Source organism: Orcinus orca, chromosome 21, assembly GCF_937001465.1.
Source record: "Orcinus orca chromosome 21, mOrcOrc1.1, whole genome shotgun sequence".
NCBI classification, from domain to species: domain Eukaryota; kingdom Metazoa; phylum Chordata; class Mammalia; order Artiodactyla; family Delphinidae; genus Orcinus; species Orcinus orca.
Window position 1 is genome coordinate 11597288 of NC_064579.1, and position 72089 is coordinate 11669376.

The 72089-nt window shown below is 39.0% G+C and overlaps 2 protein-coding genes across 3 annotated transcripts in view; both read left to right on the forward strand.

Moving 5' to 3' along the window:
• The first annotated feature begins 398 nt into the window (after nucleotides 1-398).
• On the forward strand, nucleotides 399-41175 carry TEX15 (testis expressed 15, meiosis and synapsis associated). The gene is given in 12 exon segments (XM_049704291.1): nucleotides 399-541; nucleotides 8831-8996; nucleotides 19342-19579; nucleotides 22975-23121; nucleotides 23990-24152; nucleotides 28300-35627; nucleotides 37472-37530; nucleotides 39983-40158; nucleotides 40161-40223; nucleotides 40226-40567; nucleotides 40570-40951; nucleotides 40953-41175. Coding segments are annotated over 12 exon segments (9426 nt in total). The 5' UTR covers nucleotides 399-402.
• Nucleotides 41176-59048: 17873 nt separating this feature from the next.
• PPP2CB (protein phosphatase 2 catalytic subunit beta) overlaps nucleotides 59049-72089 on the forward strand; it is a 30679-nt gene continuing 17638 nt past the window's right edge. Inside the window, exons 1-2 of one of the 2 annotated variants that reach the window (XM_049704237.1) lie at nucleotides 59065-59183; nucleotides 66464-66568. In XM_049704237.1, the coding sequence (XP_049560194.1) occupies nucleotides 59082-59183; nucleotides 66464-66568 (207 nt within the window). In that variant the 5' untranslated portion in view covers nucleotides 59065-59081. Of the gene's footprint in view, nucleotides 59184-66463; nucleotides 66569-72089 lie in introns of both variants that reach the window. The other variant, XM_049704238.1, reaches the window with a different exon arrangement.

The following is a 72089-nucleotide window of genomic DNA, read 5'->3' on the forward strand; positions in this document are numbered from 1 at the left end:
AGATTCTAATTTAGAGAATATCATTCAATTCACAGAAGTGTATAGGAAAAACACTTTAAAAAATAGATACTTGGCAAGAGCTTAACCAAATGTTAACAGAAATTGTTGTTTGGATGTTATTAAGCTTTTCGGAAACACACAGGCTTTAAATTGCAAGGAAAATGTATATTAGAAACTACAAAATAAATATTTTTATATTGTATAAAACCCAAAATTGTTAATTCATTTTCTCTTTTGGGTAACCTGCCAAATTGAGATTGAAATCTGTTGTGAGTGTGACCAAAAATATATCTTTATTCAATTTCATGTAATAACTTTTAAATAGTTTTACTGCCATTGCCTCTTATGTATTTATTGACCTTTTGTTTAATAACTTTGGGTTGATTTTAGGCCACCAGCAAAATGGAAATGAAAAAGACTGCTAAATACAAGATGCCATGGAAAATGAACTCAACTACTGAACCTTTATTTGTTACTGGTATAGATGTCAATCCCTTGAAAAAATTCACCATTCCCAAGATCAGGAGGACAGCTGAGAAAGGTAATATTTCTATGGAAGATGGGATTATTTCATAACTGTTACTACATTTCTCTGATTCTTAGTTTATGCTCGTCGTCTTTTTTTTGTGTGTGTGTGTGTTACGCGGGCCTCTCACTGTTGTGGCCTCCCCCGTTGCGGAGCACAGGCTCCGGACGCACAGGCTCAGCGGCCATGGCTCACGGGCCCAGCCGCTCCGCGGCATGTGGGAGCTTCCCAGACTGGGGCACGAACCCGTGTCCCCTGCATTGGCAGGCGGACTCTCAACCACTGCGCCACCAGGGAAGCCCTCGTCTTCTATTTTGACTCTACATAAAATTAGGTTGACTCTACATAAAATTAGTTAAGTCAGGCTTTTAATTCCTTAAATACACATGTACTTTTGGTTCCACACAAAATAAAATAGACACATGTCTCCTATCCCTCCCACTAAGTATACCTAAAAACACTGGACGTCATACATAAAACAAACATAAGAAGACTTTGAATGGTGGAGAGAAGAAGTTGGATCAGTATGGGACCCTGGGAGTTACGGAGTGATGTAGCATTAAGTTCTCTGGATTTTCTGTTTGTTTCCTCCACATCTCAGATTGGGTGACCACAACCCAGGAATGCCAACTTTTACAGACACAAAAAGCCCTAAGAAAAGTCTGTTCTGTCTTGCCAGGGACTGGGAATGGGGTATCCCAGAATGACAGAAACCTGTTTGACAGTGAACATGCTATTCCTGCAAAACACTAGGGGGAATAAGAAGAAATAGGCCCTACACCTTTGTCAGCAGAGGCTAAGTGGAGGGCCTAGACTTCCACCTCTGCTTCTCCCCTTCCACCTGTGCCTCTCCCCTTCTTGGAACTTCATACGTTCCTTTCTCTGCTATCCCGTGCCCCTTCAGTGTCAGTGGGTGATGAGTTGCCCCTTTTCAGTGGGAGTAGAGTCAGTGAAGGCCAAGTGGGGAGCCTAGACTCTGTCACACACACCAGTAACAAAGCATCTGTCCCCCTCCCACAGTGTCAGTGGAGGCTGAGTCAGGAGCATGGACTTGCACCCCTTTCTCATGGTAACAAGACAGCCGCCCCCCCCCCCCAACAAGGGTGTCCGTGGAGACCTTGTAGAGAGCCAGGATGTCCTGGTGGTAAAGAGTCAGAGTCTTCCCCACCCCCAGCCTTTCCCTACTGGCACAGTCCCTTGCTGGCTTAGTTTTAGTAGAGGCTTGTTAAACCACAAGATTGAATATGATCTAGACTCTCTTAACAATACCCCAAATGACCAAGATATTTAAAAAAATCACTCATCATACCAACAACCAGTAAAATCCCAACTCAAATGAGAAAAGGTGAATCAACAGATGCCAACATCACGATAAAACAGATGTTGGAATTATCTGACAAGGCTTTTAAAACAGCCATCGTAATGATGTTTCAACAGGCAATTACAAACACTCTTGAAACAAATGAAAAAATGGAAAATCTCAACAAAGAAATGGAAAATGTAATAAAGAATTAAGTAGAAGTTTTGGAACTGAAAAAATACAATAATTAAAATAAAAAACTGATTGGATGGGTTCCAGAGAAGAATCAAGAAGACGTTGGAAAGAAGCAGTGGATTTGAAGATATAATAACAGAAATTACCCAGCCTAAACAACAGAGAACACATCAAATTAACCGAGCCTCAGGAACCTGTGGAATAATAATAGAAGACCTAATGTCTTTGTCCTCAGAGCCCCAGAAGTAGAAGAGAGCATAGAGCTGAAAGAGTATTTGAATAAATACTGGCTGAAAATTCCCCAAACTTGGCAAAAGACATAGACCTGTACAATCAAAAGGTTGAATAAACCCTAAACATGATAAACCCAGAGAAGTCTATGACAAGGCACATCATAATCAAACTTCTGAAAACTAAGAACAGAAAAAATCGTGAAAGCAACTAAATGTTACTTATAGGGGAAAAAATTGAATGACAGGAGATTGCTGATTAGAAACCATGGAGCCCAGAGGAAGTGGCACAACATTTTTTAAGTGCAGAAAGAAAAGAACTGTCCCCAGAAAAAATATTCTTCAGGAATAGAACTGAAGTAGACATTCTCAGATGAAGTAAAACTAAGAATTTTTTATTGGTAGATCTTAGTTTAGAATGGCTAAACAAAGTTCTCAAAATAGAAAATGACAAAAGAAAGAAGCTGGGAACATTTGTAATGACGGAAGAACGAAGGAGAGTAAAAATATAGGGAAATACAATAGACAGTCCTCCTCTTGAGTTTTTTAATTATGTTTGACAGTTGGAACAAAAAGTATGACATTCTTCAATGTGATTCTTGGTATATGTAGAGGAGGTATTTAAGGCAATTATAAAGTGAGATGTTACCATTGAAGGGAACTGGGTGAATAGGATATAGGATCTCTCTCTGTTATACATCACAACTTCATATGAATCTGCAGTTATCTCAGAATTAAAAGTTTTTTATAAAAACACGATAAATAAATCAAAATGCTGTTTTAAAAATGTTCAAGTAACCCACAGGAACTGTTGGAAAAGAAATTTCCAGGCCCAGATGGTTTCTCTGGAGAATTCTACTCAACATTAAAGAAAAGAGCTAATACAAATTCTTTACAATTTCTTCCACAAAATAGCAGAGGAGAGAATAATTTTATCAGGACAATATTACCCTGGTACCAAAGCTAAATAAATGTAATACAAAAAAAAAAGAAAACTACGGACCAATATCCATCATGAGCCTTGACACAGAAATCCTATACAAAATATAAGGAAATTGTATTTAGCAAGGTATAAAGTCAATTATATACTATAACTAAGAGAGTTTTATTCAAGGGATGCAATGCTGGTTTGGTATTTGAAAGTCAGTCTGTATTCACAGGATAAATAATAGTAATCACATGATCATATCAATTTTTGCAGAAAAAGCATTTGACAAAAAAATCACTCATGATAAAGACTCAGCCAACTAGGAATAGAGAACTTCCTCAGCTTGATAAAAAGTATGTAAAAAATACCCATAGCTAACATCATGCTTAATGATGAACAACTGAATGTTTTCTCTGTAGGGAAAGAAGGCAAGAATGTTCTCTTTTACCACTCTTACTATCAACATAGTACTGGAAATTCTAACCAGCACAAAAAGTCAGGGAAATGAAATAAAAAGCATAGAGCATAGAAATTAGAAAGGAAGAAATAAGACTGTTCCTATTTGAAGATTACACAATGGTCTACATAGAAAATCCCAAGGGACCTACAAAAAAGAAAAAGAAGAAAACCCTGGAACTAACAAGTTAAGCAGGGTCACTGAATAGAAAATCAAAATACAAAAATAAATTGAATTTCTATATACTAGCAAAGAACCCATGAAAATCAAAATGATAATACCATTTCTAATAGCTCAAAACATGAAATACTTATGTATAAAACTAATAAAATATATACAGGATTTTTATGCTTTAAACCACAAAGTGCTGATGAAAGAGATCAAAGAAATTCTAAGTTATTGGAGAGGTATACTGTGCTTATTTTATTTATTTATTTTTTTTGCGGTACGCAGGCCTCTCACTGTTGTGGCCTCTCCCGTTGCAGAGCACAGGCTCCGGACGCACAGGCTCAGCGGCCATGGCTCACGGGCCCAACCGCTCCGCGGCATGTGGGATCTTCCCGGACTGGGACACGAACCCGTGTCCCGTGCATCGGCAGGCGGACTCTCAACCACTGCACCACCAGGGAAGCCCTACTGTGCTTATTGATTAGAAGACTCAACATAATGAAGATGTCAGTCCTCCACAAATTTATCTGTAGATTTATTGCAGTTTCTATCAAAATCCCAGCAAGACCTTTTGTAAATAAATAAGCTTGTTCTCAAATTTACATGAGAAGGGACTTCCCTGGTGGCCCAGTGGTTAGGAATCCTCCTGCCAATGCAGGGACACAGGTTCGAGCCCTGGTCTGGGAAGATTCCCACATGCTGTGGAGCAACTAAGCCCCTGTGCCACAACTACTGAGCCTGCGCTCTAGAACCCGTGAGCCACAACTACTGAACCCACGAGCCACAGTTACAGAAGCCTGCGCGCCTAGAGCCCATGCTCTGCAACAAGAGAAGCCACTGCAATGAGAAGCCCGTGCACCACAAGGAAGAGTAGCCCCCTCTCACTGCAACTAGAGAAAGCCCACACGCAGCAACGAAAACCCAACGCAACCAAAAATAAATAAATAAATTTTAAAAATTTACATGAGAAGACAAAGAAACTAGAATAGCGAAAACAGTTTTGAAATAGAAGCGTTTAGAATTACTGTAGCCAATACTGAGGCTTACTGTGTAACTACAATAATCAAGACACTGTGGCATTGACAAAGATAGACACAAAGATAGACACTTAAATCAGTGGGACAGAATGGAGATTCCAGAAATAGACCTATACAAATATGCTCAATTGGTTTCCTTTCAGTTGATTTTTAACAAGGGTATATTGAGTGGAGGAAAGGTAGTCTTTTCATCAGATGTCATGGAGCAATTGAAAGCTATCCATAGGCAAAAAAAAAAAAAAAAGAATTTCACCCTAACTTCACACAAAAATTAATTCAAAATGAATCCCGGGAAACTGTAAGACTTTTAGAAGAAAACATCTCCAGGATCTAGGGTTAGATGAAGAGTCCTTAGCATGATGCCAGAAGCACAATCCAAAAAAAAAATGTGGTAAACTGGACTCCATCAAAATTTAAAACTTTTATTCTGTGAAAGACTCTGTTAGGAAGGTGAAAAGACAAGCTACGAGTGGGGGGAAGCATTTACATATCATCAGTCTAACCAAGGACTCTCATCTAGAACATATAAAGCACCTTCAAAACTCAATAGTAAGGGAAAAGAGAGCGTTACATCCAAGCAGAAAACAGGCAAAGACACGAACAGCCATTTCACTAAAGAGGTGTGGATGGCAGATAAGCACACAAAGAGATGCTCATCATAGCCATTGAGGAAGTGCTAATCAGAACCACAGCGAGGTGTCACTTCATGCTTGTTAAAACGGCTAAAATAAGAATAGTAATGCCAAAAGCTAGGGAGAATATGGGGAAGCCAAATCAGTCATGCAACCGATGGTCAGGTAAGATAGCTCAGCCCCGTTTTGAAAAACAGTTTGATGGTTTCTTAAAAGACTAAACATGCAACTACCATATGACCCAGCAATTGCACTTTGGGACATTTATCCCAGAGAAATGAAAACTTAAGTCCAAACAAAAATGTTTATAGCACCTTTATTTGTAATAGCCAGAAATTGGTAATCACCCTGATTTCCAGTGAGTGAGTGGTTAAAGTATGATGCATCCATACCATGGGATACTTATCAGCAGTTTTAAAAAATGAGTTACTGGAACAACAACAGCTTGGTTGGATCTCAGAGGGAATATGCTGAATGAAAAAAGCCAGTCTCCACAGGTTGAAGTACAAAATTCCATTTACAAAACATTCTTGAAATGATAAAGAGTACAGAGATGGAGAACAGATTGGTAGTTTCCAGGATTGAGAGGAAGAGAAGAGGTATGGGGTACCAGTATGACTGTATGTAAAGGAGTAGCATGAGAGGTGGAAAAGTTGTGTATCTTGATTATAGTGGTTGTTACATGAATCTACACATGTGATAAAATTGCATGGAACTACCCACACACACATAACTGCACATAAAACGGTACAGTGTTAATGAGGACTGTGGATTATACCAGTGTCATTTTTCTGGTTTTGATATTTTATTATAATTACATGAAATGTTTCCACCGGGGAGTTTGGGTTAGGGGTATACAGGGCCTCTATAAGAATGTTGTGTGATCTATATTCACTTCAAAATAAGAAGTTAAATACAGGCATACATGCACAAAATCATATCTCATATCTTATGAAATGATCAAACTTTGTAACAAATTGTTACAAATATTAAAGCGAAAATTAGTTTTACTTGGATTAATTTTATTTTAATTTAATAATAGAATTTAAGATGGGAAGGGGATGAAGAATGAGGTTTTTTTGATAAACAGAGGATTGTAATATTTTGTATTAGTTTTGCCATTGTAACTTATTCTGTTGATTGTTAAATACAAAGGACTATTGTTTATGTTAATTAGGTTCATATACATGGAAATTGGTTTAAATTATATATATCGTTGTTCCTCATTATTCACAGATTCCATATTTGCAAATTCTCCTACTTGCGAAAATTTGCTTGTAACCCCCAGCATCAGTACTCGGCAGCAGTGCTTTCACAGTCATTTGCAGACACGTGCGAGTGGTGAAAAATTTGAGTCACTTGATGCACACGTTCCTAGATGAGGCCAGATGAGACGGAGCTCTGCATCTTGTTCCAGCTCTCCTTATAAATAAGTGTCTGTTTAGTCACCTACTTAGTGCTGTGTTGTTTGCATTTTTGTCGGTGATGTCTACGTTTAAAATGGTCTCCACCATATCATGCTGAAATGCTGTCTAGTGTTCCTAAGCTCAAGGAGTCTATGATGTGCCTTACAGAGAAAATATGTGTCACAAAAGCTACACTGTAAGGTAAGTTACAGTGCTGTTGACCAACAGTATGGAACCTTCAGGAAAAGGAAGAGGAAATTTGCCAGTTTGTACATCAAGTCTCTCCAGAAAGTGTTAAAGGAACATTTGTGGTTCCTTTCCTGTGGAAAGGATGGAATCTACATTTATAGATTCATGAGATGACCACCAATAAAAAGCTTGTGACGGGCTTCCCTGGTGGCGCAGTGGTTGAGAATCTGCCTGCCAATGCAGGGGACACGGGTTCGAGCCCTGGTCGGGGAAGATCCCACAGTCCGCGGAGCACCTAGGCCCGTGAGCCACAACTACTGAGCCTGCACGTCTGGAGCCTGTGCTCCGCAACAAGAGAGGCCGCGACAGTGAGAGGCCCGCACACCGCGATGAAGATTGGCCCCCGCTCGCCGCAACTAGAGAAAGCCCTCGCACAGAAACGAAGACCCAACACACAAATAAATAAATAAATAAATAGCTTGTGGGCAGCATTGTTGTGAGGCAAAAAGCCAAAGAGACTTACAGTCATGGTCCCCAGGGGCAGGAAAATGTTAGGTCCCTCTTGGCTAGTGCTGGCTGACTCACACATTTCAAAAGGTGATAAGGGATGCAGGTAGGCAGGTTCTGCAGAACAGGAGGCTGGGGGAGAATTTTAAAGACACCTGCTAAGTGTTATACAGGAAAAGGTTATGTGGCAAGTTTCCATCCCTGATGAGACTGGCTTGTTTTACCGGGATGTTGGCAAACAAACTTACTGCAGATGGCATTCCAGTTGTCAAAAATGTGACCAGAGGCTGACAGGAACCTAACCCTGTATTTCTCCTAAGATTAATAGTTCAGTATTCACTAATTCACTCTTGGCAGCAACTTTAATAGGCTATACCTTCGCCAAATAACAAGAATCAACTGTATTCCCCAGTTTCCTCCGAGTCCTCTTCCTTGAGGGTTTTATTCTTTTATGCATCTACTTAATATAGCAATGCTTAAAACACTGCTTATTGTCTTCTCAAAGAGTGCCTCTTAGTCATGCCACCACGTCAGCCAAGGGTTTACAGCGATGTTCTGGTATTTTTGCAAGTCAAAATAACCAGTTTACTAGTATATAGGTTGCCTTATTCGGGGGAAATTCAAGAAATATTCATGCACTAACAGTAGCTACCAGGTTTGTGTAGCACTGTATGTTATAGAGTCTGTACATCTTAAGTTGAAAACAAGTCACCTGAATTCTAGTACTATCTAGTATATCTGCGTCAACTTTTAAGAACTCCCTATAGGTAGTGGAGAAAAACAAGTTTCATATTTTCATTTATACGAGGTATAGGAAGTCTGTATTACTGTTATAGAATCTTAAATATAAATGCCTCCAGATGGTTAAAGAAAATTCCAAATATTTTTTTATTTTGTGTCTTATATTGATACACGGTTGTGATTGTGCAGATGTACAATTATGTCATTTTATTATTTATTTATTTGGCTGTGTTGGGTCTTCGTTGCTGTGCGCGGGCTTTCTCTAGTTGCGGCGAGTGGGCTTCTCATTGCGGTGGCTTCTCTTTGTTGCGAAGCACAGGCTCTAGGCACGCAGGCTGCAGTAGTTGTGGTGCACCGGCTCAATAGCTCCGTGGCATGTGGGATCTTCCAGGACCAGGGCTCGAACCGGTGTTGCCTGCATTGGCAGGCAGATTCTTAACCACTGCACCACCAGGAAGTCCCAACGATGTCATTTTAAACACAAATAACCACTTGCCCTTTTCTTTATTTTTAGTTTACTTGTCACCTTGTTGCACCAATACTAGAGAGTATAATTTCATACACGATACTCTTAATCAGTGCCGGCTTGACGTAAGCTGTGATCTACAGTCTTCATGGCAGTTTGGAGATACAAAACTGATTCACAATGAAGAGCTGGAAAAAAATTTTACTTCTAAGAGGTAAGTTACTGTGACCTAAGGAAGTTTAAGATTTTGTTTGTTTTTACTGTGAGGTTTTATACGAATCTGTTATTTCTGCCATTTGAGATTTGATAAGTATTACTAAGAAAATAAGTACAGAGGTGTTTTATTCCTTATTTTGTTGCCATCTCATAGCCTTCTGTAATAGTAAAAAGCTAAGTGTGAGATTTGGTTAGTAAGTCCTGCACATTAATGTAGCCAGACTTCAGACACTCCCTTCTTTTTTAATCTTTGTAAGTTTTTCAGAAGCATACATCAGCACATTTATTAAGGAGCCATTTTGTAGATCCTTGTGCCTCCTGCGTAATATAAAATAGCACTTAAAATATTTAGAATGGAATTTTTTTTCTTGACTCAGTCCTTCAGAGACTGAGTTGATGTTTTAATTTGGCAGAGTTGTATCTGGCTATTTCCAACTACTCCACTAGAGCCACAATTTCTGACACTTTTAAAAAGTACCCCTTCTGGTTTTTGGGAAGGCACATTCCATTATGTTAATTAATTAATTAATTAATTTATGAATTATTTTTGGCTGCATTGGGTCTTCGTTGCTGCGCGCAGGCTTTCTCTAGTTGCGGCGAGCAGGGGCTACTCTTCGTTATGGTGCATGGGCTCCTCATTGTGGTGGCTTCTCTTGTTGTGGAGCACAGGCTCTAGGCACGTGAGCTTCAGTAGTTGTGGCACGCAGGCTCAGTAGTTATGGCTCACGGGCTCTAGAGTGCAGGCTCAGTAGTTGTGGCTCGCGGGCTCTAGAGCGCAGGCTCAGTAGTTGTGGCACACGGGCTTAGTTGCTCCGTGGCATGTGGGATCTTCCTGGAGCAGGGCTCGAACCCATGTCCCCTGCATTGGGAGGCAGATACTTAACCACTGCGCCACCAGGGAAGCCCCATTATGTTATCTTAGTAAGAAAAAATAAGAGCACATGCAGAGTTCTCATTGTAAACATTTTGTATTTAATACGTTTAGATCTTGTGTGAACACAGTTTTAGCATTTTCATTTTCTGAACTTGCCTCCTTCACCATTTTGCATTTTTAACTTAGAACATAACTATAGTTTGATGGACCCACACTTAGAACTCATTTTGGAATGTTTTTGGTCTCTTTTTTTTGTTTTAGAATCAATTCCTCTTGACTAAGACATGCTACCCCACTTGTTGTCTGTTGGGGAGAATTGGTGAGAATGACAGAAATAGTTGATGGCATATTTTTTCATCTAAAAATCACAGTTTTGAGCAAAAGTAGAATGGACTGGCTATACACTGCCCCTTCCAGATCGAAATAGTAGTTTGATCAAAAATGAATTCCTGCATTGTTCCTTGATTTTGGTTATATTAGGCATTTTTAAGTTGTGTCCTTTTTCATAATGCCCCCTGACACTTCATTTTCAACCATTTATTTCTCCCTGTTAACATTACAGAAAAATTAGAACAACTACCCAACAATACAAGACTTGATAGAACATTCTGAATGACTAATGTGTATAGGATTTATTGGTTTCTTAGGTATTTGCCCAATTAGACAAACTCATTTATCTCCCATAGTACTTTATACTCATTTTACACGACTTACCACACTATGTTGGTTTTATCTGATTCCCTTACTACATTATGAGTTTTATCTTATTTGTTTTTTGTGTCCATAGTATGGAACCGAGTCTGGCAACACAGTGAGCACTTAACTGTTAAATTAAGTTACATTTTTATTTCATTGTTTTAAATCAATGAAGGTGGAAAGTACCCTTAAGTAGCCTTAGGCACAGGTAAAAAAAAAATAAAAGGAAAGATCAGAATTGGTTAGCAGAAGAGAAAAATAGGATGGAGAGATGAAAAGAGAAAGTATTAATAACATTGACTGCCTCTAGCTTTTCTTTTTATTGTTCCCCTTAGAGGAATTTATAAATCTGTGATCTCAGCAAAAGCAAGTAGCTCCAAAAAGATACCAATCTCCACTTCTTTGTCGTTGTTGTTGTGTTGGCCGTGCTGCACAGCTTGCGGGATCTCATTTCCCCAACCAGGGACTGAACCCAGGCCACACAGTGAGAGCCCAGAATCCTAACCACTAGGCCACCAGGGAACTCCCCAGTCTCCACTTTTTATCCACATTGCATCTACCACTTCTTAAGTGTGAAATCAGCAAAAACACGTTAATCATCTAAACATCTGTGTATTAAGTCATTCATTGAGCATTTGAGTGCCTACTGTGTCAGATGTTGTATTTGATACCCTCAGAGAAAAATGAATGTTTTCTCCTCAGCCTTAAAGAGTTTACATTCCAGTGGAGAAGACATACAGCTAAATATAAAATAACGTTATAGTAAGAGGTAGGTGCATAGATGAGGGATTGAGTATTCTTCGTAAGAGTCTTGAGAGATGTTCTGAAGAGTTAAGAACTTGAGCTGGTCTTAATGGGTAAAAGAGAACTGAATTCACTTCTTCTTAAGTATATTGTGCTATTTGTATCAGTTTGACCCTTTTTTGTTTTAAGATAACCTACCTTTAAACATTTCAAATTTATGTGAAAGGGTATCATTTTAAAAATTGTCAGTACCTATCTTGACACTGTGGTTAAATTTGTACTTGGCATCTCAGTTTACATTCTACCCCAGATGAGTGGACTGAGCCGTCCATGCTTAATTTCATCTACTTTTATCAATTAGTCGTTTGGGGAGAGGGTGCAGAACTAAATCATTTTGGGCCAGTGACACACTGAGGACAGATTGGCTTGTGGGCGGGGTGGGGGGGGCGTCTCTGGAAAAGAGAAGCCAATCTGCTGTGAACAAGGAAGCATGTTGCTCAACCTGTTGATGGCAGCACTCTTGGAATAATGACGACACCAGTTGGATGACCCTCGAGGTGATGACAGCAAAACAGAGAGATGGAAAAAACCTGAATCCTTGAAAACATCTGGAGCTGTGGAATAGGTCAACTGATAAAGGCTGCCTGATTTCTGAATTTCTTGTTGTAAGAAGTTAACTCGGGACTTCCCTGGTGGCGCAGTGGTCAAGAATCTGCCTGCCAATGCAGGGGACATGGGTTCAAGCCCTGGTCTGGGAAGATCCCACATGCCGCGGAGCAACTAAGCCCGTGCGCCGCAGCTACTGAGCCTGCGTGCCACAGCTGCTGAAGCCCATGAGCCTAGAGCCCGTGCTCCACAAGAGGAGGCACCGCAATGAGAAGCCCGCACACTGCAATGAAGAGTTGCCCCCGCTCTCCGCAACTAGAGAAAGCCCGCACGCAGCGACGAAGACCCAACGCAGCCAAAAATAAGTAAATAAATAAATGTATAAAAAAAAGAAGTTAACTCAATTTTAAGCCAGTTTGAATGGTTTTCCATACTTGAAGTCCATAGCATTTAAACTGGTATTGAACTTGGTACTGGTGTTGAACTTGGTACTTCCACTTGCTAGTGGAAGATTCTAAGATATGGATTTAACTTGTAAAGAGGGCAATAAGGATGTCTCACTGTTCCTAAATGGGAAGTTGATGATATGTGGGGGCACAGACCATATATTTTATGAGGCTGTGGTTTGGGGGGAACTTGTACAAAAAAAATTCAGGATATTGAAGTGCCCTGCCCATTTCCTGCTTAGATCCAAGAGGCCTCTAAAATTCAGATTTGGTTAAAAAAAAAAAATCCTTTGTACTTATGGCCTAGTTTTACAGATCAGCTTTGCAAGATTAGCTTGAAGTAAAGCATTCATCTTTTCCAAAGTTAGTGTGAATATGGGTTTGAAAGAAAGGAGATTTAACAAGAGATAAGTATGAGGCAAATCTGAAGTAAGTATGAGGCACAAATCTGTTGCCTTCAACCTTTCCAAGATACGTCCTTTTAAGCATTTTCTACCTGGTAAATGGAACTACTCAACTTAATGCAATAAAGATATATTTTAAATGCAGTCTGGAGAAAGAAATGGATAGTTTCAAATTGTAATGCAGTGGGTAATGACCATTCTAAATTCAGGGCCTTGGGAAATGGGAGGGTCTCAGAGGCTTGTTGCCAGGAGACTGAAATTCCTAATGACAACCATTGTCTAAACGAGATCATGCTATGGTTCCTAGCCTTTGGAATTTTGAGGGCCAAGAATCCTAGCTATTTCTTTCTAGAAGGATATACTTTGTGCCAAAGGCCAGTTAACACTGACCATTGTGTCATTCTTCACTTCTCTAAATTTAATTGTGGTTACCCTACGTTTTCTTCACCAGTTTATTTTTCATGTAGGTAACTTAACCTTGTAACCATATGCTGCCTAAATGGATGTTGACTATATGAGTCTACCTCCAGAGCCACTTTAAGGGAAGGCGTATTACTCACATCATTGATCTGAAGTTAGATGCAGTAACTCGATGAGACTGGATTGTTCCCGTTTTGTGAGGTGGATTGACCTGCTCAGTGTGAGCATGAGCATTTTTGAAAGTGTAAGTGTTGGAAGAAGGGTGTGACTAAAGGAGAACCAAATGAGTAGACTGCAGCCTCCCTAATAGTTCTAGATTGTCTCATGTAATTAGTCTAAACTATTCTTTGTCCCATTCCCCTTGCCTTTGTTGGTTTACTGATGTACAAGCATAGTCAATATGGTTCAGTATAACACGGTATGAGGCTTTCTTAGAAATCCTGGGAAGGTGAAGTCAGTGTCTCTATTGGTGTCTGTGGGCAAGGGAGCAGGTAGGCCTAGTTGCTGCTGGCAGCTCTCTTATGACCACAAGAGGAGCCAGGCAGAGATAAAGATAAAGCTATGGACATCAGTGTAGAGAGTCAAGGAAAAGAAACTTGAGTTCCTAATATTGTTGAGGGACTAAATAAGTTCAGATTCTTCCTGTGGTAGCCAGCATAATGCTCCCCCAAAGATGCCCACACTCTGATCCCCACAACCTTTAACCTAACAAAAAGGACTTTGCAAATGTGATTGAGGTCACAGACCTTGAGTTTGGGTGATTATTTTGGGTAATCTGGGTGTGCCCAATTTAATGATGTGAGCTCTTAATCATAAAAACTTAAGAGGAAGACAGAAGAGTGAGAGAATGAAGGAAGAAAGAAAAGTATGAGAGGGATTCAGCTTGCCTTTGCTGGCTTTAAAGATGCAGGAAAGGTGTTATGAACGCAGGTATTGTCTGGAATTTGGGGATCGCTTTTGGCTAACAGCCAGCAAGGAAGTGGGATCTCAGTCCTCCAACTGCAGGTGATTGAATTCTGCCAACAAGGAAAGAGATCCTCCCCTAGAGCCTAAGAAAGAAACGCAGTCTAGATGACACCTTGATTTTAGCCCCATGAGACCCATGTCAGACTTATGACCTACATAACTGTATGTAGCAAATCCTGTATCTCCAGTTTTGGGGGCCATTTACTGGAGTTTTACTGTATTTCTTTGGTGGAGTCACGTTTCCCTGATTCTTCATGGTCCTTTAGCCTTGCATAGGTGTCTGCACATTTAAAGAAGAGACTTTATGGACTGATTTTGCTAAGAAAAGATTTTCACCTGGGGTGGGGACATGCCGGAGAGTGCTGTGACCCTGGGTTAGTGCTGCAGGTGCCAAGTGGAGGGGCATGTGGTGGCTACATGTCTTGGGGATTGTGGTGTAACTCAGTAGATCAGGCCGTTGGGATCCACAACATCGACAATTTGTGTGGTCTTTGGCAAGCACTGCCAGGGGTCTGCAGAGGTTACAATGGCTGTTGGGGTTCTCAGCAGCACCTCCAGGTCCATAAACTAGGGAGAGGACCAGAGTAAGCAGCAGTAGTGGCCCAAGCTGGTTTGTATGCACACACTCAGCTGTGCGGGCCAGTTGCAGGTGCCTGAGTTGTGACAGGGCTGGTTATAAACACACATGTATAGTTGCTTTACAATGTTGTGTTAGTTTCTCCTGTACAGCAAAGTGAATCAGCTATATATGTACATATATCCCCTCTTTTTGGGATTTCCTTCTCATTTAGGTCACCACAGAGCATTGAGTAGAGTTCCCTGTGCTATACAGTAGGTCCTCATTAGTTATCTATTTTATGCATAGTATCAATAGTGTATATATGTCAATCCCAATCTCCCAATTCATCCCACCCCTCCTTCCCCCTTGGTATCCATATGTTTGTTTGCTACATCTGTGTCTCTATTTCTGCTTTGTAAATAAGGTCGTCTATACCAATATTTTCAGATTCCACATATATGCATTATCATATATTCCACAAATGTACGATACTTGTTTTTCTCTTTCTGACTCCCTTCACTCTGTATGACAATCTCTAGGTCCATCCACGTCTCTACAAATGACCCAGTTTCGTTCCTTTTTACAGCTGAGTGATATTCCATGTGTATCTGTACCACATCTTCTTTATGCATTCCTCTATTGATGGACATTTAGGTTGTTTCCGATAAAAAGTTTTTAAAAAAGAAAGAAAAAATTTAAAAAAAGAAGACATAAACTGTATATCAACAACCCCATAAAAATTGAAGCTAGGCCCGCTTTCTTAGTGTAGCAGAAAAAGCCTTGTACTAGAAGCCAGAGACCAAATTTGTACTCCTGGTTCTGCCACTACATAGTTATGTGATCCTGGATGAGCTATTTTGACATCTTGGCCATTGTTTTTCTCATCAGTGATACTTATTTAACCTTTGGGGTCAGGGACCCCTCTGAGAATTTGATGAAGCTATAGCCCCTCTTCCCAGGGAAGTGCACATCAACACAGAGCTTTGCACAGAATTTTAAGGTTTTTGGGCTCCCCACAATAGCCAACCTGGGACTTTTCCTGTGTAAGTGAACCCCAGGTCAGGAACTCATGGACAGGAGGATCATTACAGCCTCTTCCAGCTCTAGTGGACTCAGCTTTGTGAATCTGCGAGCAGAAGACGATGCTGAGGAATTTACTTGAGAAAAAAGAGGAATAAGGAAGAAGAGGAGCAAAAGGAAAGGAAAAGAGAAGTTCTGTTTCCTAGTAACTCAAAAAATATCTAAGAATCCACTTGTTAGATGAACACTTACATGAATTAAATGCAATATAATTAAATTTCATGTTAGAAAGGAAAATGTAACATGTTAACTCATTTTAAAGTTATACTCTCTTGGGAACAATAAGATAACTTACAGTGAATAAAATAAAGAAAGGAAAATGGAAGCAAAAAGCATTTACTGTAACTAAATGATTATCTCAAAATGTGATTAAATACTTAGAATTCTAGGATTAAAAAGAAATCAAATAAACACACATGTAGCAGTGGGGGCCAGGGCAGATATCAAGGCAAGTGCCAATGGCAGGTGCACTGACAGCTTTGGTGTGGTCCTGGCTGTTGGTGTGCATTACTATGACTGCTGGATCTTGCCATGGACATGTAGCTGTGGAGGCCTGATGGGGGCCAGGGGTATCCATCACTGTGGAAGGGCTAGCTGCAGGTGAGCCTAGTGGTGCAGGCCAGTGACAGAAGACAGGGCTGGATGTGGGCCTACATGCTGCTGTAGGGCCTTGGTTATCAGCAGGGTCTTGCCATGGTGCATACATGGGAATTTAGGTTGGTGACAGGTGTAAGTGCACAGCTCTACCACTATTCATTGTGCTTTGCTAACTTATATAACTTCTCATCAATATGAGTTTTCTCTAAGTCTTTTACATTTACAGTTGTCCCTTGGTACCCATGGGAGATTGGTTCCAGGACCTGCCCCAAATACCAAAATCTGCAGATGCTCAGGTCCCATAGTTGGTTCTCCATATCCACGAGTTCTGCATCCTCAGATTCAGCCAATCATGGATTGTAAGTTGTTTGCAGTCCATGGTTGGTTGAATCCATGGATGCAGAACCAACCGATACAGAGAGCCAACTGTATATTTATTGAAAATATTCTGTGTACAGGAATTCCCTGGCAGTCCAGTGGTTAGGACTTTGTGCTTTCACTGCCGAGAGTGCAGGTTCAGTCCCTGGTCGGGGAACTAAGATCCTGTAAGGCACGCACGGTGGCACGGCCAAAAAAAAAAAAAAAAGACAAAAGACTATTTGGATTCATTTTACCTATCGTCTCTGAAATGGAATTGTTGAAACTCAGAGCCGCTGTCATTTCACAAGTTAACATAGATCCTAGTGTCTGAATAACTTTGAAAGTCAACCCTTTACAAACCTTTTTAGACCTAGAAATAGTTCTAAAGGCTAATTTTTAATTGGTAATTTTGATTATGTAAATCACATTTAGTCCTAAATTTTTTTCAAGTGTAATTCTGAATATACATTGAAAAGTACAAAGTTTTTAACAGTATTATTACTAACGCAAACCTTCAGGGAATATTTTCTACTTGAATTTATAAAGGTTTTTGGAGCCCTGGATCGGATCTTTATTAAGGTGTATTTTTTTCATTCTACTCAGTCCATTAGCAGGATATAATGTTCAGCCAATAAGATGACTAGGTAATACAAAGAATTATTTGGTCCAGAATGTCAACGGCACCACTGCTCTAGGGTTTACTTTACAGGCATACCTTGGAGGTATCACAGCTTCAGTTCCAGACCACAATAAAGAGATTCACACAATTTTTTTGGCTTCCCAGTGCATATAAAGTTATGTTTACATTATAGTGTAAGTGTGCAATAGCATTAAAAAAACAATGTACACACCTTAATTTAAAAATGCATTATTGCTAAAAAATACTAACCATCATCTGAGCCTTCAGTGAATCATAGTAGTAACATCAAATATCACAGATCACAGATCACCATAACAAATATAATAATGAAAAAGTTTGAAATACTGCGAGTATTACCCAGATGTGACACAGGGACACAAAGTGAACAAATGCTGTTGGAAAAATGGTGCCAATAGGCTTACTTGACGCAAGGTTGCTACAAACCTTCAGTTCATAAAAAATGCAATATCTGCGAAGCCCAATGCAGTGAAGTACAATAAAACAAGGTATGCCTGTATACATCTTTATCACAATACGCCTTCACATAATGTGATTCACGTGTGCTGTAAGAACCTTACAACAATATATTTTGATTTCCTCCCTCCCTCTCATGCTTTGTGCTTTTGTTGTGGGAGTCCTTCCAGATCCCAAGAAAAACCACATGAGAAATTAGGAAAACAGAAAAAAGTATTGTAATTCTTCTGTGAGAATTAAACCTTAACAATCAACATGGAGATCTTAGTGGTTTATAGAGTCTAACGTCAAGCTAAAAACAAGAGCAGGAAATGATGACAGTGGAGTTGAAAGTTAAGGCTGACATTTCCAGAACTGAGAGAAATGGTCATGATCTCATCGGTTAGTCTTGCTTGTTATTGTTGCCATGTGTTTTGTTGCTATGGGCCTGTCTACTGTAAAGGTGAATTATTTTTGCAAATAAATATTAATACACTAATGTGCATAGTATACTTACAAATTCTTTGAGTGGTGTTCCAGGAAATAACAAATATAGGTAGCATGTGGTTTTCAAGAGCAGTTTTCCTTTTGTGGTATGCACATTACTTTCTCGGTTCTGTAGCTTCTCCATTGCTGATAATCTTTTGGAATCACACTTGTGTCACAGTGATTGAACCTCTCTGTCCTTATCACCTGCTGTGGCAGTTGCTGCCGCTGCTGCTGCTCCTGAGCAGGCCATGTAGAACTGCCTTCCCTGGTGCACCAATTGGAGGAGAAGGATAGGTGTTTTATATGTTTCAGTGATTCTCGTGGAATGTGGGTAAAAGTTCAACAGTGTCTGTACTTTAGATTATAACCTTTTCTGAGAATGATTTATAATTTTCGTAGTGCCAAGATAGGAGCCTGTAATCAAGTTCTAGCTTGCTTCTCCCAGTTGTGACCTAGATCCCTGGAGAATAGAGAATGGCCCTAATAATTGACCATGTATAAGTGTATTGTCTATGTGTCCCTCTCTGTGTATATTTAAGAAACGCATGTCCTTCCCTCTGTAACACAAATAAGAACTTTAGCTCCAGAACTTAATGGACAAGAATTGGCATATATATTTCCGACTCTGTCACTTTACTATTTTGGCAAGTTTTAACCCTCTGAACCTCATATTTCTCATTTTAAAAATGTGTGTAACAATGACAATAAGTAATAGTAATAGCAGTAATTCAATTCTTGGGGATTTGAGAACAAAATGACAAAATGCATGAAACGGTTAAGTCTTAACAGTGCTGGGGACATTAGCATTCAGGAAATGTTAGCCCTTATTTCCATTGGCCAACACAAGTAGTTATTGAACTATTTCCTGAATTCTTTCCTTAGATGATTTTTCAGCCTAACTTGTTACCATAGGATAGTTACCATAACTGTAGCAAGCTAGCTCAAGTATTCATCTTCTCCTTGAAAATTCTGTTGATGTTCTCATTTAATTACACGCTGTTTGCTTTAGGTCAGAGATGCGTGGGAATGGAAGACATGGCAGAGAACTTGAAGAACATTTCTGCTTTTTAGCACTTCCTCAGAGTGATGTGGCTGAGATATATCAGAATGGAATAAGTACCAGAACATCTACATTGAAGATACTAGGCAACCCTCTTCTTGGAATTTATATATTTAGACATGTTGATGTGGCCTTGAATTTTGCTCACAGTAGAAGCATTACTGTAGAAAGTATTATAATTTTTAAGGTTGGTAGCACAAAACAAATACTAAATATTATATTCAGTTTGCTTTAAATTGACCTAAATGTATTTTACTTTCTTTTTTTTGTATTTTACTTTCAATATGAATTATTAATGTTTTAAAGTTGCATTGTATAAAATAAATATTAATTATTTATTACTATCATCATCATCATTTGAAATTTCCCCCCTTTTTTTTTTTTTTTTTTTTGAGGTACGCGGGCCTCTCACTGTTGTGGCCTCTTCCATTGCGGAGCACAGGCTCCGGACGCGCAGGCTCAGTGGCCATGGCTCATGGGCCCAGCCGCTCCGCGGCATGTGGGATCTTCCCGGACCCGGGCACGAACCCGTGTCCCCTGCATCGGCAGGTGGACCCTCAACCACTGTGCCACTAGGGAAGCCCTCTCCTATTTTTGACTCCAGTGGGTGTGCAGCATAAAAGTCTTCAAGTAAACAAAGGCAGCCTTTACCATATTGGTTTTCCTAATGTATATTTTTTCTCTCCTAATTGACCTTCTTATCTTTCTCTCTTTTGTTCAGACTATAATTAATACCAGAGTGTTCTAAGTGTCTTTCCTCAAGACATTGGTATTAATAATTCTGACTTAAGCTAGAGTTGCTACACTCTTACTGTTTATTTTACTTAATAGTGTAGTACAATATTTTCTTTGTTTTGATAATTTTGCCATGCTTATATAAGATGTTAACATTAGGAAAAACAGGGTAGAGATATATGGGATCTCTGAACTGTTTTGCAACTTTTCTTAAAGTCTAAAATTACGCAAAATTGAAAAAAAAAATCTTACAGTCGAATTGTAAGCATCAACAGACAAACTGGTTAAGATATACTTTTTTGTTAATTGCAACTTTGCCAGGACTACTAAAATCACAGTAAGTAGGCAGGATTCTCAGTTGTGTAATTTAGGATGTATGTACATTCACATAAAACCAACGGTTCATTTGGTATAATTTAATTATTTTTAGACCTCAGGTATTATCAAATTCATAAATCATAATTTATTTTTATTGTTATATTAAAAAAATAATACATACTGATTTTAGAAAATTTAGAGCATACTAAGAAGCTCCAAAAAGCCCATTAATAATGACACAATTTTTTTGTATACCTAATACTTAGTCTTCTGCTCATATATATGGATATGCATTGTATAATGGTCATTAAAATACATTCTTTTTTTTTTTTTTTTTTTTTTTTTTTTGAGGTATGCGGGCCTCTCACTGTTGTGGCCTCTTCCATTGCGGAGCACAGGCTCCGGACGCACAGGCTCGGCAGCCATGGCTCACGGGCCCAGCCGCTCCGCGGCATGTGGGATCTTCCCAGACAGGGGCACGAACCCGTGTCCCCTGAATCGGCAGGCGGACTCTCAACCACTGTGCCACCAGGGAAGCCCCAAAATACATTCTTTATATATTATGTAACTTGCTTTTTTCATTGATTATAAAATCAACATTTTCCATGTCATTAAATAAATATTCTTCTGTAATATCCTTTTGAACGACTACATAGTATTCCACTGTACAACTCTACCATAAATTTGTGCAACACATTTTTTAATGTTGGAATATAAATTACTTGGTTTTCTTATTTTTGTACTTTTAAATACTACTTTGATTATTCATGTAGGTACATTTTACACACACCTGTGATTATTTGCTAAGAATTAATTGATTAATTCCTCTGTGTCAAATTAGGAGTCAGAGGTATGTGTACACTTTCACAGCTTTCGATGTGAAATGCCCAGTTGTCCTGAGAAAGGTGGTACTAATTGACATTCCTTTCCACAGCCTGTGGGGGATGTCTGTTATCTCACGTCATCACTAACTCTGTGTATTATATTTTTTAAAAGATATTTGCCAGTCATAACATGTGGTAGTTTCTCATTGTTGGTTCAGTTTTTTATTCTTTTTCATAGTTATTGCTGAGCTTAACATTCTGCATATATTCATTGACAGTATTTAGTGAACTGCCTATTAATATCCTTTGCTAGTTTCTTGGTTTTTCGTTTCTTTGTTTCTAGTTGATTCATAAGCATTATCAATTCATTAAAGTGAATGTTGAGAGCTAGGCTTTTCTGTGTATAATGTTTTATCACTTATTGTTTTCTTTTTTAAATAAACATTTTATTTTGTAATAAATTGAAATTTACAGAAAAATTATGAAGGTAGTACAGAAAGGTCCTGTATACAATTTAGCCAGCTTCCCCTAATGTTAACATTTCATATAACTATAACACCTCTGTTAAAACTAAGAAACTGAAACTAACAGTGTGTATGTCAATTATATCTCAATTTTAAAAAAATAATAAAATAAAATGAAAAGAAACTAACATTGGTACAGTACTATTTAATACAGACTATGCAGCTTTTGCCAGTTTTTCCACTAATGTTTTTTTCTCTTCCAGTATCCAAGTACAGGGTACCACATTACATTTAGTATTGTTTTCAATTTTGAATGAATTATTAGCATATTAAAAAATAAAAGTAATAGAATTGCTGACTTAAATAAAATTTGTGGTTTTCATATTAATTGCACTTTTTCCCCACCTTTTATCACTTCATTAGTTCATGGTTTTTAAAATTTTTATACTCATTTGTTTTCAGCGTACAGAAGTTTTGGAATATTTTACAGTGAAATTTGTTTTTAGTTCATGGTTTTTTGGCAATATGCTTAGAAAAGAATCCTCACTTGGAGGTTAGATATTTGCTTGTATTTCTTTCTACAGTGTTTATATTACTTAAATATTTACCTTGTTTAGTATTTATTTTGGTTTATAGGTTGAGAGGAATTTAATCTTTTTCAAGTCCACACCATTTATTGAATAATCTGGTTTTGCTTCATTTATTTCAAATGATGCTTTTAATATCATATTATGTTTTTATAGATGCTTGGACTTATCTGGGCTTTTTATTTTGTGCAGCTTTTTTCCCCTCTCTGCCTTTTTTGTGGTAGTACCATTCTTTTAAAAAGTATGTAATATCTGGAAGTGCATGTCACCTTTCCTGTTCCATCATTTTCTATTTCTGACCCAAATTTTTTTCAAAAAATTGTTTCCAAAATTTTATATGTTATTCTTGTTTAGTCTTCCAGGGAAGTTTTTAAACTAAAACTCATTTCTACAAATGGATTTTCTGAAATTTTTATTGGAACTACTATAGTCTTTGAGTTTAATTTAAGGGGGAATTGACATAATTACAATAAGTCATGCCATTCATCTGGGACATGGATTATCTCTCCATTCGAATTTCTTTCCTTAAAAAAGAAGCTAGCTGTACTTTCCTAGTATGAGATAAAGTGTTTTGGTATATATATATATATATTTTTTTACCATCTTTATTATGGTATATTTTTATTTAACTTCTTTTTGTCTTTTTTTTTCCAGGTTCTTTTTGGAAAAGTGAAGAAAATTCAGCCTTCAGTGGATAAAAACAAAGTTTCTTTGGATCCTTCTCCTAACTTTGACTGCCATATGTCAAGAAGTGTCCCCTCTTTGAAAGATACCATTGAACTACAAGCCTACAGTTCAGCAGTATGTTAACTTTTCGGTTCATTTGACAACTTGAAAGTCACATGCCTCACACTGTATGATACAAGCCTTAAAACAACTGCCCAAAATATTAAATGGAAATCTCTTACTTCATTCACCATAATATGACCTAAATAAATAGATAGTAAAAGCTGTTTTAATATTTGTGATATCAGAACATTAATAAAGAAGCTTCCAGATTTACATTTAACTTCGTTCTAAGTACAGTGGCTGCTTTTATTTAGATGTTTCATAGATTAATTCCTAACTTGCAAAACAAACAAGGCTACTTTGAAATGTTATTGATCTTCACAAAAGGAGAAAAGGCTTATGTATTAGTCATTACATGGTAGACTAATTACTACACAGTAATTTTCTGTCATATGTTACTGAGATACTTAGTAGACCTTTAATCTTTTATAGAAGATTAAATTATGTAATACATACTATATATAATCATATATATGATTAAATGAGGATAAATATTTTAGAAATATATATATGCTCCCACATGTAAGATGTATTAAGCTATTGTTATTTTTCTAATTGACTTTTCCTCCCAAATAAAATATAGTGGTTCCCAGCATATGCAAAACATTGAAGTTTTAATGAAAAAATACTTTTTTATTTAAAAACAGATTGTGTCTGTTTCTGCTGATATCGGAAGCCTATCAAGGAAATAATATGCTGTGGGGAAAAAAATTCCTCTTCAGGAAAACTAGGGTTGAAGAATCCAGGGAGAGTGGGGCTGTATGGAAGCTGATTAATAAATAACAACATGCAGTTATCTAGATATTTTAAAATAGGAGCTTATTCAAGTCTGCAAAAATTAATCAGCATAAAAATGTTCTCTTCCTTCTTTATCTTTTAGGTATACTTCTATGAATATGATGATCTTTCAAAGCCAGTAGATAAACCTAGGCAGTGTCTTCCATATGCAATAGTAACAGTAAAATTTATTGGTCAAAAAGTAGACAAAGGACACCTTATGACATCTTTGAGACTCCTCTCAACAGGATTTCCTAAAAGGGCTGGTAAGATACATATATTTTTCTACTTCAGTAGCATTTGTGCTGGTCTTACAACTTCTGAATATGATTTTCTAATACATTATGAATATCTAAGCAAAATAGTTGTGCTTTACCTATTTTCGATTTTATATATCTAGAATTACATTGCAGCTATTTTTTTTTTTTTTTTGTGGTACGCGGGCCTCTCACTGTTGTGGCCTCTCCCGTTGCGGAGCACAGGCTCCGGACACGCAGGCTCAGCGGCCATGGCTCACTGGCCCAGCCGCTCCGCGGCATGTGGGATCTTCCCAGACCGGGGCACGAACCCGTGTCCCCTGCATCGGCAGGCGGACTCTCAACCACTGCGCCACCAGGGAAGGCCATTGCAGCTATTTTTGTTATTTCTTTTGCTCAGTGTTATGTTTGTGTGATTCTTCCACGCTGATATGTATAACTGTAGTTTCTTCATTTTCACTCATATATTTGTATACACATATACACACACACACACACACACCATATTATTCAATTTTGTGACTATACACTATTCCTCTGGGGATGTTTTGACATTTTGTAGTTTTCTTCATATTCCAAATATTGCTGTTTTAAATGTTCATGTACGCATCTCAGTGCATATGTGCAAGAGTTTTTCTATAGCGTATACATCTACATCAAGAATGTGCAACTTAATCCAAAGACAATGTCAAACAGTTTTCAAAAGTGGTTGTGTCAGGTTACCTAATTACTCTGCATCATTGCCAGTACATATACTTCTTTTTTTAAAAAAGTAAATTTATTTATTTATTATTTTTGGTTGCATTGGGTCTTTGTTGCTGCAGGTGGGCTTTCTCTAGTTGCGGTGAGCGGGGGCTACTCTTCATTGCGGTGCATGGGCTTCTCATTTGCGGTGGCTTCTCTTGTTGCAGAGCATGGGCTCTAGGCACACAGACTTCAGTAATTGTGGCACACAGGCTCAGTAGTTGTGGCTCTCGGGCTCTAGAGCGCAGGCTCAGTAGTTGTGGCGCACAGTCTTAGCTGCTCCGCGGCATGTGGGATCTTCCCAGACCAGGGCTCAAACCCGTGTCCCCTGCATTGGCAGGCTGATTCTTAACCACTGTGCCACCGGGGAAGCCCCATATACTTTTAAAAAAATGTTTCTGCCAGACTCACAGACTTCAAAAACAACTGTATGATTACCAAAGGGGAAAGGTAAGGGGGAGGGATAAGTTAGGAGTTTGGGATTAACATATACAGACTACTATATATAAAATAGATAATAAACAAGGACCTACTGTATAGCACAGGGAGCTCTACTCAGTATTCTGTGATAACCTATGCGGGAAAAGAATCTGAAAAAGAACGGATATATTTATATGTATAACTGAATCACTTTGCTGTACACCTGAAACTAACACAATATTGTAAATCAACTATACTCTAGTATAAAATAAAAACTAAATTTAAAAAATGTTTCTGCCAGCCTAGTGAGTGTGATATGTTATCGTTATCACCTCAAAAAAAGAGACTCTTTACCCATTGAAAGCTCTCCTGTCCCTTTTCCCCTAAGCCCCCCACGACCCCTACACAGTCACTAATCTGCCTTCTGTCTCTATATATGATCCTATCCTGGCCTGGCCATTTCATTAAGTGAAGTCATAAACAGTAGCCTTTCATGACTGGTGACTTTCACTTAACAGTGTTTTCAGGCTTCTTGCATGTTGCAGCATGTATCAGTACCTCATTCCTTTTTATGGAAAAATATTCTGTTACATGGATACATTACGTTGTGTTTATCCATTCATCAGTTGACCATGTGGGTCACTTCCACCTTTTGGCAATTATGAATAATTATGCTAAGAGCATTCTTGAACAAGTTTTGGTGTAGACATGTGTTTTCTTTGGTCTTAGGTATATAGCTTGTTCCTGAACCTCGGGGGAAAGTGTTCATCTTTCCCCAGTAAATATGATGTTAGCTGTGGGGTTTTTTCATGTCCTTTACCCTGTTGAGGAAGTTCCCTTCTATTCCTAGTTTGTTGAGTGTTTTTATCTTGAAAAGGGCAATTACTTATCCTTCAGAATCTTTGCCATCTAAAAGGTTTTTTAATATGAATCTTCTTGTGTATTTAGTGGGGTTGGACGTCTTTTTGTGTTTGTTGACAGTTTTTACTTAACCTGTGTTTTTCTTGTTTAAGTACTTTGCCCAACTATCTATTGCATAGTCTTTTTATTAATCGTTTGAAGATATCTGTATATTCTTTATGTATTCCAATATATGTGTAATTGTGTACTAAGTTTGTCTCATTCAGAATATTCTTTTCACCAGTTTATTTTTCTAAGTTTTACCATGGGTTTGACCTGTTAAAATATTTAATGTGTATGTAATTGAAATCATTTCTCATTTTTGGTTTTCTGAGTTCCATCCATGCTTAAAAAGTACTTTCCTAGGGCTTCCCTGGTGGCGCAGTGGTTGAGAGTCCGCTTGCCGATGCAGGGGACGTGGGTTCGTGCCCCGGTCCGGGAAGATCCCACATGCCGCGGAGCAGCTGGGCCCGTGAGCCATGGCTGCTGAGCCTGTGTGTCTGGAGCCTGTGCTCCGCAGCGGGAGAGGCCACAACAGTGAGAGACCCGCGTACCGCAAAAAAAAAAAAAAGTACTTTCCTATCCCCAGGATTATAAAACTATCCCTCCATGTTTTCTTCCAGTATTTTTATGGCTTTATTTTTTAATGAATTTTGTTTTATTTCAGTATAAGGAGGTATAGGGATCCACCTTTCCTTTTTTTTTGTCCACTCCAGCTTAAGCACTACATCTCTATATTTTCTTTTTTAATTTTATTTTTTATTTGTTTATTTTTGGCTGCCTTGAGTCTTCGTTGCTGCACGCAGGCTTTCTCTAGTTGAGGCGAGCGGGGGCTACTCTTCATTGCGGTGCACAGGCTTCTCACTGTGGTGGCTTCACTTGTTGCGGAGCACGGGCTCTAGGCACGCAGGCTTCAGTAGTTGCGGCATGTGGGCTCAGTAGTTGTGGCTCTCGGGCTCTAGAGCGCAGGCTCAGTAGTTGTGGCTCTCGGGCTCTAGAGCACAGGCTCAGTAGTTGTGGCGCATAGGCTTAGTTGCTCCGCAGCATGTGGGATCTTCCCGGACCAGGGCTCGAACCCGTGTACCTTGCATTGGCAGGCAGATTCCCAACCACTGCACCACCAGGGAAGTCCCACATCTGTATTTTCAAACATATTTCCACTATAGCTTACTCTAATTAAAAGGATAATCACAATAGTTATATAATTTAGAAATCTTCAACAGAGCTATTTTTTAACATTCTGTGAAAAAGAACTTCATGGTACATTCCCAGTGATATGATTATAACTTCGTATATTGTTCATGAGCAACTTCTCATTAATAATCTGTTTTAACAATGGTATTTTCATGGTATTAGTTAGCTATGAATGCTTTGTGAACATTTTACCTGCTAAATATGTGTTTTTATAAGTTCCTTTGTTATTACATTGAAGTGCTTTATGAAATTTTAGGAATAAATCTCTATAAATTATAAAAAGAAAATTTGCTTCTATTTTCCAGGTTTTTATTTATATTTATTATTTGCCAGAATAGTTATTTCATAATGGAGCAGGGGTAGTGGTTTGCTTTGGCTCCTGGGAAGGATTTTGTGCAGCCTTTTTGATCTTTTCCCCCTCCTACTTCTTTACCTTATTCCTCTTTCCTTTCCAGTTTTGTTCTCCTGTGGTAGAGGGAAAAGAAGCAAGGTAACAGTAGGTGGAGGGAGACAATTTTACCTAATAATGAATAGATTCTATTATTAAATATCTGCATATAGGAAATTAATATAAGAATTACCTAGTCTGTGAGCAACATGGTTTTACTCCTATTTAATTTTTCTATTTCTTAGTATTTGTCAAAATTCAAATTTTTTATGGCAAATACTTATAATGGGTCTATAGGGCAGAATTTCATACTATGTCATTTATACTTTATCGGTCGGTTACTCTTCCTCTTCTTGCTTTTTCTGCTGAGAACATACTTTAATCATCATTAGGTTATTTGATGGACTTTCAGTTAAAACCGCTTATGACATAGTTTATTTGCATTAATAGAGTTGCCTGAAGAAACACTTTTTGTTCCTGTTTTTCCTTATTTTCTTATTATTTCCACAGAAAGAACATGGTCTCTGAATAACTGTACAGTGGCCAAAAGAATTGGAAAAGGAAAAGATGCTACTGTCATCTTTGAGCATTTCAGGAAACCTATAGATCCATTTGTTCAGGAAAACTGTTCATGCAGTGCACTAAATTCAGAGATAAATCCTTACAACTCAAATATTTCTAACTCCTATGGAAATGTGCAAAATGAAAACATTTCTGTACTTGAAGCATACAGTGGACAGATGGAGCACAATTCAGCAGAATGTAGAGACACTTCTCAAGTACATGCATATGATTCAGGTCCTTCATTTATTCCCAGTGATACCAGAGAAAGTGTTAATAATGATGACCTCTTAAATTTGACACATCTTAAAGATGTTTTAAGTGGTTTTGCTCCTGCTTTTCCCCTTCATAACAATATTGGCTCAAGCACAGTTATTACTTCAAAACTCATCAAAGACCCAAGACTGATGAAGAGAGAAGAAAGCATGGGAAAACATAATACTATTACAGGTTTAAATGAGATTTTGCCATTGGAGAAGAGTTTAGATTTTGCTAATTCAGAAATAAACCTATCATCTATGCCAACTAATCCTGCCTCATCATCTGAAGTCATGCCTGGTGATCAGACTGTTCTTACTAATTATTTGGATGCCCCTTGCTTCAAAATCTCTTTGAATGAGTCACAAACCCAGGCTCACAACATGGGCTGTAAGACCTATGATTGTACAGCTCCCAGTAAAATTACCATGGCAGAACAGTGTAAGAGCCACGATAATTTTTCCTTCCCAATGTGTGTGTCAAATGTAGTCTCAGAAGTTGAAATCCAAGAACACAGTGGAGAAAAAGCTCAGAGATCCCAGCAGAGAAGCAACATTCCAATTTTAATTGAACAAAATAGTGAGCCACGTGACTCTTACGAATCAGTGAATACTTGTACAAAAGTATATAATAGTCACATCTCTCCAGAACCACAGTCTTCTAATTTTAAAACTGTATATCAGACTGGTCACCAAATGCCTACGCTTTTTCCACTCGAAAGCAAAGAAAGCATACATGAGAACATTCAAGATACTGGAAAGATGAGAAACTTCACTGGGCCAGAAGACAATTCCAAACATGAAGAAAAGCAAAATGTATGGAAAGAAAGTGATAATTCTTTTACTAATAAAACAAAAATCAGTCCAGTAGATAGTTACATTTCTTTGCATCAAGACAACAAAGAGAATGAGAATCTTGATTATTTGGTGGAAAATTGTGATCAAATATTAATTACTCAAGGGTTAGAAAAGCCAAAATCTTTCTCATCTACCACAGAGGAGAAGTATGAGCTAGATCACCTAGCATTGGAAATAGAAAATCATCTTACTCCAAGACTGGAGAACCTTTCACAAAAGCATCCTCAGCACTCTTTAGAGTACAAAGATAACGTTCACACAAGTTTTACCATTTCTCAAAAACGAATGGAACTGAAATTGGAAAAACCAGATCAAAACTGTGTTAGCGTTATGACTGATGCTTTGCAGGAAGCAAAAGACATTCCCCAGGCCAAACAACTACCGGCCGTTACTTCATCTCATGACATTAAAACAGCTCATAATGCAAATTGCAGCATAGCTAGAGAAAATATATGTGTTAAAAGGAGAAATGGAAATGATCCAGTGTCCTTAGCGAACAGTGAAAGAGACTGCAAAGAAAATTCTCAAGTTAACAGTAAAGGTCAAGATCACACTCAGTTCTGTAATTCACAGTTGAACAGTGATGTACACCTGAATGTTGATTGCAGAGAACAGAGAGATAATGATAAAGAAAACCAGAATGAGGCTGAAGTGGAAGACATTGCTTTGTCTACAGAAAACAACATAGGGAATATACATGGAGATGAGAAGCAATGTTTTCATGCAAACAAAAATTTTACCACTGTAGATGAAAGGAGGGAGAATAAAGATTACAATAGCATAGAAATTCTGAGTTCTGAAGAATTTTCTACTACATTTAATTTGACTTGGGGAAAAAAATATGTGTCCACAGAATCTACATTATTAGAAAATGAAGGTACCGTAACTGCCATAAACGAAAAAGATACTGGAAGGACTGTAGAGCATTTGGTTTCCACAACATTTCCCCAGGTTGCAGGTTCTTCAGGGCATGTAGCCTCACATGCTGTAGTTCAGGTAGCTGATGCTCCAGTGCCAGCGTTAGGCACAAATCTCGAAGATCACCCAAGATACCAGTTTAAAGAAACTTGTTCTTCTGAGGGTCCAGATTTTGGTTTGTTAGTAAAATATAGGGTTTCTGATTGTGAAACAGATATGGATAAAAATCAATTACACAACTCATTTCATCAGTCGGTAAGTGACAACTCAGTTCTTCAAAGCATCAAATTGGATAATGAGATTGAAGTAGGATCAGGACGGAGTGACAGTGCTTTTCTATTTCAACAGGACGCTCATAGCCATGGAAATGTACTCTATGAAGATTTCGGGGCCTCATACGAGACTCTGAAGTCTCGCATCGGTTGGGAAGGTCTGTTAGGAAGCACTAATGGGAAGACAGAAGTTTTGAAAAGCACCACAAGGAGGGAGAATAGCGATCAGCATTACTCTGAGGAAAGTAGTTTTTACTTCTCTACAGCAAAAAACAAAGCAGAGCTCTTCAACCCAATTTTACTTCCTGATCTAGAAATTACGATTACTAATGTATTTATGCAAGGATTCAGTCCTGCTGTTGAATCCCTTGCATTGAAAGATAATTCCTGCAAATATAGAACTGAAGCCATAAAATCAGAAATAAAGGAGGAGGAGGAAGAAGTTCCACGATTTGAAATTCATTCCCAGTGTTCTGGTGAAAATTCACATCATCCATCGGAAGGTGAATTTGGTAATGTAAGGCAAGTATCAGGACTAGTGAGTAAATCTGAAACCTCACTTTCTGAAAAGCAAAACAAGGGACCTTTGGTTACTGAACCTTCTAATGTCACAACAGTAAATAACGAAAGCAGGTGTTCCTTTACAAAGTCAAAAACCGATTGTAATGATACTGGAAGTAAAAAGGACACAGAATCAAGAATTAGCCAAAGAAAGCCACATACACCTTTTAGGGACCAGAATGTACCACATAAAGATTTAAGACATCACGAACTTTGTGGGAATAGGAGGAGGCTAACCAGTCAGGACTTGTTGGAACGTTTTTCTTCATTATCCCAAGGACGAATTGAAACCTCTTCACGGTCAGAAAAACACATTAGGAGTGTCCCGGATATTCTAACTAGTGAAGCATCTTTATGCAAAAGCAGATGTCTTTCCAGAAAACTTGACAGAGCTGTTCGTCACTTAAAAAAAGCTCACAGAAGAGTTCACACGTCTTTGCAGCTTATAGCTAAAGTGGGAGAAAAAAGAAAGGGCCCTTTACCAAAAGCATATGCAGTAATATGCGATAATTTCTGGGAAAGTTGTGACCTTCAAGGTTATAGTTCTGTGTCTGAAAGAAGATATTACTCCACTAAGCAATTTTTGTCAAAAAGAAAATATGACAAGCCTGGAGAGAAAAGGGCTTTGGGATTTGAAGTTGATAAATCATTAACTCATGTATCAAACCACAAGTCTTATAAAACAAGTGGAGAGAGAGTCACAAAGTGCCTTTCTGAGAAAAATGTGTCCGGTGTCTCCAGAAGTCCCACCACTATTCGCGTGAGAGGATGTTGTGATGGAGAGTATCCTGAATCACAGTTAGCCCTCTGCTCCAGGTCCCAAAGTACAGGTCAGTCAGCTTATAGCACTAGCAGTCTGAGAAATCCCAGATCATCAGAACTTCAGCCCTTTTCTAGAAAAACTGGGTGTCTCTCTTCCCCAGACTGCCCAGATGAGAAACTAACTAAAAGAGAAAATCAAATCGATGCAGAGTTTTTATCTAACGTTAGTAAATATGAAAAGCTTAAGAACCATTCAGCACATGGTAATATTAAGGGTACAACAAAAGAAAACAATTCTGAAGCTAATGAAGTAATAAGCAAAAGGAATTCAGTATCTTTAACTTGCATAAAAGAAAGCAACGTAAATTTTAGTGTGGACAAAAATTATGATGCAACTTGTATAGCCCACACAAAGGTGAAAACTGATGCAGTTATTTCAGTCTTAGAATCAAGTGTGACGCATGTTTTTAATATTGATATCAACAAACCAAATAACCTTATTTTATCTGGTTATACAAGAAACCTGGAAGTAAATTTTCCTATAGAAAAATGGACAGCTCCTAATGAGAGCTCCAAACCAGGCATTATTACAGGAAACTTCCTTATGGACCCATTAAATCTAACTCTGATAAAAAGCAAAAAGTGTAACAGTATTCCTCAATTGTTATCAGCCACTCTAGTGACAGACAGTGAGGGAGAATCTTCACAATCTTACCTGAATAAACAGAGCATTTTTGCTGTAGATTCTTCAGCAGTGTCTACCATTGTACCACACTGTCAACAAGGATGTGCTGGAAAGGAGCTGCTAAAGACAGAACATTGCTCTTCAAGTAATTCCTTCCGCATAGACGGGAATGGAACAAATGTTAATGAGAATTCTGAGTTGGATTTCACATCAGTAAGTGAAGAAAGTAAGGACAATATGATGAAGAAACTATTTTCCCATGATAGTTTTCTGCTCTTAGAAGATAACATAAAGGGTTCTTCTTCCCCAAAATGTATTGCAAAGAAAGACATTCAGGACAGAAAAATGTGGAAAGATAAACAAGCAGAGAAAGCAAAAGATTCATTTCACAAAACCATGGCTGAAGGATCAAGTGTTAAGACTGAGTACAAAAATCAAAAGAATAAGACATTAGAAGAATCCTCCTACTTAAGTGAGAAAACAGTTAAAGACAACTTGGTCGATTCTCATTTAAGCATTAAAGGTGCTACTGAGGCAGTCTCTTTGAGTAACACTGCTTCTAATCAGCTTAACAAAAGAAAGAAAGAGGAGGGAAAAGTTAGTCATGACTCTCAGTCTGACTCCGCAGTGCACTCAGGAAGAGCCTGTAATTCCAAACCAGGCATTAAAGGAATGAATCATATGCCTCTTCTACATGCCCACTCTGAAACCTCCAACGTCTCTCCTCCTCCGAAGATGCCTACATCATACGTGAATGAATTAAAAGAAGAACATTGCTTAACTAATAATTTGGCTCCTATAGCTAAGATAGCTCAAATTTTGAAGAGGGCAGATGAAGCATCATCTTTGCAGATTCTACAGGAAGAAACTAAAGTTTGTCAAAATATTCTCCCTTTATTTGTTGAAGCTTTTGAAAGAAAACAAGAATGTTCATTTAAACAAATCTTGATTTCAAGAGACCTGTTGGTAGAACAAAACCTGTGGTATAACTGCAGACGCAAATTAAAACCGTGTGCTCTTGACTCCTTTGTAGAACTTCAAATGATGATGGAAACTATTCAGTTCATTGAAAACAAAACAAGGCTCTTAGGAGGTGAGCCAACATTCCGAAGCTTGCTTTGGTATGATGAGACATTGTACAGTGAGCTGCTTGGCAGACCACGTGGGTTTCAACAACAATCCAATTTCTATCCTGCTTTTCAAGGCAGGTTAAAATATCATGCATTCTGTGAGTTGCAAAACTATCATGATCAGTTGGTTGAAGTGTTTGAAGAAACCAAAAGGGAAATCAGTTCATACTACATGTTCTTAAAATACAAACGACAGATTAATGAGTGTGAGGCAGTAATGAAACATTGTTCTGATTGCTTTGACTTTTCTCTTTCTGTTCCATTTACCTGTGGAGTTAACTTTGGAGATAGTTTAGGAGACCTAGAATCCTTGAGAAAAAGTACATTAAATCTGATCAGTATATATGGGGACTCTCCCCAAAAAGATTCCTGTCCAGGAAAACAAGACCATCTATGGATTATTATAGAAATGATCTCCTCAAAAGTTAATTTTATCAAGAGCAATGAGGCAGTAAGTATTAAAATATCTCTTTATGGTCTGGAACATATCTTTTTTGATGCTGCAAAAAGTCTTGTTTGGAAAGAAAAGAGAGAGTCTTTCTGCAAAAAATACTCAGGAAAGAACAGCAAAGAAATACTACTCAAAATAAACGAACATGCTTTTTCTAAGTTGCAGAAGATATGTGATACGTTGTCTAAAGGTTTAAGCAGTGAACGCATTTCCAGTACTGGGCTTCAGAATACTATGATTGCTTCCAGAAAGTCAAATGCTCTAGTAAACAAAGCAACAATTAGCATAGAAAACTCTAGGTTTAACAGTACTTTGCTTTCATATCCAGATATCTGTTGTATTAGTGAAATATTGGATCAAGCTGAATTTGCAGACTTTAAAAAACTACAGGAACTCACTTTGAGATGTACCGATCACTTAGAAATTTTAAAAAAATACTTTCAGTTGCTGCAAGAAGATAACATAGATAATATTTTTATCACACAAGAAAATGTTTTGGACATGGTGAAAAACCACAACCATGAGGCAGTAATTTTAAAACCTGCGGCCATTGAAACCTATATTGAAATCGTCATGCTCTCAGAAACAGTTCACTTTCTTAAAAACTCAATGGCAAAGAAACTAGACAAACAGAGGTTTCGAGGTATGCTTTGGTTTGATTTGTCACTTCTTCCTGAACTGGTTCAGTGCCAAGAAGAAATGACTTCTTTCTCATTTCTTAAAGATAATTCAACAGATTGTCTTTGGAAAGTGATAGAGACTGCTATTTCTGAACTTAAGAACGATCTGGATATTATCTACAAATATAATGAAGCTGTTAATTGCTCCTATGCTCTTCATTTGCTCTCAAGAGAACTTGAAGAACTTTCAGAAATAAAAACACTTCTAAAGAAGTCTAAGTATTCTCTTTCCACATACATTGACTTTGTGCCATGTATAGCATCCATAAATTACGGAAGCACTGTGACAGAGTTAGAATACAACTACACTCAGTTTTCCACCCTGCTCAAAAATGTGATGGCTGCCCCTCGGAAGGACTTAGGGAAAATGGCCCATGTTATGAAAGTCATGAAAACTATTGAAGATATGAAGATAATATGTGCTAAAAATGCTAAATTAACCATTTCCTTTGTCCTGTGCCAAATGCGACATAACAGAAAGAAGACTTTGCACCTGGAGAGAAAGGAAGAAATGAATATTCATGTAAAACCTAGGAAGAATATCAACAAGTCCAGTACTTGTGTGAAGGTGCCCTCCGTTTCACAGTGCATAATGAAAAACGTTTCAAATTCCTCTAAAAAACGACCTTTCACCATAGACAAGTGTGAAGACCCTCAGGAACAAGACGAAAATACTACCGTTTCCAGTTGTAAAAAACAAAAGGTAACAAATGTTTTAAGCGAAACCTATGTAGGTATTCTTTTTGAGAACAAGGCTACTCTTTAAGTAAACAAGTACGTAGTTTGCAGAATTGTAAAAATTGAGGATGCTTTAAATACTGCCTTGCAAAATGAATTTACTAACTGAACTATTGGATTAAACAATCCATATTATCTATAAAATGATGTGAATGATTTGTATATGTGAGAGATAGCCTTGCAAATGTCTACTTTTAAACTTACAAATTAATTTATTTAGAAAACACTTCTTGGAAGGGTGTGAATTTTAATAACGGCTAAAGGAAAAGTACATATTATGAATGTGAGTTAAGCAAGTGACCAAGTATTTATTGAGTAGCTTCTATATAATGAGGCTATACTTAATGTTGTGGATATTAAAAATTGACAGTGGAGTCTGTGTTCTTGACCATTATCATCCACACAGAGAAATAGCACACATATTTTAAAATAGACGATTATGAAGGAGTTAGTCCTGCCTAAGTACATTTTATTTAACAAATTTTATATAGCATTTATTAAATACTTGGCAGCATTCTAATGAATGTACAAACATTAACTTTTTCTATTCTTCACAGAATGCTTATGATGTAGGCACTGTTATTATCTTATTAAAAAGTACAGAAACTGAGGCATAGAAAGGTTAAATAACTTTCCCAAGGTCACAGAGTTAGTAAACGGAAGCGCCTACATGTAAAACAAGGCAGTCTAGCTCCAGAGCCCATATTAATAATTGCCCCTACTCCACCTTCAGAGACTACTCAAAATTTTTTGAGAATTTCTCATCTCAGAAGTGAAGAAAGACCTATACGCAAAATGAAAAGTAGGGTTCTTTCTCAGCTTACTCTAATTGTATTCGTTAGTTAAACTCTAGTTCTAGAGACTAGGAAACAAATCATTTATTGCACTGTGTTTGTGGGAAAATGCTTAATTAACAACCAGTTTATAAACATACTTCCAAAACACAAGAACAACACAAGTTGTGTACTCCACATCGAGTAAAATGAGGGTATTACTAAAAAGGTGTTGTAAGTATAGAGAAGAAAAGCAAAATTTTTAAAAAATGGAGATTTATTCATTGATTTCATAGAAGGACACAGATCAAAGCTTTGCCTTAAAGGAAAAAATGTTATCAGATGAAGGTAAAAAAATGAAGAGGGTATCCAAGCTATGGAAAATAATGTGACCAAAGACACAATGCTTATTGGCATTATTTGAGAAATGAGTTTAAAATTAAGTCTGGAACAAACATTTTAACTTAGTGGACAGAAGTAAGCTAAAGATGGAGAAGCATATCGTTTCAGATAACAGAATGTTCTAAATATAGGCCTGAAGAGTTTGAACTTCGTTCTGTACGTATTGAAGTGTAGTGTCCTGTAAAGTGTTTTTTCAGTGATTTTAAAGAGTAGAGATTTTGAGCATAGTTAGAAGTAGGAAGTCATCTGGGTCTTAGAAAAAGGTGCTGTTTTACAGAATAGGAAAGGAAAATCCATACTTGACAGACATTACTTAACAGTGGCACTGAGTGACTGGTTGATTAAAAAGGGCATAAAATAGGAAGCAGTCATAAATAGACGTGTTGTAAGATGTGGGTAAAAAGAATGTTGCAGATTGCTTTTTTAAAAAGTTTCTCCAAACATTTATGAAATATGGGAAGTCCAGCAGAGTCACTGAGTTTTGAAGGAGAGGATCATTAATGAATATAGTTTCAGACAGTACATTTTAGATGATGACAGAACAAGCAATTGCAAATGTCTGATAATTAAAATAATAAATATTGTACTTTAAACCATCAACAATGTAGGTTTTCTCTGTATTTTTTAAACATAGGTTAACATGAAAGATGTCACAAAAATCAACAGAGAAAAGGCAACGTTCAAGCATCTAAGGTAGGAGCTGCCATCAGCCCTGTCTGAAGAAAAACTAAACAAAATTGAGCACATATTAAGGAACAAGACTAAAACCTTTATTTATTACCTCTGTTGGGTTATACATGTAACTTAGGGGAGAAGAGTTAGCTAAGGAGGGAGAAGAAGGTTCAGATTATGCAGTGTCTTAGGTAAGGCCTAAGGAGTTTGAATTTCATTCTGTAAGGATTGAAAGGTAATATCCTGTGAAATGCGTTTTCACAGTGATTTAAAGGGTAAGGAGATTCTAAGTACAGTTAAAAGTAGTAAGTCAGCCAGGGCTTAGAAAAGAGTGACGCTTTACAGAATAAGAAGGTAAAAGTCGTATTTGACAGACATTATTTAATGAATTGATGGGGCTTAGCGACTGGCTTATTACTAAAAAGGGCATAGAATGGGAGCAAATGATTAGATTTTTTTTAAACTTGTGGATTTTATAGACCTGTCGAATTTCAAGACTGGCTAACAAGATAAAAATTGACAAGTTTTATTCCTAAGTGGGAGCTTAGTCAAACACACTCACATATTATAAGTATACTACTGTTTCATGAAAGGATGTATTAACACCACAATATAGAAAGAACATGATTTCAGAATAAAGGCTAGTTCTTTAAATTCTTTTTGAATTAGTTATTTTTATTAAAAACCCACTACATTATTTATGTTTTTCTCATTTTGACGTGAAGTGGCACCACTGGACTTGTTGACCATCTCTTGTTTCATTCAACTCTGCAAGGTTTTCAATTTATGACAAGCTTCATTTTTTACCATCTTTTTTTCCATCCTATGAAGGAAAATGAATAATATGAACTAAAAGAAGATAAGCATTCTCATTTCTGTCTTATTTGGTTTTGCTTCTCTAAGTATAATCTTTAGGGCTTCCCTAGTGGCGGCACAGTGGTTAAGAATCCACCTGCCAATGCAGGGGACACAGGTTCCAGCCCTGGTCCGGGAAGATCCCACATGCCGCAGGGCAACGAAGCCCGCGCGCCACAACTACTGAGCCTGCGCACCACAACTACTGAATCCCGTGCACCTAGAGCCCATGCTCTGCAACAAGAGAAGCCACCACAGTGAGAAGCCCGCGTACCACAACGAAGAGTAGCCCCTATTCACCACAACTAGAGAAAGCCCGTGCACAGCAACGAAGACCCAACACAGCCAAAAATAAATTAATTATTTTAAAAATTAAATATGATCTTTAATTTACTACATTTCTAGAATCTTTTTCCTGGCACAGATGACTCTTTAAATAATTGTGTAGTGGCATAAGGATGAATAGGCTATCAGAGGTATAACATAAACCAGTTCTGTAATCATCTTAGTTTTGTAACTAAGATGATTTGTTTTACTTAGTTTACAAAACTAAGTTTTGTAAGTACAGGTAGTATTTGCTGCTCAAAGAAACAAACTGTGCCTCAATTAGCAGGAAAATGAATTCTAATATAAGGTGCCATGGTCGTGGAAGAACATCCTCTAAGAGAATGGGTAAAAGGATAGATCACACAGGCAGCTGTCAATCTGTAAGGTTGAGACATCACTGAAACATCATTGGAAATGTGATAAAGTCAAAATTGTCCTTTCTGGAAACTGTCAAAGTATTCTGTTGGGTTGGTTGATGATGTAGGTTGTCATTCAAGTGCCTTTTAAGGAGGCTGGGTTAAGTAAAATAGGGGCTTTTAGTTTCGTGAGTGGGATACACAAATTCTAGGCCAAAGGTTAATTTCTCTTGACTGTGGAGGAATGGTTACTTCTTTCTTTCAACATGTTCTTTTCCACTTGTAATTTGAAGAATTTGATGAGACACCAAAAAAATATACTTGCTGTGGAGACCTGCATTAACTGTCTGGCTCTAGACCTTCAATAATGAATGCTTCCTTCACCCTGATTGAGACTGTCTAAATTTAGATAGGAATGCCAAGGATATTCACTTGGCAAGAAATTTTTGAAGTCTGCTTTTCCTACTCTCGACCTTGAACAGACAAAATATCTCAATCCTTTGTGACAAGATAGTCTTTTGGGGGTTGGGGTCACAGCTAGTGGTTTCACCAGCTATATATGGCCATTTGCAAGTAAAGAAGATTGTCAATAGGTTGGAGGTATATGAATTAGAAACTACTGCAAAAAAATTGAAATCAGGAAGTGTCCAAAGCATAACATGATTTATTACAATATTGGCAGCACTCGGTATTTTCAGATGTATTGGAAATATATTTGAAATGTGGCATATATCACCTTCAGCAAGAAAAGTATCTAAATTCAAACCAAGGGAGGAAAACTGGAGAAATATGTTTCTTGTATAATGCCAATACAAAGAGGAAAATGTGAATCTTAAGAATTCTTTTCCTAAATAAAATTTTCAAATCTATATTTATATTGAAATTTTGTGACTCTGTATATTTAAAGTTGTTTGTATGTGTGTTACACTTAATAGGACTATGAGATCTCATCCCGAAAGTGAAAATGAAATAGGACCAAGTTCATCTGACAATCTGAAAAGAAACCATGTCTCTCCAAAAAAAGTTGAAATTCAGCTATCACTACCTGGCTCACTTTTACCTTTAAAGAACCTGAAAGACACTTGTATGTCAAAGTTAGAGGGCAAAATAGACAGGGAAGCTTAAATAACATGAAGGAAAGAAATGTAAATTTTAGTGTTGCTGAAACAAAAAGTGATAAGATTGTTCTCCTTTGGCAATTTCTGACCAAAAACGTGTAGATGGTACACTTTCAAAAGACCAGGAGATAACTTCTCAGAAATTTCTTAAGAATTCCTCAGATCCTGCAGAGAAATCTTGTCTCTCAGACATAAAACCAGAAACTGATGCTTCTCTTCTGCCTGATGCATCAGTGCTCTCAAAGCCTGTTTTCTAATTTGTGAGGGATATCAATGCCAATTTAGAAATGCATGACACTGACTTTGAATCTCAAGATAATGAAATATTAAATTCATCCATTAAAAATTCTAAATGCACCAGTTCTCCAGAACCCATACATGTCCAGAACAAAATTCCTGTTCTACAAATAAAACACAACCTGCAAAAACTGAGTCAGAAGAAAAACATAGGAAGGATACATTGAATTCCAGTACTACACCTGTTGAAGCATCTGAGAACATGACCCTTAATGTGAATCAAACAGTAGAATACTCTTTTTCTGAACAATAGAATTCAAAAGTTTTAACTCAGAATGCTGCCACATATTGGAATGAAATTCCACAGTCTGCATGTACCCCAGTATATAATTCTTCTGAGCAGTCATTTGGAACTTCATATCCTCACTCTGCTTCGTGTGTTTATCGTTACAGCAGCAGCAATGGCAGTTCCATTACCCCGACATACCAGGGAATAACATCCTATGAAGTACAGCCACCTCCTTTTGGGATGTTGACTGCAGTTACAAGTTCAAAATACGCATTCTAATCTTTTGTACTCTCCATATTTTGGTTACTTTGCTGGGGAACGACAAGCAAATGACTTTGTGCCAGTGAGTGGACATTTTCAAACTCAAATGCCTGTTTACAATTTTCAGCAGCCAATTTTTTCACAGTATGTTTACTATCAACCGGTCACTGAATACCCTTGCTCTCCTGATTTGAAGGTGCTTCCAGAAGTTCCTTGGACTTGACGGTGAGTTTCACAAGTTTAGTACTTGCTTTGTAGAGTTTTCACTTTTATCTTTGTACATTTATGTAAGTGGAATTTACAACAGGTGGTGACAGATGGCGCATTTTTCTGTGTAGACGTGTAGAATTGTTTAAAATCAGGCAGAGCTGAATTACATTGTCAGTGGAAAACTAGTTGTCAAAGACGGAGAAAGAAAGAATTGGTAATATCACTAAATATGTCCTTCAATAAAACGCAACTTCAAGGAATAATAGTTAAGTAAATTATAGTTATTGAAATATGCAACCATTGAAGGGTTTATAAAAGTTTTTAATGACAATTTTAAAAACTATATTGTATAAATTTACTTACATAAAGAAATGCATAGATACACGGAAATAAAGTACACTAACATTTTAACTTGTCTCCCTGTGAGGGATAAAATTTGGAGTTTGTGGAGAGTGTTCATTATTTTCTAGATTTCCTATTGTGAACATACATTTTTTGATAAATGAAGGAAAAAAATAGAGTAAATAGGTGGAAAAAGGAACTTCAATCAGATAATATAGTATCTAATAACAGTATTCTAATATAGTACCGTGGCATAAGTGAATGGAGTTAATTGAGATGTGTTAGTAGAACAACTTGGTAGTTTGCCACGGGGACTTGAAATATTTTCTCTGAAACACAATTCTGTTTATGGAATATCATGATTAGAATATAATTTTTAATTAAATTGACATGTATATTTACCATAGTTAAAGCAAAATTTTAAAACAATTATTAATAATTCTGCAAAAACTACATTAGCACCCAAATATTCTACCAACAGAGGTAAAATGTACTGTGTATAAAGTTAATCATCTCTTAATGTCTTAAACAGAGAAATGCAAAGAATTTCTTTAAATTGAAAAGTTGTTTCTCAAGGAAAATCAGTTTTGTAGGTTGTGTGTGTCTGTATATATATAAGGTGAAAAACACCACATGGAAATTCAGCCAAAAAATATTTTTAAAGCTTTGATTTGGCTTTTTGCCTCAACTTGGTATTAACTGCAATATAAAAGAAGGAAGAAAACCTATTAAAACCAACAAGGTTTTGTATTCATTAAAATATTTAGAGAGTTCAATAAATGTGCTGAATTGTATTTTTTAAAAAGTTCTTTCTCAGTCCTGGGTTATCTTACAAACTAATAAGTAGAAAAAATTAATTGAATTAATTAATTCCTTAGTCTGAATTGGACAAGAAGCAGGCTGTTAGTATAGTTCTATTTCTAATTAAGAAACCTTTTGACAGCAGCATCTCTACATTGGAGTTGCCACTGGTGCCCTATAACCTATGGGATAAAATTCAAATACTTTAGCTTGGAACACAGGGCCCTTGACAGCCCTGCATAGACAGCCGCATTTCCCACCACTTCCACTCTGTATTCAAGCCACATTGAACTTCTTACTGTTCTCTCATGTGAGAATGCCTCTTCTACTTCCACAGCATTTTTGTATGCATTTCTCACATATGAGTATTTTGTGGTGGTGTAATTATCTATGTATCCTTTCCTTTACTCCCTGCCCCACTAAATGAGTTTAAACAGGACTGGAAATTTTTCAGCTAAATCATAGCCTGAAGAAAAACTGTAAAGGAGGTGAGAAAGCAGGGGCAAGGTATATGACTGCTTTTTCCTTTTTGATTAACATATTGCTGTAGCTGCTGTAATGATAAGGGCACCAAGCATAGTAGATGCGGCAAACCTACAAATTAAAGACATTTTAATTTTTGAAATAGGAAATCTTGAATGAAATTGTTTCATAAAGGTCTCATGGTTTGAGCTTTCTTGTGTTCTTAATAATTAAGCTGTTTGTGATGCTAAGAAAGCTATCTGGAATCAAATCCAGCTTTGATTCTCAAAAATTTTAATTGTTATTTCTTTGGTTGTATTACAACGAACTACATCCTTCTGAAGATGTGAAAATCCCTATGACCCACTTCCAACTGTTGTGCTCATGTTACTTGTATTCAGCACCATAATGGAAATAAAGGAAGGGCTGAGAGAGCCCTGTGTGCGGGCCACATTACATCCTTTATTCTGTTCAATTCTCACAAGATACGTGAGAGAGATGCAGGGATGTTATTGCTCTTTTACAGATGAGGAAACTACTCTTTGGAGAGCCTTAAATAATGCAATACTGTTAAGTTTCTTGGGATCCCATGGCTAGTAAAGACCAGATGTGCAGTTTGAACTCTGATCTCTTTGGCTCTAACTTAACTGGGTTCTTTCCACTACCCTATTATGTACCATCCGTCTGCTTCATTAATTCATCTCAAATCTTTGTGCTTTTTTTTTTCTTCCAGTTTCACGGTATCAAGAACCCTTTCAGCCAGGACATTGAAGATAGTTCTTTTGTCTACTGAAATAAAAGAGGTTTAACAAGTTTTTCCAAGTACTTTTTACTTACATATTTTTTTATTTTAACATTTAAAAATAAACGTAAATGTGGTAAATTATGAACCTTATAGCCCTTGATAAAATGTTTAGATGCAAAAGTGTATTATATAATGCAATAGGAAGTCAATTTCTGGCATCTAAAATACCAAAATAATTTCCATGCAGTTATTGTAGCAACTCTGTACTAGGCTGTTTTTCAGTACCTACCTAGCCTTCAGAAACATTAACAATATTGTGAAATTTATTTTTTTTGAAAAGTTGCTATCACAGCTATTACAGTTATATAAGATTTTATTTGGGATTATTCTAATGGAATAAGGAGAGTAAATGTAACATTTAATATGATTAAGGGTAAGCAATAGTAGTAAAATCTTCAAAACAAGATTTTTGTCTCATATTTTTTGATGCATTGTTTATGATAGTGTCGTGCCATTTGACTTAGATTAAAGTAGGATTTTTTTTTACTTAGACTAATCATTAAACCAATAATTTTATAATTCCTGACACTTTATGTAATTTACCATTCTGTGTCTAATGTGACAAATTCCTTTAACTTCAATATTTTCTTTTTTTTTTTTTTTTGCTGTACACGGCCCTCTCACTGTTGGGGCCCCTCCCGTTGCGGAGCACAGGCTCTAGACGCGCAGGGCCAGCGGCCATGGCTCACGGGCCCAGCTGCTCCGCGGCATGTGGGATCTTCCCGGACTGGGGCACGAACCCGTGTCCCCTGCATCGGCAGACTCACTCTCAACCACTGTGCCACCAGGGAAGCCCAATATTTTCTAATTTTTACTTGCAAAATATATTTTAATAGGGAACTAGGTTTACATATTTCCAGTGTTTGTCCTTGAGTAGAGATTTTTTTTAAATATTTATGTTTGAAGCAATTTTAGATCATTATATTGAAATTAAAGCACTTTTAACACCTTTTTCCATAAGGGCCCTTTCCACAAGATTATTTCTTTTGTATTTGTATTTTACAATTTAAAAGCTTCTTTTAGTGATTTTATAGCAGATAATAGGGAATTATGTCTTTAGCTTATGCCATTAGTTTAGTTGTATTTCAGTAATTTAAATAATGCAGCACAAATACAAGTTTTTTAATGCTGTGATCATAGATTTTTTTTTCCTTTTCAACATTCCACGAAAGTAAAAAGTGTTTGAGGCTTCCCTGGTGGTGCAGCGGTTGAGAATCTGCCTGCTAATGCAGGGGACACGGGTTCGAGCCCTGGTCTGGGAGGATCCCACATGCCGCGGAGCAGCTAGGCCCATGAGCCACAACTACTGAGCCTGCACGTCTGGAGCCTGTGCTCCACAACAAGAGAGGCCGCGATAGTGAGAGGCCCGTGCACCACGATGAAGAGTGGCCTCTGCTTGCCGCAACTAGAGAAAGCCCTTGCACAGAAATGAAGACCCAACACGGCAAAAATAAATAAATTAATTTAAAAAAACAGAAAAAAGTAAAAAGTGTCAGTAATAATCATCGTTAAACAACAGGGCTATAGTGTGTAACCGTGGTCTTCAGCAACCTCTCTGCCCACCAGCAACCATTCCTGGTTTCTGTAAGATCCAAGTCAGAAAGATCCCTCACAACTGGATAGACTCTCAAGTGCTAGTGGGCCCTAAAATGTGATAAGAGATTTACATTGGCTAAATCTAGACAGCTAGGTAGCAAAGCTTCAGTGTTTTCGCAGCCTTTTTGTGTTAGCAAACTTTTTATGTTATCTAGTACAGGCATCCAAAGAGAGTGTGATTCAGCTGCATTTATTATAGAGTAGCTAATTTTTCAATTTAGAAAAACACTAAGATCCCCCAGGATAAGCCTCATTAATCACATTAACCAAATAGGATGGAGTCCAGAGTACTTTAGGGTTCTTCTCTAACAAACAGATCTTAAAAGGGGAAAGTCAAGCAAAGAACTGCAACTGAACAAAACAGGAATTAGAAAAAATACTACAGAATTAAAGCAGTATCAAAATACCATATTTTTTGGTCCAGATAGTTGTTTTATTTGGAAATATTCTGTAAAAATCAGAACTCCTGAACAGGTATTAAAGCAGTAATAGCAACTGTTATTCAAAGAATGACTTTGCCTCAGCGATTTGTTTTATGTTTGGTTATGGAAAGATATTACGGGTTTAGTATTAACAATGTTTCTATTAGGTAAACCAAAAGTTAAATATTCTAATTAAGGATGCTTTCTTTAAACAACTTGCAGATTCTGTTGATACTGTCTTTGTGATGTTTTTATTTCCTGAGTTTTATTTTCTTGAAAGAAAGATAATGGGGGAAAAAACCTTGTAAATATTTAGTTACATTTTAAAATCTGTACTTTGAAATGGAACATGGGAAAACGGAGTGTTTTTTCCCCTCAAGTATGTGTCTTGGTTCTAAAAATTAAAAAAAAGAACAAATTGAAATTTGAGTGAACGTTATTTTTAAAAATACCTGCTTGTCTGTAAATATTGTTTTGGAACTTGAAGAATTATCTGAATAAGCTGAATTCCTTCTAGTCCTTCTAGTTTCAGGGTTCTTTTTTCTCCTTTTGCGTTTCTTGACTAATGAGCAAATATACGGATAATCTTTTCTTTATACGTATACTCATTATAAGAAAAAGAGTCCACAAAGAACTGAATTTGATTAAATAAACTGCTGGGACACTCCATCCACTCCAGCTGCTTCCACCTTCATCTCCTTCCTTCCTTTCCCCTGACTCTGACAAGCTTCATTCCTCCCCGGAGTTTCATAGGACAAGCCAAAGTTCTTGCCCTCATGCCGTTCGCATTCCAGTCAAGAGAGACAAGGAATAAATATGTAAGTACAGTAGTTTATTTCACATCGTGAGAAGTGACATACACAAAACAAAACGAAGTAATAGAGAATTACTGGATGATCCGTAAGCTGAGATGTTCAGGGGAGCCTCTTTGATAAGGTAATCAAACTAACTTTCATATTCATATATTTTAGTTACATCAGTCTGCCTTCTGTTAATATGCATAATGTAAAAGTGCCTCTAAAATTTGGGTTCTGAATCTAGCCAAATGTAAGGCTGTACTTCCATTTCCCCAATGAGAAGATTCCTCAAAACAAGTTTTTTGGTAAGCTGAAATATATAAACTGTTAGAGATATAAATGAAATGTTTAAATTTCAATTGTATGTTATATAAAAATACTTTAAATTCTTTTTTTTTTAACACATAGAACAGTTTCATTCGGTGTCCTCTCATGCATCTTTGACATCATCAGAGCTTTTTGGAGCCCTATGACAGAGTTTTCCAAAGCATATCATCCTCACTTCTAAATTCTTCGAGATGTATGCTTTTTAAACCTGTGAACATATCTAAAATTACTTTTGGTTGAAGTCATTTCGAGCTAATTTCCTCCCCAAAGACCTTCCTTAAAGTAATGGGCTTAAGTCTTCAAAATAGAGTAAGGCTCCATATTCTTTTTAATGGGAGTAATTTTAGGAGAAAAATTAACTTACATTCAGGTATATGTGGTATTTTAAAGCTATTAAAATTTTTTACAGGCATGGTTTGATTTTAATTCATACAATGTTGACATTGCTTGAGTACCATGATAAACTCCCAGTTATCTGTGCAGTTTGAAAAAAAGGATTGTGGAGGAAGAAAATTAAGTTATTCTTAGAAGACAAGCATTCTTTAAACTAGATCTGATGGATACAATTCTAGGAGCAGTGACTGCAAATTCTTTTTTTTTTTTTTTTTTTGGCTGCGTTGGGTCTTCGTTGCTGCGCACAGGCTTTCTCTAGTTGCAGCCAGTGAGGGCCACTCTTTGTTGCAGCGCGGGCTTCTCATTGCGGTTGCTTCTCTTGTTCCGGAGCACAGGCTGTAGGCTCACAGGCTGAGTAGTTGTGGCTTGCGGGCTTAGTTGCTCCACAGCATGTGAGATCCTCCCGGACCAGGGCTCAAACCCATGTTCCCTGCATTGGCAGGCGGATTCTTAACCACTGCGCCACCAGGGAAGCCCCAAGTAACTGCAAATTCTTAGTTAGCAGTGCTAATGAAGAGAAACTGAGAAGTTAAGTGGTCATTGATTAGTAATGCCATGTGGGAATAAGATTTAAAAGAACTCATTAGAGAGAGATTAAGAGAGGAACGTTTTGTGAGGATATAAATTTTACTCATTTCTTGGGGTGAAAGATCTGCTGTCTGTTTTTACTGTTACCATCTTGTTTCTGAATCTTTTAACCGTTAAAAGAATCCCTCTGGTATTTGTAAGAAGTCTCCTTTGAAATATCCTGTGGAACCCTTAAATCTCAAAATACACTGCATTCTAATTTGTTGTCACAGGAAACTCCATTTATCTTAGGATTTGTAATTCCTTTCATTTTTAAAGTCTATTTTCCTTTGTTAGGTAAGAATAATTTAGAGCTATGACAGATTTTTTTTTTTTTTTGGTCACACCATGCAGCTAATGGGATTTTAGTTGCCCGACTAGGGATCAAACCCAGGCCCTTGGCAGTGAGAGCGCAGAGTCCTAACCACTGGACCACCAGGGGATTCCTTCATTTCTTTTTTTTAAATGTGAGAATCTATGTTTTGAGAAATCTGGTCTAGTTAATTGAGCATGGTTAATCAAAGATTGTATTTGCTCAGCAATTACTGAACATATCATTTGATTTGTGCTAAAGGTATGCTATTCTGCTTGTGTGTGTATCAACCCCATAAAGGAAAATGTTAATTCCTTATTTTATGAATGCATTCATTCAGAAGGCCCTTCAAGATACTTTGCACCTCAAGTCATGAACATCAGTTAATATTTCCAGTATTGTTGGTTTGAAAAGAATATAAGATTTGTCTTAATCTCTCTCCTTTGACATGTTATTTGCTTCTTAAATTCCAGCCATCAACTTGTGAACCTGATACATAATCCCTTCTTTTAAATTTTGAATATAGAATGTGCAAAGAGCAATACAGTAATTTGAGATTTTTCACATTTGGTTAAGAAACAGTTTCTCTATGTGCATACAAATAATTCTAGTCCCTTGGCTAAGATTATTTTAGTTATATTGAGAAGTGAATGTATTTTTTCTATTGGGAGTTACGCTAAATCAAGTAACTAATGACTCCTAATCCACTGATTCTCAACCAGGGTGTTTTACAACTGCATCTGAATATTAATGAAAAGGACAATTTTCTCAAAATTGACTGTGCTCCCACTTTCTTCAAATGCTATCCTGAAGCTTATCCTCCAGTAACCTTTGGTGAAAGGCAGGCTCTCTACCTTCCATTCCTCCTTCCTTATTTTCAAAACTATCTCAAGACCATTAATTTCTGTGACAGTTTCTAGAGATACACCCACCCTCTTAGCCTTTCTTACAGGTCAACCATAAAAAAAATGTTTCAGATATGCCATCTATTGAAAAATGCACGCATAGAACCTGCTGAGTCAGCTAGGTTACTTTTGTGGTCTTCCACCAATTTTTCAGGGTAAAATATTAGGTCAGACTAAAAACTAATTTTCTTACCCTGCTTTCTGGGTTCTTGACCCAGGAACCTGCAATAATGAAAAAATTTTTCCTATAACCGTCTACTGGTATCCATCAAATGAGCAAGTAAAAATAATCTGTTAATGAATGACATTTCATCATGAGTGTTTCTTTTGGATACAAGTCAGAGTCAAAAAAATCCAAAGAAAGATTTGAGGGTGAGAATGACAATAGTTTGTTTACTTTCATAAAGTCAAAAGTGAAAATCCATTCCATTCAGTGTAGATACAGTACCAAGTTACGAACAACCAGTTTTTATGGAGCACATTCTGTTGTTGCTGGGCTTAGCTGTATGATTGGACGTTTGGAACTGAAAAATCAGTGAGACATTTCTCGCTTGGAAGGTCTGTGTAGAGTGAGAGAGGCATGCAAGAAACCAACCGTGAAAATAAAGTGAGGTGTGATAGATGCTAGTGCTTGGTGTACAGGTCTTAAGAGGATTACTGTATAATTAATCATATAATGAATCCGACTGGATTTAGGAACGCTTTTTATGAGTAAGACAACCCTAAGGTGAGTCTTGAAAATCTGTTTGAGTTATACATGCTGGAAAGGTGAGAATAAGGTCTTTAGATGGAGGAAACACATACGAGAATATAACATAAAGCATTCTACTGATATGGCATTTGTGGGTGTAGGTATCATGGGGAAGTGAGAGGGACATACAGCACACCCCCCTCCCATGGGATGTAGAGACCACATTTTTATTCATTCATTCCTGATGGACATTTGAGTTGCTTCCTCCTTTTGGCTATTGTGAATAATGCTGTTGTGAATATTGGTGCACAAATATCTTTTCAAGACCCTACTTTGATATATTCCTTGATATGTTTTCAGCCAGTTTAATATTGGAAAAAATATTTATGTCCCCCAAGCTTTTTTTTGTTTTTGTTTTTTTTTTTGTTTTTTTGCGGTCCGCGGGCCTCTCACTGCTGTGGCCCCTCCCGTTGCGGAGCACAGGCTCCGGACACACAGGCTCAGCGGCCATGGCTCACGGGCCCAGCCGCTCTGCGGCACGTGGGATCCTCCCGGACGGGGGCACGAATCCGTGTCCCCTGCATTGGCAGGCGGACTCTCAACCACTGCGCCACCAGGGAAGCCCTATGTCCCCCAAGCTTGATGTAACATTTTAACAACGTGATGTATAGGAAAAGTCTTGGTCGAAATACATAGAATATTACATTAGGATCACAGACTTTTTTTTTTTTTTGGCCACACAGCATGCGGGATCTTAGTTCTCTGACCAGGGATTGAACCTTGCGCCCCCTGCAGTGGAAGTGCAGAGTCTTAACCACTGGAGCGCCAGGGAAATCCTCACATTTTTAAAAGTGCTCCGAGTGTCAAAAACAGGATAGGTGTCTTGATATCACAGTTAATACTCAATGTGAACCTTTCTCAACTACTGTATGGTTGTCCGAAAGGCTTTTTCACCACATTTAAAGTTTCATGTGTAGCCCTTGGTTTGCATGGTGTGTTATGAGTCCCATACCAGATGAGAACACGTTAAAGAAAATTGTGGAGAAAGAAGCAAAGCAAGTAAGACAGTGATTATGATAGACAAGAAGATGCTACTATAATCAAAGCTAATGTTTTTTAAAACCATATTGTTTGGTGAACAGAACGCTATATTTTAAGCATTTTAGATTCAAACATGATAGCTTGTTATTTATACAAATACTAAATACAGTAATAATCACCATTTAGTGAAAGAAGTTAGAAACAATGAAATGTACAGAACTATAAGAATATATATGAATATTAAGTACACAGTACTATGTATTTTACATGGATAATTTAAGTATGTATACCAAAAACATTAGAGGATATGTTTCAAGGAAGAGAAATGAAACTGTGTATCAGGGATGAGAGGGGAAAACGAGTTTTTGCACAGACATGTTCACAATGTGCCATAAAATGAAAGGATTAATTATACTCGTGCATCTGAGGCTCAAAAGAAAGTGGAGAGTTAATTTCCATAGCAAACTATGAAAGAATATAAATTATATCCATGCATTTAAAAAATTGTCATGTAACTATGGCAACTTAAAATTTATCTTTTAAAGTGTTAAGATGACAATAAGTTAAATATAGTTGTAACCAAGACTGTAAATGTCATAAGTTCAGCTGTCAAAAGATGTGTTAAAAACTGTTTAATAGTTTTTTAAATTACAAAAGACATTTTAAAACTTAGTGTGTTGCACTGTTCTACACTGAGTGCTTGTAATTCAGTTAAATTCTGACACTACATGGAGTTAGCACAGAGCCCACAAGAGAAGTGCAAAGGCCTACACAAGACTGTCCCCACTTGAGGCTCCAGCCACAAGCCTCAGGTGTACCCTAACTAGGCTATAAAATTGGGGGTTCCCACAACCCTTGCAGGTTCAGTAATTTGCTTGAACAACTCACAGGATTCACTGAGACATTATACTTAGAATTACAGTTTTACTATAAAAGATACAGGTCAGGAGCAACCAAACTGAGAAATATTCTTTAGGAGTGGAGGAATATGCAGAGGTTCTACGCCCTCTCCTGTGGGATCCAGGCATTTCACCCCACCACCACGTCAATGTGTTCACCAACTTCGAAGCTCCACAGAGCTGGGGTGACCAGAGTTTTTACTGGAGTTTCGTTAGAAGCATGTGTAATTAAATCCTTGATGACATGGATGAGTTCCATCTCCAGCCCTATCCCCTCCCCTGACGTCAGGCTGGCCCAAAGTTGGCTGACCAGTCACAGGGTTGGTCTTTCTGGTGACCAGCCCCGATCCCGAGTCACCTACCTCATCAGTGTAACAAAGATACTCCTCTCACTCTGAAATTCCAAGGGTTTTGGAAGCTCTGTGCCAGAAACCAGGGTCAAAGACCAGATATATTCTTTATTATTACCACTGTTGCTTATAAAAGATATAAGTGGAATTTAAATCTTATACTCTAACATTGGACAAAGATTTACCAATTGCCCTGTAGAAAAGAAGACTGGTGACAATACCGATAAGCAGGGACTTCCCTGGTGGCACGGTGGTTAAGAATCCGCCTGCCAGTGCAGGGGACACAGGTTCATTCCCTGGTCCGGGAAGATCCCACATGCCGCGAAGCAACTAAGCCCGTGTGCCACAGCTACTGCGCCTGCGCTCTAGAGCCCGTGAGCCACAGCTACTGTGCCTGCGCTCTAGAGCCCGCGAGCCACAGCTACTGCGCCTGCGCTCTAGGCCCCGCGAGCCACAACTACTGAAATGGCAATTATTGTTTAAATGGCTACCAAGTTGCTGTTTGGGATGATGAAGAAGTCCTGGAAATAGTAGGGGTGAGGGTTGCTCAACATTGTGAATGTTCCTAATGCTGTTGAATCATATGCTTAAAAATGGTTAAAATGTAAATATTTTACCACAACATAAAAGTTGCCCAAATAAATTGTATTGCAAGGGAATTTTAATATAAAATGTACAGTAAATTCTATATGTCATTTATGTATGTCTATAAAATACATAATAAGATATCCATGTAATCTTGGGGCAGAGGAGACTTTTTAAACAGCCTTAAGCAAAGTTATTGACAGGATGGGTGGCAGAGTATTACAGAACTTGGAGACCATCGGCTCTGACTACCTGGCTTCATTTCCCAGCTCCAAATGAATGAACTTGGGCGAGTCACTTATTTTCTCTACCTCAGTATCCTCAGTTAATTAATTGAAACTATAATAATAGCACCTACTTCATAGGGTTGTAGCGAAGCGAATAATCGAGGCAATAATCTAAGTACTTAGAATACTGCCTGACAATAAATACTCTTGTTAGGAAAAAAAAAATTTTTAACTTCTGTATGGAAAGACTCTTACAGACAAATATAAAATCTATGTAACACACTGTAAAATATTTGGAACATATCAAGCAGCCTGTAAATAATAAGGGTGTGAAAAAGCTAGTAAAATGGTGAACACAATTCACATACACAGTATAAACGTCAAAAAAAATTGAAAAAATTCTCAATCTGACTAATTGTTAAAAAAAATCATATGAGGGACTTCCCTGGTGGTTCAGTGGTAAAGAATCCGCCTTCCAATGCAGGGGATGCAGGTTTGCTCCCTTGTCAGGGAACTAAGATCCCACATGCTGAGGAGCAACTAAGCCCATGCGCCACAACTGCTGAGCCTGCGCTCTAGAGCCCACGAGCCACAACTACTGAGCCTGTGCACCTAGAGCCCGCAAGCCACAACTACTGAGCCCGTGAGCCTAGAGCCTGTGCTCCACAACAGGAGAAGCCACCACAATGAGAAGCCCGCGCACAGCAACAAAGAGTAGCCCCTGCTCGCCACAACTAGAGAAACCCCGCATGCAGCAACGAAGACCCAATGCAGCCAAAAATAAACAAAGACAGTTCTTTCAGGGCTTCGCTGGTGGCGCAGTCCCTGGTGGTGCAGGGACGTGGGTTCGAGCCCTGTTCCAGGAAGATCCCACAGGCTGTGGAGCAACTAAGCCTGCACCACAACTACTGAAGCCTGCGTGCCCTAGGTAGGGCCCACGTGCTGCAACTACTGAGCCCGTGTGCTGCAACTACTGAAGCCTGCTCACCTAGAGCTTCTGCTCCAAAACAAGAGAAGCCACCACGGTGAGAAGCCCATGCACCACAATGAAGAGTAGCCCCCGCTCACTGCAACTAGAGAAAGCCCACGCGCAGCAATGAAGACCCAACGCAGCCAAAAATTAATTAATTAAAAAAAAAACAGGTCTTCAGTTCCAGTTTTATAAATGTCTAAGGGAACTTCTGCTCCAAAAGAACCAGACCCAGGACAGGACACATTTTTCTGAGGCTTCAATGGTCTTGGCAAAAGTAGGATAGGTCTCCATAGATTTCCAAAAAAATAAACTAGTGTGAATTTAGTCCAGAATGAGAAAACCTGGGGCTAGAGTGGAAAGAATCTGGTGAAGGTTTGAGAAGAACTGGGTGCTAAGGACAAAACAGCTGGAAACTGAGGCCACGAGGCCAAGAGCCAAGGCCTAAGGTGAACCAGCAGGGAACCTGACTGAACAGGATGGCAGGCAGATGAGTGAGCTGACTGAGGCTGGATTCATATAGACATGCTGCTGTAGGGACTCTGCACCTTGAAACAGCAGTGAGGTGCGGGAACTGACACTCTCATTCTGAGCCACAGCTCTTGCTGGAGTGGCACTGGGTTAAAGCTACCAGAGATATAGAAGCAAGCTTTCTAGAGGAAAGCCTCCCAAGGAAGGCAAATGGTACTTCCACCAGATCTGTTCAAGCCACTATGAGTAAGGTCAGCAGAAGCAAGAGAAACATCTTTAGTCACTTAAGAACTGGCAGTGTTGGCATTGTCAGACACACAATATAGAATAGCTAGGTATTGGGTGAACAAAAGGGGGGAAGTGGGTCAAAAGGTACAAACTTCCAGTTATAGAATAATTAAATCCTGGAGATATAATATATAGCATAGTGACTATAGTTACTTACACTATACTGCATATTTGAAAGTTGCTAAGAGTAGTTCTTAAAAGTTCTCGTTACAAGAAAAAAATTTTGTAGATTCATGTGGTGATAGATGTTAACTAGACTTGTAATCAAGCAGGACCCTATGGGGCCTTCCTGGGACAGAGCCCTCCCCCTTGTCCTCTGCTTTACCTCCTCTCTGACGTACCTAGATAGCAGTATCTGATGCACATTTCCCAAGTTGTTTTACAGGTGCTAAAACCCCACCACATGGAAGAAGTTAACTACCTGATGACCATGAGAACATAGCCCCAAACCTACTGGAGTCTGATTATTGATTGATAATGTTAACCCTTGTGACACCACCCTGTTACCTCACCATCAACCAATCAGAGTACTGTGCACGAGCTGATCACATACCCTGCAACTCCCCTCCCTCACCTGACCTTTAAAAAATGCCTCCCTGGCGAATTCCCTGGTGGTCCAGTGGTTAGGACTCTGTGCTTCCACTGCAAGGGGCATGGGTTCGATCCCTGGTCAGGAACTAAGATCCCGTATGGCAAAAAAAAAAAAAAAAAAACCTCCCTGAAACCGATCAGAGAGTTTACGTGTGCTGACCACTAGCTGCCTGGACTCCTTGCTTGGCCCTGCAGTAAACACTGCACACACCTTCCTTCACCACAACCTGGTGTCGGTAGGTTGGCTTTATAGCTTGTGGGTGAGAGGACCCAAATTTGGTTGGGTAACAGACTTGTAGTGATCATTCCACAATATATACGAGTATCAAATCATGTTGTACACCTGAAACAATATAATGTTCTATGCTAATTATACCTTAATTTAAAAAAAATAGCCAGGTATAAAATGTGTAAAGATAAAGAACTCCACTGTGCTAGGGAATTTGAACCAAGCCTCCTGAGGGCAACCACAAAAAAGGACAAAATATTGAACATCACATCTGCACTGATTCCTTTATCTTCAGATAATTCCATCTCGTAATTCCCTGGTGGTCCAGTGGTTAGGACTCCTTGCTCTCACTGCCGGGGCCCGGGTTCAATCTCTGGTCCGGAACTAAAATCCCACAAGCTGCTCAGTGCAGCCAAAAGAAAAAAAAAATTATTTTTTGATACTTTTGAAAAGGTTTTTTTAGAACCATGTTTCTTGAGCAGTAGGGTGAGAACACCTACTATGATCTTTTTATTAACAGTGATTTGTAGTTTTTAAATTCAAAGAAAGCATTTCCAAATGGACCCTGTCTTTTTAAATCTCATCATTATTGATTGAGTTTCTGATGCAGAGTTCCATATATCAATTTCTTTTTTTTAGATAAATAGGCTTTTTTAAAAAAAAATAAATTTATTTATTTATTTATGTCTGCGTTGGGTTTTCGTTGCTGTGCGCGGGCTTTCTCTAGTTGTGGCGAGCAGGGGCTACTCTTCGTTGTGGTGCATGGGCTTCTCATTGCGGTGGCTTCCCTTGTTGGGGAGCAAGGGCTCTAGGCGCGTGGGCTTCAGTAGTTGTGGCACGTGGGCTCAGTAGTTGTGGCTCGAGGGCTCTAGAGCTCAGGCTCAGTAGTTGTGGCGTAAGGGCTTAGTTGCTCTGCGGCATGTGAGAACTTCCCGGACCAGGGCTTGAACCCGTGTCCCCTGCATTGGCAGGCGGATTCTTAGCCACTGCGCCACCAGGGAAGTCCCTCAATGTTTACATATTTTAAAATAACCCAGACAATTGTGTAGGAACAAAATCTAAAATGTAATTTTAAGGCAAAGGGTTGTTTGCTGGAATTAATGATTTAAGAATTCTGTGACCAGAAGGGAAGAGGTAAACAAAACAAAAATACAAACACTTCTGGTTGTCTCTTTGAAAACAAAGAAATTTAGATCTGGTCTGCAAACCTAAGATTAAATGCAGCGTTGCATGACAAACGATTAGCAAGGATTGGAGAATAATGGTTATGTTCCACAGCAGAAAACACACCACATATACATATACAACAGAAGCAAAGAGTGAAGAAAGAAAGATTTTAAGAATTATAGTTTTTATCTTTAATTAAGATGGCTTCATAACCAAAATACTGAAAACTGATATTATAATCACCAAGAAACCTCCAGCTTTCCGTACTCCCGTCTAGACTGCAGAGGTCACGTAACACAAATGACAAGAGTGGAAGTCAGACAGACTTGGGCATTAATCCTTAGTCCACCAGTTACTATCTGTGTGACGCGAACGCATTTTTAAACCTCTATGTTTCTGTTTCCTCATCTGTAAAATGGAGGGTAACAACAGCCCCTGGGTCATAGGATTATTGAAGTACTAAATACATTCGAAACACTTAGCAGATAAGAAGCACTCAAAAGCATTCTTACTTGCTCTACAGCATAACCTGACTAAACATTTCAGAAGCCCTGTTCTCACAAACTCACCTGTCTACTCCCAGCTCTAAGAGCGTTCTTGCACATTAATCCCAAACACATTTGCTTCTATGTCAAGGACCTCCCTCCCTAAACACTATTCGTAGTTCCCATTTCTTCTCAAGGTATACTTTCTGTTCTCAGTCCATCCTCTGTAGGAACTCCAGAAATACCATTCTTCCTCTCATTCTCATTCTGAGCTTTCCAGATTTACCTGAGATGCAGCCTCCTTTCAACATTTACAGACTAACCGCCTCAGAGACTGCAAATCTGTTGCAATCATGCAGGTTCCCCTTCTGTTCAGTACTGTTTCACCATCTTTTCATGTCCTGTCCTTCAGTTGGTTTGCTGCTATGTACAAGTCACTTGAGAACAGGAGCTCTTTCAACCTTGTTTCCCACCATATGACTTACTTCTGTTGCTAGGAGTATTTATAGCTTTCCAAACTGACCATGGTCTTTCACACATTTGTCCTCTGCCACTCTCCAAAAAAAAGTTTCTTTCCTCTTCTCCAGGCAACTTCAAGGTTTTGCCTGGGGAGAAGGTTCAAAATTCAGTTCGAGGGCTTCCCTGGTGGCGCAGTGGTTGAGAGTCGGCCTGCCGATGCAGGGGACACGGGTTCGTGCCCCGGTTCGGGAAGATCCCACATGCCGCGGAGCGGCTAGGCCTGTGAGCCATGGCCGCTGAGCTTGCGCGTCCGGAGCCTGTGCTCCGCAACGGGAAAGGCCACAACAGTGAGAGGCCCGCGTACCGCAAAAAAAAAAAAAAAAAAAATTCAGTTCGAATGCCACCTTTCTAAAGCTTTCGGTAGCTGTTGCCTAGGAAGGATTAGGCAACGAACACGGCTCCCATACTGTACTATTGGATAAGCACTTGTAGAATTTAATCATCACAACTTAAAAGATGGGCCTCACCGCGCCCTTTTAACAAATGAGGAATCTGAGGCTGGGGGCGATCCGGTGATTGTCCAAGGACATGGCTAGGAGGCTGGGAATGCCAAGAGGGAGTCCTTGCCTTCTGATACAGGACGTTGCCTGCCACTTGGGTTCAGGCAACATCCTGATAGAGGAAGTATGCTTGGTTAGCACCTGCGCTCCAAGGGACCTGGCAGTTAGCAGTTGCTCGTTAAATGTTCGTTGAATGAACAAATCATCAGAATTCAGTAAACACTGCATAAACGCGGTGAAGAATGCTGGAGTTGGAAGGGACACATTGATGCCACAGAGCAATCGGCTCGTCTTTCTGATGCTGAAAGGGAGGATTCGAGATGTCAGTGCTGCACAGCTAGCTAATGACAGAGCTAAGACCGGAAAGAATTTATTTATTTATTTATTTATTTATTTGTTTATTTAATAGATACGGAATGCCTGCTATAGGAGAGTGCTAGACTCTCGGGTCTATGTGGTCGAGGAGAGACACAAGCTTACCAATTCCCTCCTCAGAGCGCTAAAAAAAAAAAAAATGAGAGAGAGAGAAAAGAGAAAGCACTGCAAGAGAGTAAGGTGGGGACAGAATTCCCAGAGAAAAGGATGTGAAGGAAGAACCTGGAGCGCTTGGTCCGGACCCGAAGTGAAAAAGGATGATACAAAGTGGAAGAGCGAGAAAGCGGCGCGACCCTCGGCCCCTCGGCCCGTATCTCCGCCGAGCCACACGGGGGCGCTGCATCCCTCCCCGCGTCCCGGGCCCCGGCTGCGCCGCCTGCTCGCCTTTTCCCGGCGGAAATGCCCGGGCGATGACGGACACCCGGAGGGAGGGGAGAGAAAGAGCGACAGACAAGGGGCAAGGGAACCGGGAGCGGCCGGCGGGCGGGAGGCGGCGGCGGCAGGTGCCCATCGTCCGGCGGGAGCTGCGCGGAAGCCCCGCACCTCCCCGCGCCCTTCACCGACTCCTGGGGCGCGCGGCCCAACGGGCCAGGGCGGGCAGGGGTCTCCCGGAGGCCGTGCGCCCGGAGCCGCCCGCGGGGCTTGGGCGGGGCGCGGGGTCGCGCTCCCCGGCTCCTTCCTCTCCCGCTGGGAGCTGGCGGCGGCGGCGGCGGCGCCGGGCGAGGGGAGCGGCGCCCGGGGCTGGGGCGCGCGGGGGCGGGGAGGGGGGCGGGAGGCAGCGGGGGAGGGGCTCGGGCCACCATGGACGACAAGGCGTTCACCAAGGAGCTGGACCAGTGGGTCGAGCAGCTGAACGAGTGTAAACAACTGAACGAGAACCAGGTGCGGACGCTGTGCGAAAAGGTAAGAGAGAAAAGGGGCGAGATGCGGGCAGGGACCCCGTTCCTCCTCCTCCTCCCCCTCCTCTTTCTGCCCTCCCCCCACCCCCTCCCGGAATGCCTGCCCTGTGTCCGGCGCGCCGGTCCGGGGACCCGCAGGGCTGCGTCTCCGGTTTGGGCATCCTTCCCCGGGTGGGGTCGGGCCCTTCCAGGACCCCCGGGAACCCAGCCCACGATCCGGACCGGACGCTCCCGGTCCTGGCCTGTGGGGTCCGGGGTAGGTGGGCGGGGGCATTGTGGCACCCGGAATCCACGCCCTGAGTGTGATTGGGGTCGCCAACGCTATTGTGGGGGGATTGCTGACACCCCAGCATTTCCCGTGCGGACTAGCCATCCCGGCGCTTTAGCTGGCCGGCAGATGAATCTCGTGCGGTCTCGAAATTGAAAATGCACCGAAAACGAACCTGGGTGTTGTGACTATCAACGCGCTCTGTAATACACCCAGGCTTTTTCTCAGGTGACTCGGGCCCATCAAAAATCAGTAAATTGGTATGCGTGAAGCATTTGTTTGTAGAGAGGTGGGTGTGATGACAGACTGTGATTTTTAAAATAGAACTTGACTTTAGTTGAGACAGATGGTGACTGGTCTTCACGTTGAGAGGCTCTTTGGAAGCAAAAAATTGTTGATTTTCAGAAACAAGACGGCAAGTCTTAAGTTTGGCAACAGTGCTTGCCTGAAATGTTTAATGGGGTATGTGTTTTTCGTGCAGGTTAGCACTTTTCAGAAAGTTATTACTATTATATGTAAGTTTTTTTTCATTTCCAGAAAGTAATAAAATATGCAGGTGGTTTACTGTTTACAGTTGCTGTTGATAGTGTGATCTGAGACAACTTTCTGAATTCTGTGTGCATTGTTTTCTTAACCACTGTAATTATTTCGGACTTTCCATCTTTTCTCATTCATCTTTTATGTAGTTTGGACTAAATAATTTTTATGTAAGAAGGTTCCATGTGAAGGAGTAACGAAGTTATTTATTTTTTAATGTTTTTGGATTTTGGGGGAGGGGGTTTAAGCCAAAATCCGTAAGACTTTCTTCATAATTGTGTTTGGAAGTCAGGATGCCTCAGAAAAGCACTAAAGAAAGAAAGATTTTGTCATTATTATTTATAGGGTACCCTTAAAATTAAGCATCTTAGGAATGGAGGAGTAATAGCTAATATTAAGTAGTTAGAATAGTGTTTTTTAACTACGTGTAATGTTGCTTAGCGTCTTTATGTATTAAATAACTTTTTTTGAAGTATAATTTACAATGTGTTTCAAGTATACAACAAAGTGATTCAGTTTTTTTTGAATTTTATTTATTTTTTTATACAGCAGGTTCTTATTAGTCATCCATTTTATACATATTACTGTATACATATTAATCCCAATCGCCCAATTCCTCACACCACCACACTCCCCACCCCCCACCCCTACCGCTTTGCGCCCGTGGTGTCCATACGTTTGTTCTCTACATCTGTGTCTCAATTTCTGCCCTGCAAACTGGTTCATCTGTACCATTTCTCTAGGTTCCACATATATGCGTTAATATACAATATTTGTTTTTCTGACGTACTTCACTTTGTATGACAGTCTCTAGATGCATCCACGTCTCTACAAATGACCCATTTTCGTTCCTTTTTATGGCTGAGTAATATTCCATTGTATATATGTACCACATCTTTATCCATTCGTCTGTCGATGGGCATTTAGGTTGCTTCCATGACCTGGCTATTGTAAATAGTGCTACAATGAACGTGGGGGTGCATGTGTCTTTTTGAATTATGGCTTTCTCTGGGTATATGCCCAGTAGTGGGATTGCTGGGTCATATGGTAGCTCTATTTTTAGTTTTTTAAGGAACCTCCATACTGTTCTCCATAGTAGCTATCAATTTACATTGCCACCAACAGTGCAAGAGGGTTCCCTTTTCTCCACACCCTCTCCAGCATTTGCTGTTTGTAGATTTTCTGATGATGCCCATTCTTACTGGTGTGAGGTGATACCTCATTGTAGTGTTGATTTGCATTTCTCTAATGATTAGTGATGTTGAGCAGCTTTTCATGTGCTTCTTGGCCATCTGTATGTCTTCTTTGGAGAAATGTCTATTCAGGTCTTCTGCCCATTTTTGGATTGGGTTGTTTTTTTAATATTGAGCTGCATGAGCTGTTTATATTTTGGAGATTAATCCTTTGTCCATTGATTCGTTTGCAAATATTTTCTCCCATTCTGAGGGTTGTCTTTTCGTCTTGTTTATGGTTTCCTTTGCTGTGCAAAAGCTCTTAAGTTTGATTAGGTCCCATTTGTTTATTTTTATTTTTATTTCCCTTTATGAGGTGGATCAAAAAAGATCTTGCTGTGATTTATGTCAAAGAGTGTTCTTCCTGTGTTTTCCTCTAAGAGTTTCATAGTGTCCGGTCTTACATTTAGGTCTCTAATCCATTTTGAGTTTATTTTTGTGTATGGTGTTAGGGAATGTTCTAACTTCATTCTTTTACATGTAGCTGCCCAGTTTTCCCAGCACCACTTATTGAAGAGACTGTCTTTTCTCCACTGTATATTCTTGCCTCCTTTGTCATAGATTAGTTGACCATAGGTGTGTGGGTTTATCTCTGGACTTTCTATCTTGTTCCATTGATCTATGTTTCTGTTTTTGTGCCAGTACCATATTGTCTTGATTACTGTAGCTTTGTAGTATATATATTCTGAAGTCAGGGAGTCTGATTCCTCCAGCTCCACTTTTTTCCCTCACGACTGCTTTGACTATTTGGGGTCTTTTGTGTCTCCATACAAATTTTAAGATTTTTTGGTTCTAGTTCTGTAAAAAATGCGATTGGTAATTTGATAGGGATTGCATTGAATCTGTAGATTGCTTTGGGACAAATATCAACAATATTGATTCTTCCAATCCAAGAACATGGTATATCTCTCCATCTGTTGGTATCATCTTTAATTTCTTTCATCAGTGTCTTATAGTTTTCTGTATACAGGTGTTTTGTCTCCCTAGGTAGGTTTATTCCTAGGTATTTTATTCTTTTTGTTGCAGTGGTAAATGGGAGTGTTTCCTTAATTTCTCTTTCAGAGTTTTCAGCATTAGTGTATAGGGATGCAAGAGATTTCTGTGCATTAATTTTGTATCCTGCAACTTTACCAAATTCATTGATTAGCTGTAGTAGTTTTCTGGTGGCATCTTTAGGATTCTCTATGTATAGTATCATGTCATCTGCAAACAGTGACAGTTTTACTTCTTCTTTTCCAATTTGTATTCCTTTTATTTCTTTTTCTTCTCTGATTGCTGTGGCTAGGACTTCCAAAACTATGTGGAATAATAGTGATGAGAGTGGACATCCTTGTCTTTTTCCTGATCTTAGAGAAAGTGCTTTCAGTTTTTCACCATTGAGAATGATGTTTGCTGTGGGTTTGTCGTATCTGGCCTTTACTATGTTGAGGTAGGTTCCCTCTGTGCCGACTTTCTGGAGAGTTTTTATCATAAATGGGTGTTGAATTTTGTCAAAAGCTTTTACTGCATCTATTGAGATCATATGGTTTTTATTCTTCAGTTTGTTAATATAGTGTATCACATTGATTGATTTGTGTATATTGAAGAACTCTTGCATCCCTGGGATAAATCCCACTTGATCATGGTGTATGATCCTTTTAATGTGTTGTTGGATTCTGTTTGCTAGTATTTTGTTGAGGATTTTTGCATCTATATTCATGAGTGATATTGGTCTGTAATTTTCTTTTTTCGTAGTATCTTTGTCTGGTTCTGGTATCAGGGTGAGGGTGGCCTCATAGAATGAGTTTGGGAGTGTTCCTATGCAAATTTTTGGAAGAGTTTGAGAAGGATGGGTATTAGCTCTTCTCTAAATGATTGATAGAATTCACCTGTGAAACCATCTAGTCCTGGACTTTTATTTGTTGCAAGATTTTTAATCACAGTGTCAGTTTCATTACTTGTGATTGGTCTGTTCATATTTTCTGTTTCTTCCTTGTTCAGTCTCAGAAGGTTATACCTTTCTAAGAATTTGTCCATTTCTTCCAGCTTGTCCATTTTATTGGCATAGAGTTGTTTATAGTAGTCTCCTAGGATGCTTTGTATTTCTGTGGTATCTGTTATAACTTCTCCTTTTTCATTTCTAATTTTATTGATTTGAGTCCTCTCTCTTTTTCTTGATGAATCTGGCTAATGGTTTATCAATTTTGTTTATCTTCTCAAAGAACCAGCTTTTAGTTTTATTGATCTTTGCTATTGTTTTCTTTGTTTCTATTACATTTATTTCTACTCTGATCTTGATGATTTCTTTCCTTCTGCTGACTTTGGGTTTTGTTTGTTCTTCTTTCTCTAGTTTCTTTAGGTGTAAGGTTAGATTGCTTATTTGAGATTTTTTTTTGTTTCTTGAGGTAGGCTTGTACTGCTGTAAACTTCCCTCTTAGAACTGCTTTTGCTGCATCCGATCAGTTTTGGATCGTCGTGTTTTCATTGTCATTTGTCTCTAGGTATTTTTAAATTTCCTCTTTGATTTCTTCAGTGATCTCTTAGTTATTTAGTAACATTGTTTAGTCTCCATGTGTTTGTGTTTTTTACGTTTTTTTCCCTGTAATTCATTTCTAATCTCATAGCGTTGTGGTCAGAAAAGATGCTTGATATGACTTCAATTTTCTTAAATTGACTGAGGCTTGATTTGTGACCCAAGATGTGATCTATCCTGGAGAATGTCCCGTGTGCACTTGAGAAGAAAGTGTGATCTGCTGTTTTTGGATGGAATGTCCTATAAATATCAATTAAATTTATCTGGTCTATTGTGTCATTTAAAGCTTCTGTTTTGTTATTTTCATTTTGGATGATCTGTCCATTGGTGTAAGTGAGGTGTTAAAGTCCCCCACTATTACTGTGTTACTGTTGATTTCCTCTTTTTTTTTTTTTTCGGTATGCGGGCCTGTCACTGTTGGTGGCCTCTCCTGCTGCGGAGCACAGGCTCCAGCGGCCATGGCTCACGGGCCCAGCCGCTCCGCAGCATGTGGGATCTTCCCAGACCGGGGCACGAACCTGTGTCCCCTGCATCGGCAGGTGGACTGTCAACCACTGCGCCACCAGGGAAGCCCTGATTTCCTCTTTTATGGCTATTAGCATTTGCCTTATGTACTGAGATGCTTTCTGTGTTGGATGCATATATATTTATAATAGTTATATCTTCTTCTTGCATTGATCCTTTGATCTTTTTGTGGTCCTTCCTTGTCTCTTGTAACATTCTTTATTTTAAAGTCTATTTTATCTGATATGAGTATTGCTATTCCAGCTTTCCTTTGATTTCCATTTGCATGGAATATCTTTTTCCATCCCCTTACTTTCAGTCTGTATGTGTCCCTAGGTCTGAAGTGGGTCTCTTGTAGACAGCATATATATGGGTCTTGTTTTTGTATCCATTCAGCAAGCCTGTGTCTTTTGGTTGGAGCATTTAATCCATTCACGTTTAAGGTATTTATCAATATGCATGTTCCTATGACCATTTTCTTAATTGTTTTGGGTTTGTTTTTGTAGGTCCTTTTCTTCTCTTGTGTTTCCCACTTAGCGAAGTTCCTTTAGCATTTGCTGTAGAGCTGGTTTGGTGGTGCTGAATTCTCTTAGCTTTTGCCTATCTGTAAAGCTTTTCATTTCTCCATCAAATCTGAATGAGATCCTTGCCAGGTAGAGTAATCTTGGTTGTAGGTTCTTCCCTTTCATCACTTTAAGTATATCATGCCACTCCCTTCTGGCTTGTAGAGTTTCTGCTGAGAAATCAGCTGTTAACCTTATGGGAGTTCCCTTCTATGTTACTTGTCATTTTTCTCTTGCTGCTTTCAGTAATTTTTCTTTGTCTTTAATTTTTGTCAATTTGATTACTATGTGTCTTGGCGTGTTTCTCCTTGGGTTTATCCTGTATGGGACTCGCTGCGCTTCCTGGACTTGGGTGGCTATTTCCTTTCCCATGTTGGGGAAGTTTTCAACTGTAATCTCTTCAAATATTTTCTCGGGTCCTTTCTCTCTCTCTTCTTCTGGGAGCACTATAATGCGAATGTTGTTGCGTTTAATGTTGTCCCAGTGGTCTCTTAGGCTGCCTTCATTTCTTTTTATTCTTTTTCTTTATTCTGTTCCGCAGTAGTGAATTCCATGATTCTGTCTTCCAGGTCACTTCTCCATTCTTCTGCCTTAGTTATTCTGCTATTGATTCCTTCTAGTGTAGTTTTCATTTCAGTTATTGTATTGTTCATCTCTGTTTGTTTGTTCTTTAATTCTTCTAGGTCTTTGTTAAACATTTCTTGCATCTTCTCGATCTTTGCCTCCATTCTTTTTCAGAGGTCCTGGATCATCTTCACTATCATTATTCTGAATTCTTTTTCTGGAAGGTTGCCTATCTCCACTTCATTTAGTTGTTTTTCTGGGGTTTTATCTTGTTCCTTCATCTGGTACATAGCCCTCTGTCTTTTCATCTTGTCTTTCTGTGAGTGTGGTTTTTGTTCCACAGGCTGCAGGATGGTAGTTCTTCTTGCTTCTGCTGTCTTCCCTCTGGTGGATGAGGCTATCTAAGAGGCTTGTGCAAGTTTCCTGATGGGAGGGACTGGTGGTGGGTAGAGCTGGGTGTTGCTCTGGTGGGCAGAGCTCAGTAAAACTTTAATCTGCTTGTCTGCTGTTGGGTGGGGCTGGGTTCCCTCCTTGTTGGTTGTTTGGCCTGAGGCAACCCAACACTGGAGCCTACCTGGGCTCTTTGGTGGGGCTAATGGTGGACTCTGGGAGGGCTCACACCAAGGAGCACTTCCCAGAAACTCTGCTGCCAGTTTCCTTGTCCTCACAGCCACAGCCACCCCCCACCTCTGCAGGAGACCCTCCAACACTAGCAGGGAGGTCTGGTTCAGTCTCCCCTGGGGTCACTGCTCCTTCCCCTGGGTCCCGATGCACACACTACTTTGTGTGTGCCCTCCAAGAGTGGAGTCTCTGTTTCCCCCAGTCCTGTTGAAATCCTGCAATCAAATCCCATTAGCCTTCAAAGTCTGATTCCCTAGGAATTCCTCCTCCCGTTGCCGGACCCCCAGCTTCGGAAGCCTGACGTGGGGCTCAGAACCTTCACTCCAGTGGGTGGACCTCTGTGGTATAAATGTTCTCCAGTCTGTGAGTCACCCACTCAGCAGTTATAGGATTTGATTCTGCTGTGATTACACCCCTCCTACCATCTCATTGTGGCTTCTCCTTTGTCTTTGGATGTGAGGTATCTTTTTTGGTGAGTTCCAGTGTCTTCCTGTCAGTGATTGTTCCGCAGCTAGGTGTGATTCTGGTGTTCTCGCAAGAGGGAGTGAGAGCTCGTCCTTCTACTCCACCATCTTGGTTCAGGACCAGGTGATTCAGTTTTACATATATATATATTCTTTTTCAGATTCTCTCTTGTATTAAAGGTTATTACAAGATATTGAGTATAGTTCCCTGTGCTGTACAGTAGGCCCTTGTTGTTCATCTATTTTATATATAGTAGTGTGTATATGTTAATCCCAAACTCCTAATTTATCCCCCCCATCCACTTTGGTAACCATAACTTTGTTTTCTGTGTCTGTGAGTCTATTAAATAACTATATGTTGACTCAAGAGGATTTAGTTCTGTAAATAGAACTGCCAAGCAAATGGTATTTTTGTGTTTCTGAAACAAATTGTTTACTTACCGCTTCAAATTCGACATTCAGTTTTCTTGCATGATAAACTATAACTTCATGTCTTAGAATATATGTTTTAACTCGATCTCTCAGGCTCTAGTGTCGGGTGAAATATCCAGTTCTGAAATTAGCTGAGTCAGTTAACCTCACTGTGAACAGTAGATGTAGACTTGAAGTTATGGGCAAAGTTGGTAGTTGAATTGGTTTTACCTTTGACTCTCTAATAATTTTAAGATGTCTTCCTGAAGAAGAATGTTGTACCCCTGCTCAGTCACACTTGAGCCTTAATCACTTGAGCAAGCTTTCTGAATTTGCCCAGAGAGATTCTTTTAACTTCAGCTCCTAAATAAATTGGACTACCCATCTCTAGGACCTCTGAGGTATATTTCAGCTGGTATCTTACCCACTTCTTTCTTTGTATACTTGTACTTTGCCACTAAGCATGATTTTTTTAAGTGAAAATCTCCTGTCATTCATCTTTGTCCTCCACCCCTTTGATGGGGTTGCCGACAGGCTGGAGAAGAGTGACGGTAGCCCTTCCTCGCTACCCCCCTGAGCAGTGCTTCGTGCGGCAGCCCCCTTCTAGCAGCTGTGGTGAACCTCTGTGGTGTATATTTTCTGTCTTCTAGCCTTAGTCTAAAGTTCCATTTCATTTCCCTACCTCTACCCGCCTTTTTCCTGCCAAGTGCAGTGTTTGTTTATAGCAAACTCTAGTAGGCAGCCTGAGTTCAAACCCTGGCTCCACAGCTTGATGGCTGCCAGTCTCTGCACCTCTGACTCCTTATCTAAGACAGGGATGATCGTACTTGCTGATCTCCTGGGGCGGTTGTATTAAGATACTACTGGTGTAAAGTCCTGACCAGAAATTAGCAATGAGTATTAAATGAAGAAAAGCTAAAAATAAAAGTAGCTATTTTATCTTGTTTTAAATGTCATCCTATTTTCTTTTGGAAAAAGATGCAAAATAAGTAGAAGTGTTGATATGACTTCTCTGTGGAGAATGTACTTCAAAAGAGGTTTTCTATAGAGTGGTTCTAGAACTCTGAAAAATGCAGTTTCATTATATCTTTTTAAAATTTTATTATTATTTTTTTTTGGCTGCGTTGCGTCCTCGTTGCTGCGCGCGGGCTTTCTCTAGTTGCAGTGAGCGGGGGCTACTCTTTGTCACGGTACACAGGCTTCTCATTACAGTGGCTTCTCTTGTTGCGGAGCACAGGCCCTAGAGCACACAGGCTTCAGTAGTTGTGGCACGTGGCCTCAGTAGTTGTGGCTCGAGGACTCTAGAGCGCACGCTCAGTAGTTGTGGCGCACGGGCTTAGTTGCTCTGTGACATGTGGGATCTTCCCGGACCAGGGCTCGAACCCGTGTCCCCTGCATTGGGGGCAGGCATATAGAAAAAATGTAAGAGACAATAAAAAGTCAAACCTAATTGTAAATATCATCTTTTTGTTTAATTCTTTGTGACTAGATTTTAGGTTTTTTTTTTTAAGTAACATGATTTTTTTGGAGTCTGTTAGAAATACTATTCTATAGAAAGGTACATCATTGTGAGGGTGATTTCTCCCTCAAAATTAAATTCGTATTCTAACTCAGATTGCCTAAAACGTGAAGGAGTCAGCTGAAATTAAGACCAAAGTGGTACTGGAAAAAGCCCTGTTTTGAGGTAGTGGCAAAAATAAAACCCATCCTAATGCCAATTGGAGAACAGCTACAAAAAATATGGGTATGGGGCTTCCCTGGTGGCGCAGTGGTTGAGAATCCGCCTGCCGATGCAGGGGACGCGGGTTCGTGCCCCCGTCCGGGAGGATCCCACATGCCGCGGAGCGGCTGGGCCCGTGAGCCATGGCCGCTGGGCCTGCGCGTCCGGAGCCTGTGCTCCGCAGCGGGAGAGGCCACAACAGTGAGAGGCCCGCGTACCGCAAAAAAAAAAAAAAAAATATGGGTATGAATGATATGGTATGTCGGCCTTCAAGGTTAATTTCTGTCTAGAGAAAAACTGTTTGCATAAAATAGTTAAGGCATGTCTTCCAAGAAGGCGATTAGCTCTTAACATGAGCTTAAATTAGCAGTCCAGCTTTGGAGCTGATTGCACATTTGACTTGTCTTACGTGTGTAGAGAGATTGCTTCTGCCATTTGTTTCTGCAGCAGCAGTATGCACAGTGATTTAGAAAGAGAGAGTGCCTGGAGAGCCGGTCTGGCACTGCCAAGGACATTCTGTGGCTAGAACTTTTTTTTTTTTTTTTTTTTTTTGCGGTACGCGGGCCTCTCACCTAGATAGCTCGTCTCTTTCTACTATAACAAAGAATGACATGATTACAGTGGAATACGAGGTTAAAACCCAATTTTACTGACTGAACAAATCATCATGTTCCGTGCTTATCTAAGCCAACCTTTCATAGCAGACAGGTAAAGTAACTAAAGCAAACTAGACTAACATGAACTACTGCTAATGACTAGAAAACAGACCTTTTAAAATCAATTCATCATTTCTCGACTTTACATATGATGTGTAAAATCATGTTCATAGATAGAAAAAATGAAGATACTTTATAAACGTTTCACATGGAGTAGTTTTATTTGCAACATGTGCCTTTTATTCTACTTTGAAGATCTTGCAGAAAGTTTTCCTTCAGTGTTTTTTTCAGGACAAATGTTCTGAAGGACTTGGTGAATGAAGTCCTCTTTGATGAAAGGAAACCAGAATACCAGAAATTGAAGATAAAATTAATGCCAAAACAATCACTGCACTTTAGACTATGTAAACTATATTTCTGAACTTAGATTTTCTAAGAAAAATGGCATTAAAATCACTGTCATCTTCGAAGAAGGCTAAGTCAGAGCTGCAACAGCATTTCACATTTAGTTTTAGGGTTTTCCTCATATATATATATATATATATATATATATATTTTAATATTTATTTATTTATTTGGCTGCACCAGGTCTTAGTTGCAGCACACGGGATCTTTAGTTGCGGCATGCGGGATCTAGTTCCCTGACCAGGGATCGAACCTGGGCCCCCTGCATTGGGAGCCCGGATTCTTAACCACTGGACCACCAGGGAAGTCCCTCCTCATATTCTTTTTTGTTTTTTTTTTGCGGTACGCGGGCCTCTCACTGTTGTGGCCTCTCCCGTTGCGGAGCACAGGCTCCGGATGCGCAGACTCAGTGGCCATGGCTCACGGGCCCAGCTGCTCCGTGGCATGTGGGATCCTCCCGGACCAGGGCACGAACCCGTGTCCCCTGCACTGGCAGGCGGACTCTCAACCACTGCGCCACCAGGGAAGCCCGCTCCTCATATTCTTAAATTGAGATGTAATTCACATACTATAAAAGTCGCCCTATAAAGTGTACAGTTCAGTGGTTTTAGTATATTCATAAAGTTTTGCAACCATCTCCACCATATAAGTGCAGAACATTTTCATCACCCCAGAAAAAAAAACCCCTGCCCACTAGCAGTCACTCCTCATTCTCCTTCCCCCCATCCCCTGGCAGCCACTGATTTACTTTCTGTCTCTATGGATTTGCCTGTTCTAGACATTGTATATGAATGGAATCATGTAATACGTAATGTTTTGTGTCTGGCTGGAGATTCTTCCATGCTGAGCATGTGTCAGTACTTCATTCCTTTTTGTGGCTGAATAAAATTCCCTTATATGAATATGGCACTGTGGTGGTTTTCATAATTAAGTTATTGCCATCTGGAATTTGTTTTGAAGTTTAAAAAGTTATTTCTTTCAGATTGAAAAAGTAATACATATTTGTTTTTTAAAAATTTGAACATCTCAGAAATGTAGGGGAAAAGCAAATGCTGTCCACTGTTGCACCCACCTTCCCTGTCCACTACCATCCTGCCTCAGAGGCAAACATTAGGTAGTTTTCCAGGCCTTGTTCTCTGTGTGCAAAAAACATGGGTTTTGGGGGGTAGGGAGGATGTTTGTGGTGTATTGTTTTCATTAAAGTGGGATCACAGTTATACTGAAATCTTTTTTTTTAACCAAACAATCTGTCTTGGTCTGTGTACATACATATAGTTCATTCTTTCTTAATTTCAACAGACCATATGATTTATTCTTGTGTTTCCAAGCTTGACATTGCCTGGCATACAGACTCTTGACTGTGGTTGAACTGAAAGAAAAGGTTTATTTCTTCGTATTGAAAAAAAAAAAAAAAAGGTCAGTTCTCATTTATGGAAGAACCTTGTAACTGTAGGAGGACAGGCCACCCTACTTATATTAACCTAGCCCTGTAGGATTTGGAACTTCATTTAATCTCATCTGTTTTGGAGATCACTCTGTTCTATGGCTTTCTTTAGATGAATTTGCCTAGGAGTAAGAGGTAGACTCTAATGTTTTATAGCAGATTATTTATGTGTAAATAGAGGGGAAAGAAAATAACTTGTATACTGGCTCTGCCAACACCAAATACGGTAGCCCTTTGGGATCATGGCTCTGGCAGTGGGCACCAACACAAAGCTAAAAATAGAATGCCACCTGTTGAGAAGCTGGGGAGGCTTGACATTTATATATTCTGCATTCTTAAAATGTGGGTAGAGGAAAAATAAAGCATTATATGTGAACGTCATTCCCAAAGCTTTATTTTTCTTAATTCTCTTCCTAAGATAGATTTGACTTTATAGCAACAAGAAAGAATTTGCTTTAAATGGGTGAGAAAGGAAGCAAGTTTGCATGGATAGGTACACAGCGACGCGTTAAACTTGCTGGTATACTGTTAAGCTTTATGCCTGGATGTGTCTGTGCCGGGTGGCGTTTACCATCACCACAGTCCTTCACTTCACAGTTGAAACTTGGTCTTGTCAGAGTCTTAGAGATAATTAAACTTTGGGTGCTAAGTCACATTAAAAAGCACTCGTGAGAATTATATATAGAATTACACGTGTACAGAAAAGAGTGTAGCAGTCCTAAGACCACTGTACGTAGAAAGGCCTCATTGCAAGGTTGTCTGGTGTCTGGAAACTTGGATTTGGGGAGCTTCCCACCATTCCCTGTTAAGCGTGGCTCGCTGTGCCTAAACTGTTTATGCAAGCAGTGTGATTTATGCGGAACATGTGCTGTGCTTTTGAAGTCTGGAATTTTGGTACATGCTAGGCAGGGGGTATCCATGTGACCAGCTCCCCTTTACAAATCCTGGGCACAGCGCCTCTAATGAGCTTCCCCGTGACTGACGGATTTCACACGTGTAGCTTCAGCTT